This window comes from Uloborus diversus, chromosome 6, assembly GCF_026930045.1.
Source record: "Uloborus diversus isolate 005 chromosome 6, Udiv.v.3.1, whole genome shotgun sequence".
Classification (NCBI taxonomy): Eukaryota; Metazoa; Arthropoda; class Arachnida; order Araneae; family Uloboridae; genus Uloborus; species Uloborus diversus.
Window position 1 is genome coordinate 76,066,512 of NC_072736.1, and position 72,089 is coordinate 76,138,600.

Consider the following 72,089-nt stretch of genomic DNA (forward strand, 5'->3'; position numbering starts at 1 on the left):
ATTCCGCCATTAAACAGTGACTGCAGTGCCCCCTATAGTTCGTTGGAGTTGCGAATAGAAAATGGGGAAATCATGCGGAGGGGTTGGTATTTAATTGACTGAATATGTTTCAAAAATTCTCTAATGCAAAAAATACAGGGAGTCTAAACGCAGAAGTTTAATTTTTACTACATGAGATAAATATTTCACTAGCGTCCATAATCTCACTTTTTGCTTTGAAAACGGATCATTATGTCCCCAAACACGTGCTTGAATTTATATTTGTACAATTTTAAAATAGTTATACTTATTTGTACAAGAAACTGAGCAGCGTCACAACCTCAGTACTGCGTACAAAGCGCCTTGCCTCCGGGGTGCCCTTCTTTACGGCTGTCAAACAGCTGTCAGATGGAACGAATGAGTATTAAAGAGGAGAAGCCTAGGGGGTAAACTTCTTACCCTTCTACAGTTTTGCATTGAGTATAATGTAATGTTTACATTTTGTGCAGTTCTCATGATAGCAGTGATAAGTTCAGTTGAAGTCTCATGCAATTGTAAAATTTCATAATAGTTTTTTTATGCTAACCTGCTTTCTACAAATATGCTTCAAGTTTATCTCTTTTTGTTTTGTTTATGTACTTGCGGGTTCGAAGCAAAAAAAATGCCTAACATAATTATTATGCTGATGGATGATGTAAGTTTATTTATTTATTTATTTATTCAATGTAAATCGTTTCTCCCTTTAAATTGAAAGGGAAAAACAATTTTTTTTTTCGTTATTATTTTGGGGAAATTTCCTCCTAAATTTTTGACCTCCGTATCTACAGATAGTAACTACATTTTTGATTTATTAATATTAACTTTCAAAAACTTTCAGCGTGTAGAAATGGGCGTATATTCAAGTGTTCTGTTTTTCACCATGTCTTTATACTACACTGTTTGAAAGAAAAAATCATTGTTTCTCTTTTCCTTCTTTATCCTTTTCCCCCTTTCACTCGTTTTTTTTTAAATTTTTTTAAAGTTTTTTTAATAAGAATTTCTTTGTAATATTAGAAGAAAATATGTACATTTTTTATTTTCTTATGAATAACGTATAACTCTTTTCAGATTTTTTTCCTTCAATTTTCTTAATCTGTTTATTCATTTGTATGTTTGTTTCTGAGAAACACTGATAGGGTAAAATGGTATAACTAATTCTTCTTTTTTTAAAAAATTAATAAATGTATATATTTTTCAAGTTACCCTGCGTCAAAATTTAGTTTTTTTTCTTCTTCTTTGAAAATGAAAATTGTCACAATCAATTACTGAACAATAATTTATGCTACCATAACATTATATTTTTGCACATACAATCAAAGAAAATTTTTTTTTCGTTCTTTTTTATGTATGTGTTTTGATCCTACTATTTTTTGAAAATGAATTCTCTAAAAAATTTCAATTGTAAAAATAGAATCTTCTTAAAAATTGGTGCTGTAAATGTTTACTTGTACAGAAAGCACTATCTTGTAAAACTCTTCATGAAAATTTCCGTGTAAAAAAATAGATAGTTCACAAAAATTGACTGCATGAGTACTTTAGAAATTTTTTTTTGCATAAATTACTTTATCGAAACATTTTTGATACAGTTATTAGTTTTTACTGAACTAATTTTTCAAATTTACATATATACATACATATATATATATATATATATATATATATATATATATATATATATATATATATATATAATACAGTAGACGACCGTTATAAAGCCGACCTATATAACGCAAATCTCTATAAACCGCACTACTTTTCAGAAGTAAACAATAGGTTTTGGAGTTAAAAAACTCCCTCTATTTTGTCTTGCAAACATAAAAATTGTTAGGCAAATTAAATTTTTAAAACAGTTTTTTCATCTTCCCATCTTAATTCAAAGTTTTAAAATGAAAATTAGTGTTCACAGTAAAAAGAAAATATCAGATGGCTCTTGAAAATGCAGCTGTTATGCAAACCATGAAGCTAGCAGAAGTGCAGGAAAATTCACTTTCTTCTGATTGTGATACATATTTGTTTGTGAATGACTAATTGCAATATTGGTGCTTTAATACTCATTGCAGATAAATCTCATTTTGAAGTGCTAATATATAGATATATTCTGAATATTAGTTTCAAAATTTTTAAAATGATCTATATAATGCAAAAACCTGTATAACGCAAAAGCTCTGGTCCCAAGGTGTGCGTTATAACGGTCTTCTACTGTAATAATAATAAAAGTGAAAAATATTGAAAAGACTACACCAAGAGTCCATAGATGCGCAACGCGGCAAAACTAAAAAGCCAAGTAAATATAAAATTAAGCGAATAGAATTTCAAATATTAAACAAATTATAAATAATTAATGATGATAAAAAGGAAAATTGCAAACAGCTATTAAGTAGGAAAAGATAAAGTATGAATCCAGAGCTCATCAGCCGTGAAGGATTCATTAATTATGGTCAAAAGACCAAAATTTTAACTATGAACTATATATTTTTCTCATTGAAAAAGAAAAATAAAGTTATTATGTGCCAATTTATAAGGAAGTCAAAAGGACTAAATGGAAATTTCGTCATAGACATAATTTCGTTATAAAAAGTTAAATAATACGTAGGAACATGTGAAGGGGAATTGCTACTATTATGTTGTAATCATATATTCACTATAAATAGGTGTCATACATAGACTGTATTTCTAAAAAATAACTGCATTTTCTCTTAATTAAACTCTTCCATTGAAATAGTTACAAATTCACTAAAAAGAATTATAAACAGTGGTGCCTCAAACGTAAATTTTGGGGAGGGCGGAAATTCTCGATTCACCGACTGGAACTCCAAATTTTGCCGAATGACGATAATTTTGCCAAATGGAACTCGAAATTTTGCTGAATGATGGTAACTTAGTCGAATAGGACCCGAAGTTTTGTCAAATGATGATGATTTCACCAAATCGTAAGGCAAAGTGCCAAATAAGGAAATTTTTGGGAGGTCAAAGTGACCTACCATCTGGGCGGCTCAAGCTGGAAAGTAAATAATTTATGTACATCCTCAGACAGCTTAAACTGAAGAATGCTCTAAATTTCATTTTTCTGTTATTGAGCTAGAGATAAGTAAGAGTGCAAGAATTTGAAAATTTTCATCCATATCTTGTGCCTATACGAACAGATAACAAAAATTCTAATACAATATGTCATCATGCAATCTAGATTAAGATTTAATTAAAATTTCAATTAATCTACATAACTTATTGTCACATATTTTGCAGATGGGTTGGGGTGATCTTGGCAGTTTTGGTCACCCGAGTAAGGAGACTCCAAACTTGGATGGCATGGCTGCAGAGGGCACCCTATTGACAGATTTTTATACAGCCAACCCTCTTTGTTCCCCTTGTAAGTGAACAACAACACTTTTGATATCATAAAATAAACTGAATGCATTTATTCCGATTGGTATTTGTTACAGCTCGAGCAGCCCTATTGACCGGACGGTTGCCGATTCGAAATGGTTTTTATACTACTAATGAACATGCTCGTAATGGTAAGCATATGCATGAATTATGCTTTAAAAGTAATTACTGTATTTTTTGAATTTGTCTATTTACTTTCTATATACATTTCTCCTCCCTTTTGCCTAGTTTACATTATAATAGTAAATTGTTAAGTTTTTACATGTTCAGTTCAAATTGCCCTATGATACAAAAAGTCTATTTAGTTACTCTTTTTTGAGCATCCATGTAAAATACTTTCTTACTAATTTTATAAAATAATTGGAATTAGTCTAGATTTATTTATGTTACCATAAAAACAGTTATGTAAGATCAGGGCTTGCTCTAGCAGTTTTGCCTCCCCATACAAATCTGCAAAGTGCCGCCTCTCCTGAAGGTAAACAAAGGGAAAAAAATTTCTTTTTTTGCTTTACAAATATGTTTTATTTTCCTTCCTTTTGGTAATTCTGTCTTTTTAATATGAAGCGTTCTTCCAAACCAAAAACAAAACCTTGCCCCTTCTCCTTGGACTCCTAAAATGGTTATGGTTGAAAGCAGTTGTTTTGCCATTGTCTTCACCTATTCATCAATTTTTCGATCCTAAGTACGGCCACAGTTTCCTACACTCTCCGACAATGGCACAACCAGAAAATATTTTTAGGGGGGGGGGCATGTTTAAAATTTCCTGTACTTGGGGGATCCAGGGGTTAGCATATGTAGGTCCTCCGCTTCTTTGGGGGCAACCAACTCTCAAAAAATTGCATTAACCCTGGCTATAGGGTGGTAACTTACTGAATGTAAATATAATATTAACTCTGAAGCAAACATTTTTTCAAATTTGTAGTCTTAAAAACGCATTTTAGACGATCTTTAGTAATGTTAGGGAGGAGAGGTTTGGTGGAGCTCCCCTGTCTATTTTTCGAAATTGTAGCTCTAAGAATGCAGTTGTAGACGATCTTTAGAGGATCTTTGATGATATTAGAGGGAGGAGAGATTTGAGGACCCATCTAAGGCAATTTTTCTGATTTATAATCTTAGAAATACATTTTAACTGTCTTTCGTAATATTAAGGGCTTGGGTGCGACCCACCCCCTTCCTATTTTTCAAAATTGAAACCTTAAAAACACAAATATTATCTCCAATATTGCTAAGAAGAGGGAGGTTCGGAGTTTCTCTGTTGGATTTTTTTTCCATTGTAAAGCCAAAAATGCAGTTTAATATGATCTTTACGTGATGATACGTGGAGGAGAAATTCAAGAGCAGACACACCAAGAAATTTTTCTAATTTGTGGTCTTAAAAATGCATTCTAATTGTCTTTGGTAATGGGAGGAGAGAAGAGGTTTAGAGCCCTCCCCCCAAAATTGTAGCTCTAAAAAGGTTGTTTTAGACAATTTTTGATGATGTTAAGGGGAGGAGAGATTAAAAGGCCCATCCCAGGAAATTTTACTAGTTCATAGACTTAAAAACACATTCTAGACTATCTTTAGTAAGGTTAGGGTTTGAAGAGATTCTGAGGTCCTCTCCTAAACTCTTTTCAAAACTGAACACTTTAAATTGCAAATAAGCAATCCATGATTCATGAGTAACTTTTAGAGGACCAGCAGTTTTTCAAAATTGAAGCTCCAGAAATGTAATTCTTGAAGAGTTTAATGATGTTAGGGAGGGAGGAGTTCTCCTCCAGAAAGATTTTGAAACTTGAGCGCTTAAAACAAAATTTAGGCCGATCATGAACGATGTTGGCGAAAAGGAGAGGTGGGGTCCCTCCCCTAGAAACTTTTACGGGTTATTTTTTAAAACATAGTTTGTAGACGATCTTTGGTAATATTAGATATTAAGAAGAGGAAGAGGAGTGGTTTGGAGGGTCTCATATTAAAAAGGGTATGAAGAATAATTACATAGCACTGCATAAAGCCAGGTTAAAACTTAAATCTAACTTTAACTTAATGCGCAATCATTAAATGTATAACTTTTTATCAGACACTTACTAACACATATCCATGCGCCCATATACAAAATTGTAAGGGGAGGGGAGGCTCATATACTTTCCCCATGGTTTATCAGGATATCTTTCCCATGAAAACCGATTTCAGGATGCAGAGTCATTAAAATTTGATATTTTTAATAACTTATTCACTAATGGCTGGAGAAGAAATGTTTTTAAATTTTTTCAAAGAAAAAAGTACTAAAAGCAAGGAAGTTCTAATTTCTAGTGAGAGAAGTTGGGGCTTGAGCCCTCACTTGCCCCCTATATAGGCGCCCATATCCCTTTTCTTTCCTGCATGGGAGAAGTAAACCCGTCTAAAAAGACGAGCCCATTATGCTAAATGAACCCAAATATTTGGTATACACTTGATATTTTTGTGGGGTGGCCATGCCCTCCCTCTGGCATCGTTTCCATTCTTTTTTGACTTAACATGAATTACAATGAAGTTTCTTTTCTTTTTTTTTTCAATTTAAACTAGGAAAGAGGGTTTAAAAAACTATACTTGAAACTTCCTCAGTGTGGTTTTATGGCTCCCCGGCGTGGGGAACTTTCAGGTATAACAAGGACTTTTTTAATATTTTGCTCTAAAAAAGGTTTTAAACTATTTTTGAAACTTTCTCAGGGTGGCCATGGCCTCTTTCTCATTGTTTTCCTTATTGTTAGACTTTTTATATACTTGTATTGAAGGGAAATTTTTTGCAGTTTTGCTCAAAAAAAGGGGATTTTAACTATTCTTGAAATTTTCTCGGAAGGGGCCATGGCCCGCATGGCCCCTCCCTGGATCCGCCTATGGATTCTATCCTAAATAAAGGAAAAATACTGTAAAAAATAAATTTAATTTTCAGGTGCTTGAAAACATTGAGAATTTTAAACTTTTTCCAACGGGGGAAGGGGGGGAGAGATACCAAAATGTGCCAAATTCAGCTCCTTGCTACATTTTGCATCAAAAATGTAAAAAGAATGGTTATCATGTTTCTGAAACATATTGCTTGCTTGAGATATATTTTTGCGTGAATCACACGTTCACATTTTGCTATTTAATTAAGCACGAATTCCGTAATTTGGAAGTTATTTTGTTGTTGCTTGCTTTTTTATTACTTCTACTGCATACTATCAATCTGTGTAGAATGAGAAAAAACTTATTGCTACCTCTATTCCTTTTTGTTTTCCGCACTTACTAGTTATTAAAAAATACAAATAGTGCAGAATAATAGGTGTTTCTTACTAAGTTAGAAAAATCCTGTAAAACTACACAATCAAGTATTAAAATGTCCTGGATTAGAAAGTACAAATGAAGTTCTTTGAATTATTTCAAACGTTCTAGGTGCTTTGAAAATAATTTAAAATGTTTCTGAAAGTGTTTGAAAGGGCTTCAATTTTATTTCTTACCAAGTGTGTAAAGAATGAGTTGTCCGAGGGTGTTACTTTCTCGTAACATATTTTTAAAAATATTTCTACCATTTCTTTTAAAGCATTTTAAGCATTTTTCAATCTTGATCAATTTTCAGTTTATTCAGTGTTGTGATCGTCGGTGGGTTGAAGGGATAATCAAAAACTAACTATACCGAAACTCGATGTGAGCAAGTGACAATGCATCATCATTTCTAATCCCTCTCTTTCTCACAGTCGATTAATATCAACGATTTGTCGAACCGAAAGCAATTTTTATTTTGTATTGCCTTAATCATCAAAAGAGTGTATAAGTTTTAAAAAGTTTTTGTTATCCTATTTTTTTTCTGATGTTTTTGTATTTCCAATCACCCTGTATAAAGCCTCAAAATGCAGAAATTTTTAATGTATTTTTCAAAAATTTTGCCCCCCTAAAAATGATTCTTTCTACCACAAACTCAAAAAAGGTCCTGCATCACAATGCTGATACCCCTCCTTCTAAAAGGTTAGAACTAAAAAAATAAGACAGTGGATTTTTTTTTTTAAAACACGCACACAAGGGCAAAAAAACACATAAAAAATGACATGTTTTGGTGTTGGCATAAAATTGTCCAAATAAATATTAATTTTATTTTAGAATTTTCATTCTTTAACACTAAGCTGTACCTTGAGATTAAGCAAATCATTTAGTGAAATCCCGAAGTCTATAAGTGGTCTAGTTGCTGAGATATAAGCAAAGCCAGGCCTCAGATTTTTCTGTGACAATCAGGCCAAGTATAATAAAAGTGCTTAAAAATATTTTAGGTCTGTGTAATTTTTTTTTTTTTTTGTCATTAATATGGAGACCAAAAATGAATGAATAAATAAGTTTGTACATATGCAATAAAATAATAAGTGTGTAGTAGTAAAAACATTTTTCTTTTTATTTACATGAAGTTTTAGGCTTAGTTTGTTTCGAAAAAAATTCATAAACGTTACATTCTTCAGAATTTGCATTCATATGTTAATGTTTCAAAATTAATAAGAATTGCATATATATACAGTTTGAATGGAGAAAAAAAGTTCCTGAACTTACCTTTTATTAAGTTAGAGCACCAATTACAATCTAAATGCATTTGAAAGATTCAAAAAGTACAGTGAGCCCCGCTTAGTTGGACAATGAATAAGCAAAGTAAATTTTGTAATTCCAGATGTAAGTTATATAGTTTTTATAATTTTCATGTGTAGATTTTAAAGATATTTTTTATTTATTTTCTTGATACATTTAGCTTATTTCTTTACCTCTTATATTGATTACCTTTTTTAATAGCTACTAATTTATTATTTTATTTTAAGACAAGTGTTATCAGATTGGTGAGGTAAAAATAGTTTCCCCACATAGTGAAATGCTTTGCTTAAACAAATAATATGTGTTGGAGCCAAATATATTCATTTAAGGGATCCTAAAAAAAAATTTCAAAAAAATAAATAAATAAATAAATAAATAAAATTTAAAAAATAAATAAAAATAAAATAAATAAATAAGAACATGCTGTTAGTATTTTTATTTTTGCATGGACCAGTGAAGTAAAAGTTTTTTTATACTCTTTCCAAAAGTTTTTGCATTCAAATAGAAAAGAACCTGCATTTCATTGATTATGTGTTTCTACTAATTATATTTCATGACATGAAAAAAAAAAAAAAAAAAAATATATATATATATATATATATATATATATATATATATATATATATATATATATATATATATATATATATATATATATATATATATATATATATATATATATATATATATTAGGGTGGCCCTTATTTTTCAACTTTCGAAAAAGTTAGCTCCCAACCCCCTATTTTGTTCCAATGGACAAAAAAATGATGTGTTCAAAATATTAGCTCAATCGGAAAAGTTTAAGGGGTGCCGCAACAAGCATGAAATTATCAAATTTTCTCCAAAAAAGGAATTTTTCAAATCTTTTCAAGTTAAAAAAAAAAGCATCTCGCATATTTACATTTTTAACGTACCTATATCTTCTTACAGGTGTTATTTTGCTCTAACTGGTTTTTCAGAGACTTTCTATGTCTTTCCCCCTTTTTCCTGTGACGTCTTTTGTTCAAAGCTTTTTGACCAAGACACCATTCACTACTCATGACGCGTTCTTGCTACTGCAATTGTTTCTACATCAATCTTATGAAAATTTCCCTGTCAACTTTTTAATTGAGTTATTTTTGTAGTCACACTTAATTTTATGAGTAATTTTTAAACTAATTAAAAATATAATTTGAGTATTATCATATATATCAGGATTAGGACCATGATAGTAAATATAATGTTTGTATTATTAATCAAATCCTATTTTTTCCCCCAAATGATTGGATAAACTTAAATTAACTCTATTTTTATTATGTGCTTCGTTTGATTATTTTCTAACTAAGTATAACCTTGTCTTTGTTCATTACCATCATTACCATTCCATCGTTTATTATTCCAATACATGAAACAAATCAATTGTCGAGCCGAGAACATGTTTCATTTTTACGGTAGTTTGCTGCTTTGATATGATAAAGACTGCTGCTTTTTAATCCCAAGTTTTAAATAGAGTCACAATACATATGATCTACATCTATTTAGAAGAAAATTTGATGAATTGTACAAAATAAGAGTTCCAATTGAAACATCTTTTAGGCGAACATCAGTCCTCTCTCTGTCCAGTATATCTCCCATCCCCCTTAACCGTTTCCCACCATCCCCTTCCGAAGAAGACCCCACATTTGGTCAGAGGTCAAAAGTCAAGCGGGGGTGAGAGACGACCTTGGGTGAGCGTGGGAGCAGCTGCCCACAATAGAGCCCCTAGGGGCCTTAGCCCCCAAGAGTGCTGCTGGTAACTTGCGCCTGACTTTCGTGTCATTATCAACTCCGACTTGCAAAATGGCATCAACGTCTTCCGGTAGCTCATTAAACAAGTTGAGAAAAGATTTCTACATTGATCTTGTTGGCAACATTTCTAATCAAATTGTTGGAGCAAAGCTACCATCGAATAGACAAGTCTTGAGCGTCTTTTTTTACAATATAAAAGTTGTAAATATGACAAAAAAGAAAGTGCAACATTAGTGATTCAAGAAGTATCTGTTTTTTGGCAAAAGGCAAGAATTCCCACTAAAAGAACGGATCACTGCGTTGACAAGTTAGTCAAACTCCATGATGAATGGAAACATTTGCAGAAAAGTTTTTCGAGAACTTCAGGGAAAGGAAAAATGAGAAGAGATTCTTTTGAAGAAATTATGGACGATCTCTTCGATATTGCTCATGCAAATGCTTTAGAAGACATCAAAATTGAAGAAGATAGGAAATTTCTAATTCTTCAGTGCCAAAAAGGAAGACCGGGCTCCATGGTTGGTGTTGACCTAAAATTAACACAAAAAGAAGAAAGGAAATCAAAGAAAAACAGAACAGAAGTTGCCCGAAAGAAACGAACTTATGAAGAAATGGAACGACAATTAGTCGACACATCTTATGATATAGTTTCAAGCAACCCAAGCAGTGACGGTTTTGACGACAGTAGCAGCCCTTCTTCTGTCATTGATAAACAATTACTAGAAACTGATATAGACACACTTGAGAGTACGGACAGTACGACTTACGCAGAAACTAGAGGTACATTGCATTTTTTTACTCCTCGTCTATCTGAAGTTTTTGATAGATGTAAAATCACAGATAGAAATGGAATTTACATACTGGTAGCTGCTGCAGAAGCATTTGGACTTGATACTAAAGACCTGATCATTAATCGAACTTCTCTTCAACGCCTCCGAAAGAAATTTAGAGAAGAAAGACATGCGGAAATTCAGAAAAAATTTAATTTAAATGATTGCCAAGAGCTTGTCTTACACTGGGATGGAAAGTTGCTCCCAACACTTGCAGGAGTCGAAAAAACTGACAGACTGGCAATAATAGTAACTTTCCAAGGCAAGGAGCAAATGTTGGGAGTTCCTGAAATCCCATCCTCATCAGGAGAAGAACAAGCCATGGCTATTTATGAAGCAGTTGAAAAGTGGGGATTGAACGATAAAATTCAAGCACTTTGCTGTGATACAACAGCCAGCAACACAGGCCGAATAAATGGTGCCTGTATTAATCTAGAAAAATTGTTTGATCGTGATCTGCTGTACCTTCCTTGTCGTCATCACATTTTTGAGTTAGTTTTAAAGGGATGTTTTGACTCTCTAATGAGTGCAACTTCTGGTCCAGACATGCCACTTTTCAAAAGATTTAAAGAAACTTGGACAAAACTCGACAAAAAAAATTATACCACTGGTAGCAATGAAGTACCTCATGATATTCGTGCAACCATGCTCGAATTTCTTGATCAACATCTTTCAGCTCGGAAACAACAGCGCGATGATTACCGAGAACTGTTGGAATTAAGTATGATATTTCTTGGTGGAATTCCAAAGTGTGGAATATCATTTCGTAAGCCAGGAGCTGTAAGTCATGCTAGGTGGATGTCAAAGTCCATTTATGCACTCAAGATTTACTTATTTCAGGATCAGTTTCCCTTATCTGAAAGGGAGAAGAACTCTTTAAGAAGAATATGTATTTTTCTTGCTCGAGTCTACGTTCGATCTTGGTTTCTCTCCCCGGAAGCAGTTAAAGCTCCATATCACGATTTCCTATTTATGCGTCAACTGATCGATTACCAGGATATTGATACAGAAATCAGTATTGTTGCTCTCAAAAAATTTTCAAAACATCTCTGGTACTTAGCTCCTGAAACTATGGCTCTATCCTTATTTGATGATAATGTTCCAACCTCGGTTAAGAGAAACATGGCACAAATTATGTTGGAAGCAGATAAAGATGAAGAATCGCAAGAAGCAGAAAACCAACAAAAGAGATACATTCCACATCAAAACAATTTTTCTAAGTTTATTAACAACGAATTTTCATCTTTTGTGACACCTGTTACAAAACATTTCCTCACCCGATTTTCTGTAAGTTCTGATTTTCTCAACAAAGACACTTCAACTTGGAAAGATGACCCTGGTTACACAAGTGGAAAGGAAAAACTTGATAAAATAATTGTTGTGAATGATGCTGCAGAAAGAGGGGTCAAACTAATTCAGGAATACAACAATATTCTTACAAAAGATGAAAATGAAAAACAATTTGTTTTACAAATTGTTGCTGAAGATCGCAAAAGATACCCTACTGCTACTAAATCCTCACTTAGGAAAAAATAATGTTGAACATTCGCTTGTTCCCGCTGTGTTTTGGTTCTGTAGAAATTGTTTGTCATAATAAAATGTATTTATCCTCTAAAAGCTGTTGTGTTAGTAAAGAAAAATTAAATATTGTTAAAAAAGCACGAGATTTCTAGGATTTGCTGAACTTCAAGTCGTTTGCGGCACCCCTAGAAATTGTCCAAATGAAGAGAAATTTTACACAGCCTGCTTTATTATTCATTGGAACAAGATAAGAGGTTGGGAGCAATAAAATTTTAACTTTCGAAAAATACCCTATAGCTAAGGGCCACCCTAATATATATATATATATATATATATATATATATATATATATATATATATATATATATATATATAAAATGTTCAACATTTACAACACTTTTTTTTTTTTTTTTTGCAAGCTTATACTCCTCAAGATATTGTTGGTGGGATAACATCAGAAATTCTACTTCCACAACTTTTAAAAAAAGCTGGATACTACAACAAAATAGTAGGCAAATGGTATGTATTTTTTTTAACATTACATGCATATTCTGCTATATTCCACAAACATGTTACTATGCCCTTCACCTGTTCAAAATACTAAAAAATCTTTTAAAATTACAGTAGGCCCACTATATATCGAAGTAGCAAATTGCTGGAAAAAAATTTGATATATAGAAATGATATCCGTTTGTCATAAAAATCTTCTAAAACATTAAAACTGAAGCTAATTTGCACCAACTGTATTATTGTTTCCTGTTTTTGAGTGAGTTTTCTGTAAACGTTTCAGTACTTTTATTATGACTTTCTGGTTTCTCATAATAGCCAGAACTTTGCTTGCGGAAATACTAAATTTACCAGAAATGACATTTTTGCGCCTTTATACATCTTCATTCTTCGGCAATTCAACTTGATCCGCAACATTAGGGGATTTTCGTTTTGACAATGTAATCAAGAGATAAGTAAAGAATCAATCTACATAACTTGAATAATTTTTACTGAAGCTAAAAAAAACTAGGAATGATAATCAACAGACAATAGGAAAAACTTAAAACTGCTTTTCCTGTATTACTGGTTGCAACTAAGATTTGAAATAAACTTGAGGGAATTTAAGAACTCCAGAACGAAACAACGACCTATCTACACAACCCACAATCCCAGATTCCTTGTGAGTTTTGAAGCAATCTTTAGTGAACATGCGTTTCTCCCCTTTTTCCATGAGACAAAGTCTAAAGTGGAAAAGAAATCTATGAATGTCTCTAAAAAAAATTCAATATTTTGAGATTATTTTGATTTATAGAAATAATTTTTCTATGTAATGGTCATGGAAATTTGCTGGGACTTTGATGTAAAGAAAATTTCAATGTGTGGAAGTTTGATCTATGGAGGTTCGTCTATATTTTTAAAATACATGAGTTTATTACAGTTTAATTCCATTTAGGAAAGTCCAAGAGACCGGTGATATCATTTTACAGTAACGCAATTTTGCTATACCGATGTTACAAATGGTTATATTGTTCCTACATAATTTGATTTTGGGCATATTGAATTCTTTGCTAAAACAAGATAATTTCTGTAAGGAACTTATAACAAAAAAATTTGACTGTATTGTGATTATATTAACTATTGCAACTACAGTGAAATCTCACCTACACTCCGCTTCTAATGTGTGCTTTTTTATATTTTTTCGACGACTTTCAGTGCTCCCAAGTCATTCTATAGGAAATCAATGACATTTATCACTTGTTTTTGCATTGTTCTAAAAATAAATTTCACATATGCAGGATTTTTTTTAACGTGTAAAAAATTCGTTTTTTCCTCAAATAGAAATAAAAATCATTTTTTTTTAGTTTCTGGAAGAATTATTACGCTATTTTAATTTTTACTAATAATAAAGCTGAACGTCTGGATCTCTGTCTCTCTGGCTGTCTGTTATGCACCGTTCGGCCAATTTTCATGACATTTGGCTCAAAATGAATTTGGGGGGGGGGGGGGAGCAACTGAAAGCGATTTTTCGAAAATTCGAATTTGTTCTTTTTCTATTCCAGTTTCAAGCTTATTCATTGCTTACTGGTCAGACTATCCTAGGTCATTCCATAGTGACAAACGTAACATTCAGAGACTAATTTGGTGCCTATCATGAGTTTAAAACATCAAATAATCATTTACTTGTGGTTTTGTGGAATTTTGTGAAAGAATAAAACTTATGTGTGACATTCATGCAATAAAACACAGTATAAATCACATAAATTGGTTTTTGAAACTAAACTACTAAAGTGTGACGAACGTAACATTTTTGCAACCTTGAATTTGCAACATGAAATTCAGCTCTCAATTTCTCTAAAGTTTAGGTAGATAGTATTGTAAAAACAGTGCAATGCGTTATTTTCATTGCTTAACTTTGCGTAACGAACGTTACATTGAAGAGCATAACTCTGAAGTTACGTTTGTCATGGTGATGACTTGTGTAGTTTTTAGACTGTTAAGCGTCTAAATATGAATTAATAAGTTAGCACTGATACTTTGTTTTAAAAGTAACATTTATGTAAACTATTTTTCAACACAGATTAAATAAAAGCTTTTTTATTGGCTTTGTGCTAAATTTATTTTTTCTCCTCTGTTTTGTAGTGAAACTTTTTATGCCAGATCTTTGCTTTTCTGATCCCTAGCATTTTTGTGTGACGGAAGTGACGTAATTGTTTTCAGGAAAAATGAAAAATGATAGCGTTTAAATTTGATTTTGTTAATAAAATTAACAATTTAATTTCATTGACTTAAGTAAGCATATGTTTGTGGATTTTATTAACTTAAAAAGTTTCAAATATAATGCAGGTTTTCGAGGATTTCTTTGATTCAAGTTCAAGAGCGTAAACCACATTGCTAAGGTTTAGCCTTGAATTTAGTTTATTAACTTTTATTATCAAACTTAACTTTATTATTATTTTCTTTTATCGTTTTTGGCAACAGCTGAACTCACTGTTTATAATCTATTTTTTTCTTTAAAATCTACAATCATGTTGTGAAAATGCCTAAGTTAGACGCAGAAAGACAAAAGCTTGGCGTGAGAGAAAGCATATGGGTAAAATGGTAGTTTAGAATGTAATAAAGAAGAAAAGATAAAAGTTTTCTTCTGTCTTGGATCTTTATATTACACTTTTCCTTTTATCACACACAACCAGATTTTTTTTTCCTGAAAGCTATCAAGAAATGTAATCTTCTTTACGAAAACAATATCCATTGTAAGGATTGTTTTTTCAAGAAAGCTTCTGCCAGGAACTTTTTGACTTTCATTTCTGCAACAATTATTCCAATACTATTATTATTATTTAGCACGATAACATATAAAAGCCTATTTTTTCCTGGAACTACATGGAAGAGCATGCTTTTTGAATCTTTTCGTAAACTTAGCGTGTTGAGAAAGGCGAAGTTGCATTGGTTTACAACTCTATACAAAGCTAGCTTACTGCTTCTTTACTTTTAACTCTTACTGAATCTCATCTCCTCACTTCTCATTTTTGATTCCTCAGTCTTTTTGATTTTTTTTAATCGTGTGTGTGTGTTTTTTTTTTCTTTTTGCTGTAATATTCGCAATACGCTCTGCTGCTGTTTTTTCTTGTCATTTTCTTTTTGTTTACCTGCTATTCTTGCTCTGCTTTAACCTCTCTCTCTCTCTCTCTTTTTTTTTTTTTTTGAGCTGCAGATTTTCCATAAAATGCAACCCAAGGAAATTCCATAAATATGTGTTGAAAATTGCATTAATTGTTGCAAAAATTACAAAATATTATACAGTAACACTAGACGACCCGTGCGGAACTCCGCACTGTGCTTCGAATCGTTTCATAAGGCATTTCGCTCCATAAATTTTCAAAGAAAGAGTATTATGAAGAAGAACCGAAAAAAGTAAACGGAAAAAAGTATGCGCACAGGAGAAGGCACATAATTTAAAGACATCAGTTACAAAACCTCGTTAGATACAACGTTGTGATAATTTGATCATCGCTCACCTTTTGATTGTACGCATTTTCAATGCAAACATAAATATCATTAAAAGTGCGACTGAGTGACTCGTGAAAAAGCAGTAATTGCGCATGTAAAAAAACAGTTTGTGTCAAATACAGTCCTGCCCATATGAGCATTTGACAGAAAAAAAGAAACATTAAAGAGATATTTATTGGCTCGGATTTGAACTGGCGCCATTCTGATTAACAGCACGACATTAAAACAAACCTAGCAATTGTGCCTTAATTTTTGAATGCGATTCATTGAAGGAATGCGTAATAAAAAACAGCAAAAAAGCTTTTTGCCGAAAAAAAAATCATGCGTCTATATAATTTATCATTAGCCAGCATGATACGTTTTAAAATTATTCGTAAAACAGGGAATTTGAATAAAGAATGCAGAAGATCTTAGGTAGCGATTGAAACAATCATTATAGAGAAGTAATAAATTCGATTGAAAATAAGTGTTTTTATTTTTGAATATTGAACAATTTCCCATTGCAGGATGCTTAAACCGTTACGGCTTAACTGCCTGCACATGTTTTTCTTTTAATCGGACACTTAAAATTCAAATCCAAAACCAGTTGAACTAAGTCCGTTTCTTAAGTCTAATTTTTCGAATGTAGACGAAATGTTTTTTTTTCAGCCGAAAGCAGAGGAGTAGAAAATGATTTCTTACTAATGAAGTTGATAATAATTTTAATGTTTTATATCATATTTTAATAAATAACTAAAGGTTTACTGGGAGAAACTTGTAGTATTAGTTTGGCGTAGTATTTTTTCATTTGTACAAAAGGTCGAACACTGCTATTAAAAAAATCTACATTTCAGCATACAATGAAAATGTTTTTCTGCACAAAAAAGATTCCTTTGAGGTAAATCTAGTACAGTTGGCTCTCTGTTTAACGACTTTCAAGGGACCATAAAAAATCGTCCTTAAGTAGAAATCGTCCTTAAATAGAATGCTTTTAACACTATAGTGGACAATCTGGGACCGTGAAAAGCCGTCGTTAAATAGATAGTCGTTAAATAGAGTGTCGTTAAACAGATCCAACTGTACTTTTTTTATGCTTACATTATGCTTAGTGGTCTGGACGGAGAAGCTTTAAAAAAAAGGAAGAACACCCTTCGATTAACAGTCAACTTATCTGAATGATTACTGTAGATAATAGTAGTAGATAGCGTAATAAAGGAGTCGAAACGCTAAGTAGCATTCCCATTGCATTTATTTTATTACGCATGTTATCTGTTGTATGTTATGAGTACATGTAATGCGTAATATTAATCTAAATTTGCTATTATGTCGGACAGCCCGAGCTTGCCCGCAGTTCAGATAGTTTATAACCGATCGCTGTACAGAAAAAAATTTATCAATTTAACAGAACAATCAAATCCAGTGCTACTAAGCTTTATTAAAAAACACACACACACACACAGGCTAATTTTAAATATTTTTTTTCTTGCCGAAAGCGACGCAAAAAATTGGAAAATTGTATTAGAACTTTGCTTTAAAAAAAAATGCATAAGAACTACAGGATGCATCATGGTTTTGAAACAGCAAGGGGCGTTTCCGAAAACTTGATTTTAAGACCGTAAGTCTATTTTTCCTCATTAGCCAGCCTGATAAGTTTTGAAATGAGGGGGAATTTCTTCAAGAGATAAGAAACACATCTCGCATATTGACAGAAAAACAAACCACAGAAATAATATATAAGATAAGATATTGAAGAGAAGTGTTTTTATTTTTGAAAAAATTTAGAATTTGTAATCGCAGGCTGCTTGAACCGTTATAGCTTAGATGGCAGCACGTGTTCATCATTTAACAGCACGGTTAAAATACAAAATAATTTGAACTAAATTCTTTTTTAAGCATAGCTTTTCGAATGTAGTAAAAATGTGATAAGCTATTTGTTTTTTTGCAAAAAGAACAAAAAATGTATATTTTTCCCTTTGAATCGAGGTAGTATTTTTTTATTTGTACAAAGAGTCAAAAACTCATTAGAAGAATCTGTATTTCAATATACGATTTATTATTTTTTTTTTTCTGAACAAAAGACAATTCCATTGTAGTCTGAAATCTTAAACCTCATACTTATATTTTTGATTACATTATGCTTTAATTTTCTTACTGGAGTCAAAACTTTAAAAACAAACAAAAAAAAAAAAAAAAACCTTTCAATTTAGCACAATGTTACATCAAGTTTTCATAAAGGCAAGGAGTGTTTCCTTCTCATTTATTCTATTCCCTCATATTTGTTATTGACTTTATTAAGTGTTTATGTAATGCGCGATATTTCTCTATTTTTTTTTTTTTTTTTTTTGATGCAGATTGTCCGGACATAAGCTCGAATACTTATTCTCCTGGTTACCAGTCGAACGCTGTGCCGATCAAGCTATTCAGCTCGGTCGGTCATCGTGGAAGTGAAAGTTATAAATGTAACCGAAAACCTCATTCTGGTTCTTTAAAACAGGTTTTTTGGCAGAAAAAAACAATTTTAAGACCGTGAGTCTATTTTTCGTCAGTAGCCAGCACGATAAGCTTTAAAATAAGGTGTAAATCAAAGAAATCGATCAAGAACTGAGAAAAATCTCACGTAGAAACCATACACAGGCTACAGAAATAATATATAAGGATTTGAACTAAGCTCTTTTTTAAGCGTAGCTTTTCGAATGTAGTAAAAATGAGATAAGCTATTTGTTTTTTACAAAAAGAAGAAAAAAAAATGCAGTTTACCCTTCAAATTGAGGTAGTAATTTTTTTTTTATTTGTACAAAGAGTCAAAAACTCATTAGAAGAATCTGTATTTCAATATATGATTTATTATTTTTTTCCTAAACAAAAAACAATTCCATTGTAGTCTGAAATCTTAAACCTGATACTTATATTTTCGCTTACATTATGCTTTAACTTTCTTACTGAAGCCAAAACTTTAAAAACAAACAAAAAAAAAAAAAAAACCTTACAATTAATAATCAATTTACTTCCATGTTGCATCAAGTTTCCATATCAGCAAGGAGCGTTTCCATCTCATGTATACCCTCATATTTGTTATTCATTGTTATCAAGTATTCATGTAATGCAAGGTATTTCTCTATTTTTTTTTTTATATTTTTATGCAGCTTGTCCGGACATGGGCCCGAACACGCATTCTCCTGATTACCAGTCGAACGCTCTGCCGATCAAGCTATTCAGCTCTGTCGGTCATCGTGCAAGTTAAAGTTATAAATGTAACCGAAAACCTCATTCTGGTTCTTTAAAACAGGTTTTTTGGCAGAAATTTTTTTTTTAAGACCGTGGGTCTATTTTTCGTCAGTAGCTAGCACGATAAGCTTTAAAATAAGGTGTAAATCAAAGAAATCAATCAAGAATTGAGGAAAATCTCACGTAGAAACCAAAAACAGGCTGCAGAAATAATATATAAGGATTTGAAAAACAAAAATTTCAAAATATACATTTCATTAATTTTTTATTGAACTAATCATTTGAAAGATACAGTGTTTGTTTCTAGCTTTGTATAGAGTTGCCATTACATTCGTCACAATCAATTTGCTACATTCGTCACGCTGATAGCTAATTGTGTAAATAATTGAATAAAAATTCCACATTTTAAATGCATTCTGGGAAGCTCTTGGGAAAAAAATAAAGCAAAATTTTTCTTTTTATAGTGCTATAAAAAATGTGGAAGGGAAAATACAAAGTTTTGTGATTAACGTAACAGACACACAGAATTCATATTAGGCTCAATGAGAAAAAAAATTAAAATTCAATACAAGCACTGAAATCTCAAAATGCAAGCAATAGCTGAAAAAAAAAAAAAATTACATCGAATGTATGCTTAAAAAATTACAGGTCGCGTTTCTTGAATGCTTTATAGTTAAAATTTACATGTTGTTGTTGAAGATCTTCAAACTGTAGTTATTCTATGCTCAGCATTTATTTTGAAAATTCTTTTGAGAGATTTGAAAATTAAGAATGTTATCTCTAAAATTGAGTATAATACATTATTATACATTACACATATTGATCGAGTTTGAAATTTTGGTCTGCATGTTGACATTTTCGTGGAATGACCCTCCTATGTTAAAATTTTTGTTTCTTTGTATAGTTACAGTGGTTTCCATACCACTGAAAATGTCAATGTGTATTCTTTAGTAGCATTCTTATTCATGATCTCACGCCAATTTGTGTTACATTTTAAAATTTTGTAAGCTGTTTTCACTTTTGTATCTTGCTTGCTTATGAGCTTTTTCCAGTTGGTTCTTTGAGCCTGTGCATAATTGAGACTATGTGTTTGATGCTGAAGTAGGAAATTTAACTAAAAAAGATGTAAACGCTATTGAATAAAAACTCAAATATTATTGTAAGCAACTAAAATTTAATGATTATGAGTTCCTTTTGCTTACCAAAATATTCTTTAATTTGTTTCCAGATTTGCATTCAACATGGTTTAATCCAAAGTAATGAAATTATTTCTAGGCACCTTGGCCATCAGCCAAAATTCCTACCTTTACAGCATGGATTTGATGAATGGTTTGGCTCCACAAACTGCCATTTTGGGCCTTATAAGAAATCTCCTCCAAACATACCAGTTTTTAGAAATAATGAAATGATAGGAAGGTAAAATTGTAGTTTTTTATTTCTTTGAATTTCTAATTTGTAAGTTTGACTTGAATTAAATTTTTTATTTTTGTATACGTTGCTCAATCCATGTGGGCAGGTGTGACATTTTTGCATATATACCATGTTTGCACTTTGTTCCTGAAAGTTTAAACTTTAGGTTTTTATTATGATACTAGCTGCGTGCTCGGCGTTGCACGGGCTACTTGAAAAATGAAAGAGATGTCGAATTGATGTTTTTGTATTACTCTGACATCAGTTTCTAAAGCGCTAAGGAGAAAATAAATACGCATACTGCAAGGTTTGCAAAACACCAGTAGAGCATATTTTTGGCAAAAATATGTTTAACATTAATCACAGTTATCAATGATACAAGTTATTACATCTGATAGACTATATCTGAAATATTTATGTACAATCACAATCAGTTTTTTACATAAAATGACACACACTTTTTATTTGATTACGTGAAACTAAAGCACCAAGACTAAATAAATACCAATAAGCATTAATTTAATACCAAGTCATCAGATTCCAATTTAGCTTTATTTAAAACCCTTGAAAACAATCTTTTTTGTTCAACTCTGTTTCACTTAAAGAAATCCAAACAATCTTAATTTAACATGTTCTTTTAACAATACAAACTGTATTTCAAAAATAGAAACAGGAAGAAAAAAGAGAGTTATTACAATTCGAAAATTCACCCATGGTGACGGGAAAAAGTCCAACAAAATAAACATAATTAGTCGCACATCTTAAATGTACCAAAATATGATGCCGGTTGAATGATAAACTTACAATACAATCAATAAACATTGCAAAAGAAACAACTTTCATGTGCTGAAAAGAATTAAGAACGTTGAATGTAAAAAATAAAAAAAGGACAGACGATAAAATAAAGGCTATGTCTGAATAGAGCAACCAATTTTAAACTAATTTAAAATGAAATTCTAGATGGAAACAATGTTTTAAGATTTGGACAGCAGCCAAAAAAATCTCTTTTAAAACAATTATTAAAATTTTACTTGCTCACCCATATGCAAAATGGCAACAGGAAAGAAATAAAAATTCCTGAATAACGTTATATTAATTAACTTTTTAATTAAAATCTCCGCTAATTGAAGTCGCACAACTACGAGATTGGTCCTATTGTTTTCTTTAGAAAATTTCGAATTGATCGGTATCTCGTTTGACTCTCGATTCGCAGCGGTTCTCGAGAAGATCAATCTTCAGACAGACAGACAGACGAACGCGAACAGATTTTAATATTATAGTGGATATTCTAATATAAGGAACCATTATGTTATCATTATATAAACTATCAGTTGTGTAAAACGTTAGTCCTGCGTATATTCTGTCTGGCATGTTATCCAAGCTGCTTTTTAAACATATTGTATTGACTAACTTGAATTTCTCTTGTGTTGCCTACCTTATGCTGTGTTATAAAAAGTGAACTGTATCAATTAAATGCTTTTTTTAAGGATTTATTTTAAAGTTAATCATTCATGAAAATTTTAAGTGGCCCCCTTTGCTTTTTCAAAAAAAAAATAATGGCTGCATGTAAAAAATGAGCAAGAAAGTCAGATATTTTTGTAACAAATAGTGTTAAAAAAATTTAGTGTTAGGTTTTGAAGATAAATAAGTCTTCCGTTCATCTAACTTTTGCTGTGTTTAGACAAAAGGTTTGAATAGTGTCCATTAATGACTGAATTGAAAAAAAAAAGTTTATCATTCATGAAAATTCTAAGTGGTGTTCCATAAGATTTAGTGTTATAGCCTTTGTTTTTCTTTAAATATGTATATATATATTAAGGATGTTCATAAACATTAAGTGAGGTAGACATTTTTTTTTAAACAAATAGTGTAAAAATTAAGGTAGTGTCAGTTGTGAAGATAAATAAGTCTTCTTTGAATAGTTCAAAAATAGACTGGATATGAAACTAACACACTGGGTATGATTTCAATAATTATTAGCTACAGCAACTGTTTGGTTTTTGCTTGTATTAAAAGAGCATTTAATAGTGTCAATTATAAGCAGGGTTGTAGTTTTAGCCGGACAAAACCTATTTTGGTCATGCCACTAGCAAAAACCGGCCAAAACTGAATTTAACCACCATAGAGCTGGCCAAAACTATTGTAAAAAAGCACACCAATATGCATGCACATATAGTTTGTTGGTATGCATAATGTTGCACATTTTAATGCATAATTAAAATAAATAGGATGTCTATTTATCATAATTAAAATAGTTTTTAAAACTGATTTTTTTATTTAAATGCAACTTTTCTTATTTACGTTAAAAAATTTTTACAACAAAGGACGCTTGTTTATTAGGAATATGAAACAGCCCGCAATATAAAGTAAGAGCTATTTTTCAGAAAACTTGTAGCATGTCTTCAATGAATTAAAAAATAAGTACTGTTTGAAACATATTTTTAAAGAATTATGAGATATTTCTCCTGTGATTTGACTAACCTTCTTAAACATGCTGTCATTTATTACTTGCCTAGGGTGTAAAATTAACTGTTTACTTAAATAATGAATAGTAATTGATCAAGAAATTGATATTTCATACGATTTTTAATTAGGTGCTCATTCATTTTCATTTCAAATTTTATTACTTCCTATATCCACCTCCAACTGTCAAAATTGGACAAAACTAATTTTGACCGAGCCCGTTTTAACCGGTTTTATCCATGGTTAGAACCACCACTGGCCAAAACCCGTACAACCCTGATTATAAGAGCAAAATTAATGTGAATATTTAATGATAGGGTACCATTTTTTGCTTTAAGAAAACAGATACCCTTCAGTTTGTATGCATATCTCAGGTAGTAACGATCAAAAATGTAGTTGTGATTGAATTTTTGACTGAACATAATGCATTATTCTTTAAATAAAATTTCCTCGCATTGTAAAAATGTTAAATCTTTTTTCAAAACAAAGTTAAGGTGTGAAAAACAATTACAAAAGGCAAGAAATTTGTTGCTCTGTTATGATTTTTTTAGGATTTTTTTTATAAGCACTACAGCTTTAAATATTACATTATTAAGTTGCCTATTCCAACAGCTTTTGTAAAAAAAAAAAAGGTTGTGGAGAAGATAATGTAATAAATCTTTTAGAATCTTTTCTTATATTTTGGCAGGTTAAAGGATCATCGGTGGGACTTAACATGCTTTAAGTCTACGTTTTCTGCCTATAAATGTATTAGCTGTAGAACGCAGTTAAGGCACTGGAATACTGCCGTCATAATCTAACAGCTCCTAACAGTTCAATTTCAACACTAATCAAACTTACAACGTTTCTGATTTAGCGATTAAAAAAAAGTAACAAAAAACACCATTTTGATTCCACAGACATATATTTTCAAACTGTAAAATCGGTTTAAAATATTAAAACTTGAGTATATAGTTAAAAAATTTACTTTAAAAAAAAACTTTATCTCTTTTTATTTTTAAGATGTGGATTTCTTTCTATTGAGGGTCAAATAGTAAACAAGCTCTTTTAATTATAATTCTAGTGTTTGTTTACTGAACACTAAGCAGGTATGAATTGAAAATGAAAAGGTATAGGGGCTTTATTAATTCGATTTAACTTCATAAAGGAACAAAATGTTTATGTTTTTGAAAATAGAGATGTGAAAAAAAAAAGTTAAAATGTAAGGTAAGCAATCAGCAAACTTTAAATAGATGGTTACCTTTATATTTTATTTAAAAGATAATTCAGTTTTTTTTAATCGTAAAAAAATATATTTATTTAAATGAGTCTTATTGCTTCAAAAAATATTTTTTAATCCCTACAAAATTTGAATTAAAATTAATTTTTTATTAGGTATTATCAGGATTTTAAAATTGATCAAAGTACTGGTGAATCAAACTTTACACAACTATTGATAGAGGTAAGCTTAGAATATTCTGAATACTTCATCGCATAATAATTTCAAATAAATGGATATTTTATCTTTTTTATGCTTACAGTGATTAAACAAGGAGATTTTGAGTGAATTCCTTCAATTTTGAGAAATATTTTGTAATAATAGCTAGGCTTACAGTAAATAGGCATAACATACATATCATCTCTTATTCATCAGAAAAAAACATAAAGTAAGTTTGGGTAAGTGCATCCCCTGAGAATTTTGGTAATGCTGACCTGAAGAGATTTCTGCCATACATTGAATATGTTGGGAGAATGTCTAGTGATAATTCCTATAAGTAGAGATTGGAACTGGCACTTATAGATAAAACACAATCAGTGATAATTTACGTGTCTTCTACAGAACTCTAACCTGAAGATTGAGAAGGTTAGAGTTTTGTTTATTTTGTTTTCATATCAAACAGCTGAAGTCAGCAAGTGTAAGTTGTCAGGGCCGGATTTAGGAGAGGGCAGGTGGGGCTACCATCCCTGAGCCTCCACAACAAAGGGGCCCCCACAATAAAATTTTTACAAAATATCCTAACTTTCACGTGTCAGCAAATTTTACGGTTTTTCTCCCATACATGTTTTTTTTTTTTGTATTTCTACAAAGAATGCTTGCACAAAAATAATATTATTATTGATATATGAGAAACCCCTGATTGCAAGTATCCATTTACTATCAATTTTTTTATTTGATCGAGCATTTCAGTGGAAATATATTTTTTTATTCATTTAATTTGTAATTTGTACCTATGAGTTAAAGAGAAATAAAGTAAGTAAAAAAAACCCGAAAAATGGTTAACTTTGCAGGTCATCCTTGCAACTTCTCGCTTCTTGAGCTCAAAAATATAAAAAATTTATGACGAAATGACTTGAATGGAAATTTTTTAAATCAAAAATATCGGATATATACATATATATCAAAATATTCGGATATATATCAAAGTATCGGATATTTTCGAAAATATGAGGATCTTATTGAACCCTAATTAGGGGCCTCCACTCCTTCGTTGCCCCGGGACCTCCACACTTCCAAATCCAGCCCTGTAAGTTGTATTATTTAGTAACACGTTACTACTAACATATTCATGGCTTGTTTTAATGAATTACTGTAACCAGACGTTGTTTATAAAAGGGGTCGCACTTTCCCTTTCTTTTCAAGTATGATGGGGTAAGTGCGTTCCATATTATGGGAAAAGTGTGACCCCATGCAATTTACCTATGATTTTGCTTATAATTGCTATTTTCAGTTCATTCTTTATTTCCTCTTTTCAATAACTTCTACCAAATTCCAATTGTGCATTCAATTTGGAAAACGAGGAGAACCTATATTTAAAAGAATGGATCAAGAGAAATTGTATTTGAAGGATAACCCCTGAGCAAAGTTAGACTTTAAAAACTGAAAGTGAGGTGTCAATTAGATAACTTTAACGTAGCAGTTAGGTAATTTGGCGTTCCAAAATGAATTTTTGTAGTCTATTTAAAAGCTAGACGAGGTTGGATATCTTTCTTTGGTAGAGTTACTGCGATTCTTCAATTGGTAGAAAGAATACAGAGAATTTAGATGAAAGCAATGTTTATGAGACAGAAATGAGTTTAAAAACAATCAACGATGAAGCTTTATTGTTGGAAGAAATCAAAAAATATGAAGAAATGAAATATTTAAAAAATCAAGAATGGAGTTTTAGACTTCTGTAAAGTGGGAAAAACAAAATATGTATAAGAAAGATCAATTCAATCCTAAAAAGCATAGTTATATACAAAAACTATACATTTAGGTTTCTAATCGAGGGATGGCCGCTTGAAAAGGTTTTACTGTATCATGCTTTAATAATCAATGTTTGTCTAAAATGGCTGATCATTTAGCTTTTTTTTTTTAGCTGTGTTGTGTTCTATTTTACGTAATACCCTCTTCGTTTCTTTATGAGTATTTTATAATCTACTTTTATTATTTAATAGGAAGCAGTAGATTTTATTGAAAAAGCAAGTAATGGAACCAAACCATTCTTTTTGTATTGGACTCCTGATTCTACTCATGCTCCTTGTTATGCTTCTAAAAAGTTCTTGGGATCAAGTAAAAGGGGATTGTATGTATTTTAATCATCATATTATTATAAAATATTCAATTTCTTACCAGCTCTGGCTATTTTGAATATATTTTAGAATAATATTACATATTATATATAATAACATGTATTTTATATATCTATTTTACATTACTTCAAAATTTTAACCAATAATATCTAAATGAAGAAGAAGTTCATGAAAACAGTGTGCATATGGCAGATTATTTGGCATTTATCTTTAAGGTATGGAGATGCTGTCAGAGAGTTAGATTATGGAGTATCGAGAATTCTATCTACTTTATATAAATTGAAGATTGAAAAGGACACTTTTGTTTTCTTCACATCTGACAATGGTGCTGCACTTGTTAGCAAAACTGAGGGTAAATATATGCTTTAAATATTTAGCCCTTCAAAAGCACTTGATTTTTTTTTTTTTCTGAAGTAAGGTAAAGCCACCAGTAGTTGACACTTTAAAAATTAACTTTTGCGTTTGTTAACATTTCTTGGAGTAAATTCATCATAGGAAAAACTAAATAATTGGTAAAGGCTTTACAAATTATTCCCCTTTCATAATGTGATAAGAATTATATTAATAGAATGAATGTGAAAAAGAATTATGTTTGTCTTTAATTAAAAAGGACACTTGGTCAGTAGTTGACCCAAAGCCAAAACATGAATTTCTAGTAGTTGACTCTCTTTAGTTTTAATAGTTGACATTGTTTAGAAATAAGACTAAAGGCTTAATAAATGAATTTGTGGATACTTGTTATAAATATAGAGCTGTAATAAAAGTTATAGAACAATACAATAATTTAACGTCATTGGCCATAAGTTATGAGACTGTGAGAAGTTAACACTGCAAAAGTTCTTGTTCATGAGCTGAGTAAACATTGCTCATTCTTAAAGGTTCATCAATATGGTACAATATAGCTTCACCATTCATAGTCATTTTTTGGCCATTTCCAAACTGTTCCACATTTTGGCATTGCTAAAATAGTAGCAGCAGTTTCAGAAACATCAGATAGAAATAACTCTTTGTAAGACAGGACTACATATACTCTCCCACTTTTCTCTCAAATAGTAAGATTTCTACCATTTATGTTCTGATTCAAAAATGCTAGAAATAACATGCTGCTGAACAATTCTGCTTTTGTGCACTCATTAGTTTAATAATGGCCTACTTAAATATCACTTACTGTCTCTCTTTCTCTCCCTCTTTTAGTAGTTTTTGGATAAGAAATGAACTACAAAACCTAGATTCAAAAATTCATTATAACTTTCAATCCAGGGGTGTAGCCAGAGGGAGCTGACTGGGGCAACTGCCCCTCCTTAGAAGGGAGACTTTTACCTCCATGCTCATTACTAATGTCATAAAAGATAATTTGAAAATACATTTTTAGGACTTCATTTTCAAAAAATTTCTGAGGGGAGCCACATAACTGCGTTTTCTTTCACATCTGACCATAAATGGCATACAATGATTTCTTTCTTTCTTTTTTTTTTTTTTTTTTTTTTGGAGGGGGGAACTTTAATTTCAAACCATTTCTGGGTGCCGGCACTGGAGGGGGGATAGTTAAAAAATACTTTCTTGTTGCGTATATGCTCCACCCTCCCTAACAGGAATCCTGGCTACGCCCATGCGCATGTGTGCGTAAAATTTATTTTCTCTTTTTGTACAGCTGGTTGCAACGGACCTTTTCTTTGTGGCAAACAAACGACTTTTGAAGGTGGAATGAGAGAACCTGCTATTGCGTGGTGGCCTGGGGTTATTCCTGCTGGAAAGGTTTTCTAAATTTATTGTTTTTAAATGTATTTTTACTCTATGATATTCAGGTGTCCTCGTATTGCATGATTAATTCGTACTGTATAAATCAAGGCAATGTGTACCATGTTATATCAAAGTCAAGTAAGTCTTAAGGTGTAAAATTTTATGATAGCTGAAACTTTGTTCCATTAAGTTATACAAAATGCGCTATTTGCATTCATAAAAGTAAAAACAAAGGGGAAAAAAACATGAACAAAATTTTATATACTTTATTTACAAAGAACAAAATGCATACTTTCAAAAGAAAAATCAGAGATTTTCTGCTGCAATAAAGCTTATCTGAGCAACAACAATGAAAAAATTTAAATGTAAAATAAAATAAATAGAATTAATCTGTTGTTATATTTTTTAATTTATCATTTGGGGCAGTGAAAAGCAAATAGATGTCACAAAATTAAAAAATTGAAGAAAGCCAGTAAAAATATTAGGTGGAGCTCTAATCTGTCTTGGGGCGAGAGATAGACTAGATTTAGAAAAAAAATTTAATGAAAGCCTATCTAGGATCTGAAATTTGAACGGGATATACTCAAAACTTTAAATTGTCCATTAACATCCTTTTGCTTCTCACTACCTCATTTGACAAATTTAGCTTAATATTATTTTCTGTTTTTTAACAGTAAATTGAACAAAATTGAAATTCAATTCTTTAAAATTGCATTATATCAAAACTCTAATACAGTCGAACCTGTCTATCTCGAATTTCACAGAAAGGAAAAAAAAATGAGATAAAGAGGTTTCAAGATATAGAGGTTTTGAGAAACTTATTGAAAATTGGAATCTGATGATTAAAATTTGAATTTTATACTAAAGACAATACATGTGAAAGATTAAAATTCTTCGGTATTAGTTTTGTGAGGTATTTACTGTACTATTTTATATTAAGCACTTTATTGCAAGTTTAATGAATCATTTTGACAGCAATGAAATTTTAAGCATACCTTTTTGAAGCAAAATAGTCTTTTATTGTTTTTTGGTTCCTGAGTTTTTTGGATTCAACTATCCTCTTGAGGTTGGCAATGGATGAAAATCCATCTTGGCCAATATTTTCTTGGAATTCCAGGAAAGTTGTTACTGTTGTAAGAGCCTTTTGGGCATCTTCCTAGATGATCTCTTTCGAATCGCCTCTTAAGTTATCCATGATTTCCAGATCGGTTAAGGTTCAACATGTGGCCAGAGAATTATCTACATCTGAAAATTCTTCAAAAGGAATATCAACGTTCATTCCATTCTTTGAAACTTACTGCATTATTTTCAGTTATGACAAAAATTTTACAGTGACATTTCTCAAAGTTGGGAGATCGGAATGTGCACTGCAATTATCCACTAAAAGAAAAATTTTGCCTTTTTTCAACTGCATGGACTTGTTGAGGGATATCAGCCAGTCAATAAATATTGAGGTACGGGGAGATATACCGTATCTCACGGTGAGCAAGACCCACACATTAAGGGGTAAGCACCCAGCTGAGCGGAAGCTCAGTATGGTGAACAGTCTTAAAATATTTCTGTCTATAAAAAACATTTAAGATGATATAATATGAAATACTTAACTATGTTGGCAATTTAGCAGGACATTTTTGGAAAGAAAAAAGAACTTATTGTGTTTTATGAAAAAGAACAATACAAAATGTTGTATATGTTCTGCCTGTATAAGGGGGAAAATGAGTCTGTTTTTGAGGAGGATTATATTTGCACTAAATGTGCTGAACTCTCAGACTTAAGACTTAAGATGCTAGTTTTGGAAGCCCAGTTAGCATTAGGGTGTAGGCCAGTTGTAGAGGGTATAAATGTTCCAGAGATTCAGGGGGAAGTTTCAAATGAGGAGTTAGATTGGGAAACTAAGGGTGTAATTTTGGGGGACTCTATGGTAAGGGAGGTGGGTAACACAGTTGGGAGAGTAAAGCGTAAGGTGGCTAGGTGTTGTTTACCAGGGGCTCGGGTAAAAGACGTTAATATGGTTGCTGAAAAGAAGGGAGTATTGAATAAGGAGGACATGGTTACTTTGTGGGTGGGAACAAATGATGTAGGCCACAGTAAAAATGAGGAGTTTTCTAGGGAATGGGAATCCCTGTTGGATAAAGCAACCAGCTTTTCGACGAATGTCCAAGTGGTTGGTTTGCTTCCCAGGTATGGAGTGCATAGGAGCTGGCTAAATCAACGTGCGAGGTGTATGAACTTGCTACTGAAGTCAATTTGCGAAAAGCGCAGTATCAGGTTCATTGATGTATGGAGTCATTGTAAACGGGATTGGATTGCTAGGGATGGCCTGCATCTGAGCTCTACAGGGGTCAAAATGGTTAGTGGATTAATTTTAAGGGCTTCGGAGTCAAAAAACTAAGTTGGAATGGGGGGCATGGTTCAAGCATCAGGTATCGAGAGAATGAAATTTTTTTGGGTATTGCTAGAAATGGAAATAAAGTGACGAACAAGAGTAGTAATGTTAACAATTGTAATTTAGGAAATTTCAGGGTGTTAAATAAAAGCAATTTAGGCATGCTTAAAGTTTTCTATACCAATGCTCGCAGTATTAGGAACAAGATGGATGAATTGAAAAGCATAGTTATGGATGAGAAGTTGGATGTTATTGGAATTACAGAGACATGGGCTACCGAATCTGATGCAGAGTTATTACATATTGCTGGGTATAATTTGTTCAGACAGGATAGAGTAGGTAAAAGAGGTGGTGGGGTTTTATTTTATGTTAGAGACAATTTTATTTGCAATGAATTGGTCATAAATGATAAGCCTACTGATATTGATATGGTTTGGCTGGAGTTGATGAGCAGTAAGGGCAAAAAGCTACGCTTTGGAAACATTTATAGGCCACCTAATTCAAACCAGGGACAAGATGAGCAGATGTACCGTATTATTAGTGACATGTCCAGTAAGGGATCCGTTATCATAATGGGGGATTTCAATTTTCCGGGTATTGATTGGAATAATTTTTATCCTGGTAATGGCAAAGAAGAGGAATTTTTAAAAGTAATTGGTGACTGTTTCTTAGATCAAGTTGTAACTCAGGGAACTCGAGAGGAGGCAATTTTGGATCTAGTTTTTTGTGACATAGGTAGTTTTGTTCAGGGGTTGAGTGTAGGGGAGCATATTGGAGATAGTGATCATAACAGCATTAGGTTCCAGGTTAAATTTGAAGTGTGGAAAGATGTTAATTTTAGGTTTGTGCCCAATTTCAGAAACACTGATTTTGTTGCACTTAGGCAGAGCTTGAAAGAGGTTTTTTCGTCAGGGTTGGAAAATAGCGACGTAGATCAGCAGTGGAAGGAATTTAAGGATAAACTTGCTAAAACCGTTGGGAACTATGTTCCATTTAGGAGAAAAGGTGTTAATACCAAAATTTGGCCCATGTGGTTCTCCAGGGAGACTAAAGAAGCTCTTAATTATAAGCAAGCCACTTTTCGTAAGTTTAAAGAAACTGGTCAGAGTGCGGAGAGGCTCCAGTATGGTAAGGCAAGGCGAAATTTTAAGTATTTGGTACGGATTCAGAAAAGGGAATTGGAGCAAAGGCTGGTAGATGACATTGATGGGAACCCTAAGAGGTTTTTTGCTTACGCTAATTCTGGGAAAGCTCGAAACAGTCAAATTGGGCCTTTGGTTGATGAGTATGGAAATTTAATCCAAAACGATAGGGATATTGCAAATGTTCTGAATAACTTTTTTTCCAGTGTGTTTAACGATAACTGTATCTCAACAGTTGACACTAACAAGACACAAGCTATTATACAGCTTGAGGATTTTGTATTTTCCAGGGAGGAGGTTTTATTTCATTTGAAAAAGATTAAAGCAACTAAAGCTCCGGGACCAGATAATATTTATCCAAAAATTTTAGTTGAATGTGCAGAGGAATTAGTGGATGTTATTTTGAATATTTTCAATGCTTCTTATAACTCAGGGACGGTGCCAGAGGACTGGAAGCTGGCTAACATAATGCCACTCTTCAAGAAGGGGTCTAAAGGTCTTGCTGGGAATTATAGACCTGTAAGTTTGACTTCGGTGATTTGTAAGATTTTCGAAACTTTGATCAAAATTAAGATCATGATGTTCTTAGAGACTAATAGTCTGTTGACTAGTTTGCAGTATGGTTTCAGGAAAGGTAAATCCTGTACTACTAATTTATTGCATTTCTACGACAAGGTTACCTCAGCTTTAGATGACAAAAAATGTGTGGATGTTGTTTATATTGACTTTCAAAAAGCTTTTGACAAGGTACCGCATGTTGCTCTTCTCAGCAAGTTAGCTGACATTGGAATAGGAGGAAAAACTTTACTTTGGGTTAGAAATTGGCTTACTGGTAGGAAGCAAAGAGTAGTTGTGAGAGGAAATCATTCTAATTGGAGTGATGTTTTAAGTGGGGTTCCTCAGGGATCAGTTTTAGGGCCTCTTTTGTTTATTATATTTATGAATGACATCAATGAAAATATTTCTGGAAGCATGAATTGTTTTGCTGACGATGTAAAAGTTATGGGGATTGTCGAAAATGAAGAACAAGTAAAACAGCTGCAAGAGGATTTACATCATATTACTAAGTGGGCAGATAAATGGGGTATGGCAGTTAATGTAGGGAAATGTCAAGTGCTACACTTAGGTCATGGAAATAAGCGTATGAGATATCATTTACAGGGTTCAGTCATAAATCAGGCAGAAAATGTTATGGATCTGGGTGTCCTTATAAATCAGGACTTCAAGTTTAGTCAACAGTGCAGTATTGCTAGTAACAAAGCCAACAAAATGCTTGGGTTCATCAAGAGATCTATTTCAAACAAATCTAAGAAAGTTCTTCTGCCTTTATATAGGAGTTTAGTAAGACCTCATTTGGAGTATGCTGTTCAGTTTTGGTCGCCTTATCTGAAGAAAGATATTTTCGTATTGGAAAGGGTTCAAAGAAGGGTAACTAAATTAGTAAGGGGACTCTCAGATTTAGATTATGATATCAGACTTAATAGGCTTAACATGTATAGCCTGGAGCAAAGGAGAGTCAGAGGGGACATGATTCAGTTATTTAAATTTATCAAAATGAAAGATGTAAATGGATTAAATTTTTGCGGGGAAAGCAGGACAAGGGGTCATGGTTTTAAGCTATTTAAATCTCAGGCTAACTTGGAAATCAGGAAAAACTACTACTTTAGCAGGGTCGTGGGCACTTGGAATAGCTTACCGGAAGAGGCGGTAATGAGCAAGGGAGTGGATAGCTTTAAGAGGGCCATTGATCTTCATTGGGGACTAATTAATTGACTAGGACCAGCCTAGCTGGGCCCAGAGCCTGTTGCTGGTCGTCACATTTGTATTTGTATTTATTTGTAAAAAGAAAAGAAAATATTGTAGTCCAATCTAAAATATAGCCCTTGTTTTTTTTATCAACTTTCTCTTAAAATGGTTAAAGTTATTTTATGCTCAGTCTATTTGCAAAAATGAGACTTTTTAGGCACATATTTGCATTTTAATCCCAAAATTTTAAACTTTGGCTTTTAATTTTAATATATTTTAATATGAAGAGTCATTATGTACCATAATATGGAGCACTATTTTTCTAAAAAGTTTTCTTGTATTTAAAAAATAATTATTTGTACGTGTTGCGGACGTGACCGTATCGTCGCAACAGCAACAAGTATGAATCATTATTTTCCAAAAAAAAAATTCTTTTAAAGTTGATACTTCATATTATGATACATATGTGTTCCTTACATCGATATATCAAAGTTAAAAGCCAAAGTCTTACGTTTTGGGAATAAAGTGCAGATATATGCTTAAATATGTCTCAATTTTGCAAATGCATTGAGCATTTAAAGTATTACAAAATTAAACCGATTTATCTCATGTGATAATCATTTTATCTGCTTAGGACCTTGAGGGCTAAGTAGCCATAAAATTACAACCAATATTAACTACAATTTTTTATTGAGTACCTAATGTTTAATTTCTAAGTATGAAAATTGCACAACAATTTACACTTGAAAAAGTTGGCTCAAAAAAAAAAAAATTGATTTTTGAAATGGCTTGCCTTTATATTTTGATATTATATAGCTTCTGTTTTTAAATTTATTCAACATTTGCAAGCTTTTATCAACTGCAAATTTTTGTTTATAATTTATTGGCATCTTCAAGCAAAATTCTGAAACACATTTTTAGTCATTTGAGAAATTCTGTCTACATTAAATGTTTAAGAATTTTTTTTTAAACTTTACTTTAATTGCTGCCTATTTCTAATTTTAGATATCATATCAAGTAAGTTCAGTAACGGATTTGTTTACCACTGCTTTGAATCTGGCTTCAGCTGATGTTCCGAATGACAGAGTTATTGATGGCATAAATTTGATGAATTTCTTGCAAACCGGTACTACAATTGATAGGTAATGCTTAAAACAGAAATGTGTAGGAAAATATGAAGATTTAAAGGATATAGATTAAATGTAAAAATTATAAATTATCCTACAATACCATGTGCACTTAAACATCTTAAACAAAGTGTTAGTTTTTTTCTCCTTCATAACAATAATGTAATGTTTTTTGCATTATTGTGCATTTATTTGAAACATTTTATCTTATATGTACAACTTTTTTCATTTAGTTTGTTCTTTCCAGGCCTATGTTTTACTATCGAGGTAACCAGTTAATGGCTGTTAGATATGGTCAGTATAAAGCCCATTATTGGTGTTGGACTAACTCCTTCGCAGAATTCAATCAAGCAAGTATTACAATAATATCATATTTACACTAATCCCCCAAATCAGAGTACTACTAAATTTAGGACGTACGTTGCAGAACAGACATGGGTGATTCTCCAAAACCCTGACATTTTCTAATCATTTTTTTTTAAATAAAAATGCTGGAAAAATTCTGAAAAAAATCATACTTACTCTTTGCTAGGTACTTATTAAGAGAAAATAGAGGGAACTCACTTTAACTATGTTACACCCTCAAAAGAGGGGTTGAATTTTCATACAGCAAGAGACTGACAAGCAGCACTAACAAGCACAACTGACAAGAAGAGTTACAAAATTAATTTCTTCATTTGTTATCTGAAATGTAACTATAGTAATAAAGAAATAACTGAAGCCTAAATCAAAAGGAATGGTTATTAAATGACAAAACAAAATTTATGTAAAACCTCCCTTAACGGACATCTCAATTTCTTCGAGTACAAGTCTCACATAGGTTTTTCCATGTTATTCACTCTGAATAGCTTACACTTCAAATAACGGACATTAATTTCAATGAACAAAAATCGATTGCTACATTAAAACTTTCTTTAAGATAGCCATACACAGTACGATAAAATTTACAAAAAGAAAAGTTACTTTCTCATTACCTGTGAATTGTTTTATGGTTCAGGAATTACACAAACATAAAACAAAAAGGGAATCAGCAATATTAATAACATATATTTCACTTTTAAAGCAACTACAAAATTTATGACAACTTCACTAACCTATTCGAGCAATATTTAGATAAACAAATGTCACACCAGTAAATCTCTTTTTGAACGATTCCTCTGAACAACAACAAAAAATATTAAATAAATAGAATTAATCCACTGATACATTTTTTCTTATCATCTGCCAGATAAAACTTTCTTTTTTTCAATCAATCTTATTTTGCAACTAATGCATTGGAAATAAATCCTTCTATTCTATGGGATGTATTATAAGTATTTGAGAAACAATGCTAGGAGTGATTATTTTGCACGAGGATTGACTTTTTTTTAGAACAGGAGTCTCACACTTTTTTTAGGACAGGTGTATGGCAAAATCCATACAATTTGCCTGTTATGTTGGCCCAGGATTATATTTAAGGTAAATAATGTTATTTTTCTATTCTAACGTCTTAATTCAACCACACATTATAAGTAAAGTTAAAATTTTTTGTTTATTTAAAACAGAAATATTGTCCAGGAGAATAACAGCAAAAATTTTTCATACCCTATTCTTGAACTTCAAAATGTTAATAAGAACAGTAGACAAATCATAATCACAAAATACTCAAGGAATCCAACGAAATGGTGAAAATAAACACTTTTATAGAAAATCAGATTAAAAATTCCTTTTTTTATCTATAATAATTGAACTCATTCCTAGGACAGGAGAATGACATGAAAACCTGAGGAGAAAGTTTAAAACGATGTAACTTGATGATTTAAATAATTTAATTTATTTGAAGGAATGCTATTTTACACCTTTAAGTATGCTTAATTCTGTACTACAAATTGAATTTGTGGAATGTTGATATAAAATTTTAAAATAATTTAAGTCCATTTGAAAATCAGATGGGGACATGCCAAAAGTGTGACTTTCTGGTTAATCAAAAATTTTTGTAGAAAAAACTAAATTAGTTATTGTTTTAATAAGAGTAGAATAACATCAGATAAGTTATTTCTAACTATTAAAAAAATGAAAACACTTTCTCAGTTAAACAATTTTTATGTTAGGCCATGGGGACATAATATTGTTAGGATTTTGGAGAACCACCCACATTTCAGCTGCGGAACAATTCTATTCAAATGTGAGGGAAAACTCAAGCTAATTTTCAGGTGAAATTTTACATATTTCTGCAGATTTTTTACAAATATCTTTTAAGATTCAATTTTGCAGAAGTTCTACACAATTTCTACAGATTTCTTCACATTAAGAAGTAAACCTATAATTCCTACAAATTACGCTTGGCTGAAAATTCACAAAATGTCACATTTTATTCACCATTTACCGGAACTTTGGATTTACTTCCGTTTGCAGAAAATGTTCTTCAACTGTCTGCACCTGCTTTATGCACTTAAGTGTGCTGGAAAACTAATCCATACCATGATTGGCTATATAAAGCAAAACGTTTCCGTTCAACACCTTTGTGTAGCCATCTCTTGATTACACTATTGGCCATGAACTTTTATTCTGAATTAAAACACTGCTTCTAATGCAATGAGATACTTAGTATGGGATCAAAGCGCTCGGAACAGAGACAGCACTTTTAGGTGTCGAGAATGGAGACATATAGCACCTAGCACAGGTTTTTGCATTTTCTGTCAAGAATGTGCCTAAAATTTTACTTTAATGCTTTTTTCTGAAATAAGACTAAGTACTGAACAAATAAATAAAATGTTCTTTTCATACTCCACTCCAGACACCCTTATGGAACGGTTCTGATTTTAGAATCATGGTTTTTTAAAAAGGCCATATATACAACTATTTTTTGTTAATTGTTATATTCGAGAATGCTCTGAAGGTAAATATATAATGTATAAATTTATTTTGCAGAACAATTTTGGTCAAATGATTTTACGTGGCAGAACATCACAAAGTTAGGCTTTGGGGCACTAATCCATGTAAAGATGTAAAAAAAAAATACAAAACATTTCTATCATAATAACTTTTAAAATTGATCGACACACATTTTTAGTAACCAGATGTTCTACTTTTTCTCTGTGTTCTCATAAAACTCTCATACAGGTACTTGTATTGTAATTTCTCAAACAAGAGTTTTGGCAAAAACTTCCACTTTTAACCTAAATCTTACAAAGCTACAAAGCTTTATATTTCAGATTCTTTTTTAATTCATATTTATATGCCCATGTTGAACCAGCATAACCTCTATTTTCACAACTGTGAGTCCTAGACTAAGTTTGCATAAAGCTACCGGTAGACTGCGGTTGGTTAATCATAAGACAGCTAATGACGTCAGTGGTTATTAACCAGTTGTTCACCAACCAATGCTCCATCGAACGCTTTTGGTTAATTATGCGGTTGCTTGCACAGACAAATGCCGTGCAGGCAGGGCGGGATTTGGAAGTGTGGAGGCCCCTAATCAGGGTTCGAAAAGATCATCATATTTTCGAAAATATCTGATACTTTGATATATATCCGATACTTTGATATATATCCGATACTTTGATATATATCCGATACTTTGATATATATCCGAATATTTTGATGTATATGTTTATATCTGATATTTTCAACCCGTGAAAGTTAGGATATTTTGTAAAAATTTTATCATGGGGGCCCCTTTGTTGTGGAGGCCCCGGGGCAGTAGCCCCGCCAGCCCTCCCCTAAATCCGGCCCCAGGTGAAAAATATTTAGTATAGGTCAAAAATGTCACGTGGTTTAATCAACTAGCTTAAATTGCGGTCGACCAGTGGATCTACCAATGAAGCTATTGGAACGACTTTGGCAACAACCATTTAACCGGTAGCTCAATTGGAACGCTACTGGTTAGTCACTGGTTAACCGGTAGCTCTATGTGAATATAACCCTAGATTCGTACTTCCAGTTGTTCCAGAGTTAAAATGTTAAAAATTTGAAGCAAAAAAATATATCTAGTTGTAATAAGAGTAATAGTGAAAAATATATGGCCCCCAGGTTTTCCCATTCATGTTTTGGGAAACCGCAAGCATAAAACAACTAGAAAACAAAAACTTGACATTAGTCCAAACCAATATTGATCGAAAAATTAAATGCAGCATTGAAATTTACCACTACACTTGTGGCCATTTACATCTTTTGGGAGGCTCTATAGTGGTTTAATAAATTTGATTTTTTTTTTTTTTCCAAACTGCAGGAGCTTTTGTAGTGTGTTTTTACATATCATAGAATAACATTTCTTTTTAATTTTTCAATAACAATGAAAAGGTAAACTCATTCTGTTTAGTTGGTACAAAATTACTTTTATTGGTGTTCTTCTGATAAGGCAATGTTCCCTTCTCATTTCCTATTCCTATTCCTATTCAGAGTCATAACTGACTACAACTGTATTTTATGTCGAGGACTGCATACTAAGTGCCTTGCCTCCATTATTTTATACATCGATAGATGGCAGCACCATCACCGGATCGAACAGTTAATGAGAATTTAGAACTAGTCCAGGAGCTAATAGCTACCTAGTACTAGCACCCCCAGAGGTATCGTTTCACTTGGAGGACATTGAGACTACGAACATATTAAACGTTGCCCAGTCCCCTTTAATGACGACGGTATGTCTTCGACCATCGAGGTTCGAACCCAGGACCCTCCGGCCCCGAATCTGATGCTCTACCGATCGGGCTACCACGCCCCCCCCCCCTTCTCATTTTCAGCATGGTTCCTTAAAATTTTGAGGTCGAACATCTCCTTGAGTTTTGGTTGTAAATGTTTGCATTGCTTTTGTTAATATTGTTTCCTTTTTTTAGTATGTGATTTCTCTAGATTTGAATGGGAAGACCTGGGGGCTATATAAAAACTTAGATTTCATATTATTTCACTCAATTTTTCTTTCACTTCAAACTTAGTTCAGCATCTTATTTTGATCATTTTTGCAATTGGAAATATGTATCTAAGACAAACAGCTGTGAAAATGGAGGTTGTGCAGGTTAAATGTGGACATGCAGTACAGAGGTTTGGGAGGAACACCTGTTGGTCCGAGCCCAAAGGGTAGCCTTGTGATTTTTAAAAAAAGGTTTGCAGTATATGTAGGAACGTAGGGGTAAACAATATGGAAGGAGTCCCATAAAAGTCATTTGTGATGGGCCCAAACATTTCTGTGCACACCCCTGATGCTGTATATATGTGTGTGTTAACTAAAATTGCATTTAAAAAGTGCTTATTATTTTTCTCATTTTTAGTGTCATCATTATTTCTTCAAATAAAGCAAAGAAAATAAAAGTAAAAAGTTGCGCAGAATTTTACCATTTAAAATTTTTTGTACATAAACATTTCCTGAACTAAATGCTGCAGTTTTGACATTAAACTCGTTTTTGTAAGTACCTAATATACCAGTGCCTTAGTTGTTGGGAAAATATTTGGGGAAAACTTAACTAGAGGTTTAAGGGAACTCGCAAAAAAAAAGGTGGTTTGAAACCAATTTCCATTACATTTGCATTATTTTTGCAATAAAAAAAGAAAATATTATGTGGGATACCCCCCCCCCTACACACAATACAAAACCGACTACAAAAATATAATTTTCTTACATTAAGATTTAATTTTAGGGTATTGACTTTTGTCCAGGCATTGATATAACAAATGTAACCAGTCATGTACTATTAGATCATACTTTGGAGCCAGTTCTTTTCCATCTAGGAAGAGATCCAGGAGAAAAATTTCCTATCAGGTATTGTTATTGATTTGTTAAAAGAAAATTGAAAAAGAAAAGTTCTGTTTCAATGTTTATAAATTTTATTGTTCTATTTGTTCTTGCACTGTTACTGTCTTGAGCAACACTGGATAGAAGTTTGGTGTGTTGTTTCTAACACTTTCATATTTATCATGAAACAAAAAAAGTGCCATTTGAATTAAGTCTAGTTGCATTTGTATTTCTTTTGACTATTTAGATCTATTGATTGCAATACTGGAACAAAATTACTCCTCTTGATTCAGTTTTTCTTTCTTTTTTTTAATGAGATATCTAAAGACCGGTGTTTTAATGCATGTTTTAAAAGACAAATTCAAAATTGAAAAAAAAACAAAAAAAAAAACAGATGCACACCCCTGGGTCTGAACTAATTTTGTACAAAATTTCAAAACTGTAGGTGCTATGGGGTCTCCTGGACGCAGGCCCGCCCTAGACATCCTTTCACAATTTCTTTGACGTTAGTTTTTTTTAAATATATTGAGATTACAATTTTAGATAACACAGTGAAGCACTGTTTATACGTTTCTCTTTTATACGTTTTTTAAATTGGTCTCTGCAGAGTCTGATACATATTAACGTATGCCTAATGCCTATTATATGCTTTTTCATTTATACACTTTTTTCATACAGTCCCTTCAAAAAGGTATAAACGGTGCTCCACTGCATTATAGAACTGTGCTTAATAGCTTACATTTTTGTTATGTTTCAACAATGTAGCAAAAAACATGATTGTATAAAAAATATATTTGTAACAAAATACACGTATTTAAAGATTATATAAAATTGTTTAGTAATTTGAAATGTGTACAACTAACAGTATGGTACGAGATTGATGTTGCATACATTGATTGAGGGTTTAATTTTTGCCTTAACTGTACTTCATAAGCATGATCATAACGTTTTTTTCTCCTATTCTTGTTTCAACCATAAAATATCAACATGAAAAAAATATAGAACACATTAACATTGGTGTTAGAAAGAAAAAAAACATTAATAGTAAAAACATGGAGGTTTTAAGAAAAACATCAGTGTTTTGAAAACATCAGCATTAATTTCTCACCACTAATATAAGACTGCATTTTACTAAAGTTTAGGTCTTTTTATCTCAGTGGCCAGATATGGAGGATAGGGGATGGGGTAATAGGCTGTTATGTTTATAACGCAGTTTTTTTTTTCTTTCCTTTTCCCTTTTTGTTTTTGGTTTTTTAAAGAAAAAAATAATGAAGCACTGCTTTGCTTTTTGACACTTGTTCTCTTTGTTTTTAAACTAAAATTGGTTTTAACATACTAATTAAAATAAATTCTTATATTCCATTTATTTCATGCTAATTAAATTATTTGTTTTCTAATTTCAGTTCTTCATATAATGAATACAAAAAAGCAGTTTCAGTTATTATGAATGAGGTCAAGAAACACAACAGCAATCTCATTAAAGGAGAACCTCAGTTGAATATGTGTGATGACCATGTTATGGTAATTGAAATCTTTGCTTACATTATACATCATGTCCAATTAGTGCATAATTTTAGCAGATGTGACCGAAATGACTCTTTCTTCATTTCAAATTGACCCAGCACAAACCACTTTTAATTGTGCTGAATTAAAAAAAAAAACATAACCCAGTTTTTTTTATGTATAAAAAATGAGTCAAAAGTCTAAAAGGGTATGATTTGAATAAGATCAAAATTTTCAAAAATTTTAAGAATAAACAGTAATGACCATTGAAATTTTCGAATTTTAAGAGCAAACAATAATGACTTCCGTTACTTCTAAAGCGACAAATTGTAAGTAAAAATGTTTACTAGTTGTTGTCGCAAATGCTTTTAAACAAAAATCAATCTTCATTTCATTTCAGCTATGACCCTTTATGACTTTTAAGGACTTAGATTAAATTATGTTACATGTTTTCTTTATTTTGGCCCATAGACCAAGGGAAAATTAAATCTGTCAAGTTTTAATGTCTAAATCACTCTCGGGGAGTCACTCTCGATAACTCTCGAGGTCCAAGGGACTGGCCAAAATGTTCAAGCTATGGGAAGTTTTCACAACAGTCTCAAGAGGTTGGGACCTGATGAAAGCTTCGAGATAAAGGAATACTCGAGTTATTGAGACTCGACTGTAGAAACCTGAAGGAAAATGGCTAAGGGCAGCAGTTTAAAGTTTTTGCCTCAGTTAGGAAAATTATCGATCTGGCACTGACCAAAAAAGAGGGGCAAAAAATGGGAGTCTCCATTGAAAATGTAGGAGATGACAAGTCTGCAAAAATATATTAAAAAATTGAAAAATATTCTGAAAACTTCAAAGAAGGAGACAATGAAGCATGAGGCTTTCTCAATGAGATTATATCTATATTTGCATCTGTATGCAGTTCATCAAACGTATATACCAAAATTAATTAAGGAAATTTAGCTTGCAGATATATCAAGGAATACTACTAAAAAAATAGGCATGCAATTCACAGTTGAAAAATAAAGTCCACAACAAAAAAATGATAAAAAACAGAATTTAGATACATTATTCCTGAAAATTTATCTGCCTCTTGTGTAAACTCTCTTCAATTACAAAAAATTGCTTCATCCCCCCCCCCCCTCGACTCTACATGAATTAATAGTACATGACCTGTCGCAGTTCCCACTTTCTTTATTTTTGTACTATTTGGTGAATAAGGTAAAAACCAGTCTTTTTTGAAGAACCAGTTTGATATTTCAAATATAATGCTTATTTTAAAAAGATGTCAATAGAAAACTTACATTCTCCCTCTCAGCATTGGTCACCGCCTGGTTGCGGAAAACTGAATGATTGCTTGACGCCACCAAAATCCAATCCACACAAATGTGATTGGCCACACTAGCACAGAAGATACTATTATGAAACAAAAAAAAGAAAAACCTATTTTTAGGTAAATATGCTCATATACTTAAATTTTAAATTTTTAATGTTAATTGCGGAGACAAATTCCGAAAATAAATAATGTGCTGGGACCATCAAGTTAATGAATTTATAAAGTCAATTGTTTTGTTGTACTTTAAAAGTAACTGTATCAATATTTGAATAAATATTTAAAACATCATGTTCTTTTCAGACCATTAAATTAATGAATTTATAAATTCAATTGTTTTGTTGTACGTTATAAGTAATTATATTAGGATTTTAATAAATATTTAAATCACCATCATGTTCTTTTTCAGACCATCAAATTAATGAATTTATAAATTCAACTGTTTTGTTGTATGTTAAAAGTATTTTAATAAATATTTAAAACACCATCATGTTCTTTTTCAATTCTAAAACTTGAAAATAAGCTATAATAAAAAGTGTAGAACAAAGTACTACGAACTTATCAAAGTTATGAGTTCCTCACAATAGCTTATTTGAAAAAATTAACAATTATTTAAATTCATTTTCATTTTTTTCATAAAAGCATAAATTAGCTTTTTGTTAAAAATGCTTAGCCCAACATTTTCTTTTTTATTTTCCCATGAGATTGTTGACGATTTTGTGTTTAAAAACACTTAATTGGATTTTTGGTCCTAGTTGCTTCCACTTTTCAATTGTTCTTTTGCTTTCATATATATAATAAGTAATGGATCATTTTATTCTATAGCATATATTCTCGGCATCCAGAACCAAATTGACATTCTTTACAGTCACATGTTTATACAGTGACCAGTTTTTTTTTTTAATGCTAGATATCGAGGCTTTAAATTTTTTTGGCAGCTTAATGTCCCCCCCCCCACACACACAAACACACTTCTCATATATACTTCGATTATCAAGAAATAATGCTTGAGCGTAGGAGGTTATTAATTAGATTCGAATTTTATTGCACTTGTCCTTAACTGTTTTACTTGTTTATACTGATGGCAGCGCAAATACTTGTGCAGGGCAGGTTACTAAGTAACTTACCAAACAATGTTAAAATATATATCATTTTCATGCCATGGAATAAAAAAAAAATTAAATGAGAAAAATCTCTTATAATAGGTAATAAAATAGGAAATCGCTGATAATTTTCTTTCAAGAGTAGGAAAAAGATATAAAAACTATTTGCTGCTATTAAATTATTGTGTGGTTTAACAATATTAATTGATTTCTCTTCATTGTTTGAAAGGATAAACTATGTTGTTTTGTATATGTTGATTTCAGCAGCTCATAAAAGTGGAAAACAAGCTATCATATAAAAATCAGTACTGTTTAGATGAAATAAAGGTAATTAAGTAATATTATTACCATATTGCATATAGCAATCAGGCCCATGCTGGGCAAACCAAAGAGAGCAGTGGAAAGACTAGCTTGAGGGCGCCTGATTTTTCAAGTCAGTGGTGTATCCCTACAATAATTGTTGGGGGATATAACTAATTCTTTATATGGAGGGGAGTGACTAATAAAAATAAAATTTAAAAAAAGAAGTTAAGAAATGAAGCATATCGTTTTTTATTCATAAAACAATATACGTATGTTTTTAAAGGGGTTTAAATGAAAATTAAGTGTTTCGAGTGTCAAGAATGAAACGGCATTCTGGACAGTTTCAACAGTATTCTGGATCCATTAACTTTTCTCAAACCGTTCAACCAGAGATTCGTTTGAGGACTCTGAAGCTAATCATGATAATCAATTAAATCCTTAATGGTACTGTTTTTTATAAATGGAAAGTAGTAATATCAGGATGACATTTTTTTTTATTACTTTCAGTAAGTGTGATTAGAGGGGGGAGGGGGATCTCCCACGGAAAATTTTCGGAATTGAAGTCCAAAAAACAAAATTGTGAGCCATATTTGATGACGCTAGAAGGCATTGGCCTCAGAACTTTCCCCCACATATGTTTCGATATGGGAACTCTAGAAACACTTAGACTTTTTTTCCAATGATTTTAGATTTTCCAATGATTCTTCGTTTAATTCAGCATGAGTAAGAAAAAGAGTAAGTTTTAATTCCTACTCTGATAACACACATGTATTCACATTCATGATAAGTGTAAAAAGAATTTTTCGTCAACTCAAACTGAAAAATAAAAATTAATGTATATGTTTTGAATAACTTACTCTCAATATTCATCAAAATCCTTTATGTGTTTACACCCAAACCTGTTTTAATGCGGTGGATAGAGACCGCATAAAAAAAGTCTCACCTAGAAAACAACCCAAACGATAATTTTTGCTGAGTGGTCGGACAAACTTACCTGAATAAGAAAATTTTTGGGAGGTCGCAGTGACTTCCCATCCGGGTGCCTATGTTGTCACTCGGAAGATACTACCTCGCACTCGTTTTAAAAATAATTTTGTCACTGGAATCCCAGTCTTGATTGAAATTTTAATATACCGCATAAGAAAAAACACATAAAACAGGTTTGGGTGTATATCGTCGGCACCATGCTAAACCTACGTGAAAAATTGCATTTTTCAAATTCAATGGTTTGTCATAGTTCTCAAAAAAAAGGCAACTTACTGGTTCTAACTGCTTCCAGCAATAGTTTTACATTTAAAGTTATCTATAAATTTTTAAAAATGAAAATAACTAAAAGTGTTAGGTGAAAAGAAATTATATTTAGCATTTTGGCTCTCCTGAAAAATGCCAATATTCACATTTGTCAGTTTAGCATGGAGCCGTCGATATATGCTTCACTTTTTCAAGAAGGTGTTCAATTTTTATGTCACCCATTTCAATTTCCACCAACTATTCTGTCGCCCTTGGTGAGATACAATTACCACAAAAACAGACACCAGAAATTCTTTTATTTGGCTTCATACACACACAAACATACAAAGGCCCATAAAAATACAAAAAAGGAAATGATATGCCTATGTGAAGCCAAGATAAAATTCTTGGCTACTTGGATGAAGCAGTTCTTTTACATTGTGCATCCTACAAAAAATGGTTTTTACACTCTAACACACAAATGCTCAAAAATGTGTTGAATTCAACAACATCCAAAATGAGGCAAGTCTATATTCAACTGACATGCAAACAAAATTGCTTTGAAATTTACAGATATGAATATGCAATTTTGGCTACTACCTAGACTAGCCTTTTCAATATTCACAGTATTGTTAAGTCTTCAATCTCTCATCTAAGACATTTGATTAATCACAAGATTTAGTATGATTTGTGACAAATTTTATTTGATTTCTAATAACTCCAGCACCAAATAAAATTTTGATATTCTATAAAATTAGGTGAATTTTCAAGTTTATTTTGCTGTGAAATTTATCTTGAATCTTTCAATGTCTATTTAATAATTGGGTAGCAATAAATTTTGCATCTTTAAGATAGTGAAATTAAATTTGGTGCACATCTTATCCTGCTTTTTTTTTTTTTTTTTTTTAGCATGTATTGAACATTAAAATGTAAAATGATTTTCTAATACAAAGTATGTTTCTAGCAAACTAAGTTATGAATATGTGCAATGTTCAATTTACACATTTTTACAAAACTATAAAACATACTTACAATATATTTGACCATATAATTCATTCTCACAAATAGCATTGCTTGTACATATAATTTATTTAAAAATATAAATTATATAATGCATGTTTCTAAAACTCATTTAATGTTCATGGATTAGAATTAAGCTTTTGCAATCTAATTTGGTGAAGCTTTCATTCTTAATTTAAAAAGATTTATAATATAATTCTTAGCACTTTTACATGTTACAAAAAAATCCACATGAATATGGATAATTACTTGCTTTTTTGAAACATTGCAAAATTCGAGATATTATACGCAACTTAATTTAGAGATATTTTTTCCGTGCATTAAATTTTATATAACTATGAAATATTGCTCTCATATTTTAAATCATCTTTAAAAAAAAATCTCAAACTTGAAATATTTATTTAAGTTGGAAAAAGACTATGTAATATTAATGATCTGTTATAATACATAAATGTTACACTTCATGATAGAAATGAGTAATGTGTTACTATATAGTCTCACAAAATATACAATCAAGAGACAAACATTTTCGTATGTCTCATGTTAATAGTTTGTTTAAAAACTGGGCAAATGTAAAAATTTATTTTTTTAATAACCAGTTTTTAAAAACTAAACTGTGTTAAATTTTAAATGAATCATTCTGTGTTTGAACATGCATTTGAAAGTAACAAAAACATGACGAAATTATTAATATTTATTCAAATTATTTTATTAAGTATGGAAATAAGTTTTAGATATTAAACAAAAATTCTTAAGACACTAAAACATTGAAAAAAGATTACAGCAAAACAGATTTCAGAAAAAGGCTGTTTTGATTATACCACATTCTGAAATACAAACCACAAGAGATTGTGCAGATATTTATTTTTATTTCGACGGTATTGCTGTAAATGCAAACTAGCACATACATGTCAAAGGCAGTTTTTATTCATAGACATAGTTGGATTGGAAACTGAATAAATGTTATAAGTAGAATTTTTTCAGTTATATGATAAAAACTTTACAGCCAATTTACAACTTTATATTTCATTTTATTAAGGCTTCTCAACCTGAAAGTTTAATGAAAAAATATTTTTGCCCAATAAGAATTTCTTGAGATACATTTAAGTTTAAAGTTTTTAAAAAATCGTAACCCCTTTAAACTGCCTTGAAGTGTAGTTGTGTCTGAAATACAAAGCCCCCCCCCCCCCCCCCCCGCAATTGAATAAACTATCCTTCAAGTTATTTTTTGTTTTACTAGTGTAAAGTGCAATATAGTTAACATAACAGATTGCCACAATATTGTGTAAGTCATAATTGATTTATAAATCATTAATAGATAATATCTACAAATGACAAACACATATTACCTGTTACCAATGTATATTATTCAAACTTCATTTTCAAATAATTTTTACCAAGGACCAATTGAATTTATAACGTATTGACTAAAATATTTCATACTTTTCATTAAAAAATACAGTATTGATTCATAATATTTAACTAATTTCTATTCTTGCAACAAAAAAGAAGTCATTTGCATCATATGATATGATAGTATAAGCAAACTTTTCGAATTGCAATAGAAATGAGCAATTATCTTAAAATAGATTCATACACGAAATATTCAATTTCAATCCAACTTGTCTTCCCACGAATATGCATAGGGAAATTAACCATGGTTTTAAACAAGCCAATTTTCACTTTGTGGGGTAGTAGAGGCCTTCGTCGTGCACATTGTAGGTGATACCAGTCCCTGGAGAATAACCTCCTCCGGGGTAAGGTGGGGGCTTTTCTTCTTGTCTGTCTGGAGAATTGGTGTATCTGGGCACTGCTAAAAATAATTTGCATCTTAATATACAATGCATAAGTATCAGACACATAAAAATAAATATTTTTTCACAAGGTGAAATAAGGCATTGGGAATGCAATACATGCTCTATCTGGAAATTTTTGGAGAAGATATACATAGTCAATGGAGAGAATTCATAAAATAATAATCGAACATTTCAGAACCACAAAAAGTTCATTCTTTGTTGGTTATAAGTAATGAAAAAAAGGAAGAAAGAAAACTTGTGCAAATCATTGCATAACCAAAATATTGAACACAGGGTGAATTCTTCTCGAAACAACACACGCCTGCAAGCAAAAATATGATTACAAGCCAATAGCTGATTTTGTCTGATTTTTAGACACTGATTTTAGGAAAAATAATCAAAATTCCATCACATGCAAATTTTTTAGAAATTGAAAATTTAGATTTTTGTAGACATACCATTTAGTAGTGTTTCACTCAATTAAAGGGATCAGCACATAGTGTCATAAATTGTCCTTATGGGGAAGTCTGAAGGTTTTCTCTCTTAAAGGCAGAAAAGTTTTTAAAAGAAACAATTTTTAAGTTAATCAGTATGGCCAAGTAATTTTTGTTATCTTAAAAACAACTCTAATTTGTAGGGCAAATACATTAAAAATCCTCATTAAATTCAGTTTTCATAGAAACCAGGTACCACTGAAAATGATGGCTTCCTTTAGAAAACTAAGATACTAGAATATTTCAAGATCATGGATATTTTTTTTTATTAACTAACAAATTACAAGGAGAGATGTTAAACTACCTAGTTTCTCTAATTTTGAAACAAGATCCAAGTTTCATAAAATAAAAAAATAATAATTAATAAAATGAAATATGTACTTTATAGGAGGAAAAGTAGATTTTCTACCAACATACTTTTGCTTTGGCGGTACATTTTCCAAATGGCAGTTTAACTTAAAACATTGATTAATTGCTTGCATTTATTATTTAAAAGCAATGTTATGAACTACTGTAAATGCACATATTTTTACGAGTCACAATTTTCGCGAAAATAAAGATATCAATGGTTTTGTAAGGTGAAAATTTTGGCAGTTTTTTTGTGAACAAAAAGGAAACAATGTTAAAAAAATATTTTGCAAGGCTTAATTTTTCATGATTATGGTGGCTAACGAAAAAATTGAAGTGTCGTGAAAATAAGTGCTGTTACAGAATTTAGAAATGTGCATATTTAGGAATTTAGAAACCCCTCTTTGAAATTCCCAGTAAAAAGTTTGAAAGATGACTTATTTGACAAACTTAAAAGTAATTATACTGAGTGAAATGTTCAAAAAAAATTTCGCCAAGTTACAAATTTTATTTAAAGAGAGCTGAAAAAGAAAATCAATTCGAAAAAGAAATTACTTAAGCTTTGTGTGTGTCTTACACCTTATTGTATCATCATACTCAAAGCCAAAAAGTAAAAAAAGCTAATTAAGTTTCAACCTTTTAGTTAAATATTTTATAGAGCCAAATTTTTTCCAAAGATTGATGAAAAGATCGAGATGTTATTACTTTTTTTAATGGTGGACTTACAGAATACAAAATAAGGAGTTTGCAAGAGATAATAGTAAAACTCGGGAATTTTAAGGGTCCTTTTTTTTCTTAAAAAGCAAGAGTTTATAAGAAGTTAGTAAGTAGCATATATGAACCCTGTAATTTAGTGGATAATGCACAGAAAAAGAGAGAAATTTTAAGAATTAAAATTTATTTTGAAGAGATTAAAAAATGCAACTAATTGTATACACATGAAAAGTTTCACTTTCTTTCGCATTTTCCTAGTTTTGTGCTTATTATTTAAAACAGCTCACTTATATCTTAAGTCAACCAAAACTACAATTATTCCATTAAATAAATAGTTTTGAACCACAATTAAAATTTAACTATTTTTAGTTGAAAGGTATTCAATTAAATCGCTAGTTTGCTTGGTTTATTATTTTTTTTTAATTGGAAAAAAAAATTTAAAAAATTTTAGTTATGGAAAACGTTGAGACGAAGACAGAAAAAAATATCTATACATTTAAGCTTAAGGTTTTAATAAATTATTTGTAAATATGGACACAACAGGCTGTAAGGGTATAATATTACATATTATGTTGTTTTTTTCTTTCTCAGATAGTTTTCAAAGGTCACACTATAAGAGATCATGAAAAGACAATTGCTCATTTTAATCCTTCTACACTTGTATTGATATCCACTATGTGTCTAAAAAATTGCATAGTACAGAATCGATGGAGCTCTTTTGCTTAGTAAATAACTTTTTTCCCTATCTCATGCAGTTTTCAAGATAGGATTGCTAATTCCGCAGTTTTCCACCACGTGGCACTGTAGGTGATTCTTTTAAATAGCACATTGTCATTTTACTATACCTAGATACTAGTTTTTTAAACATAGCTTCAGCAGTTTCAAAGTTAAGAGGGGAAGAGAAAAAAATTCCACCAAAATAAAAATTTTGGCAAAAGGTAAAAATCTAATTTTTCGAAGGGTGCTACAAATCGAAAAAGTTTAGGATCCCCAGGTATAGTGTATGGCAATGTACTATACCTGGACCCCACTTTTATGACTATAGCTCTTACAGTTCATAAATTATTGGAATGGCAATGGAATTGGGCAGGCACCCTGTATATAACATTTTAAATGCTCAAGAAAGGCTTTTTTAACACTAAAATAATGAATAAGAAGTGTTTTTCACGGAATTTCAGTGCCTTACTTTCAATTGTTTGTTTTAATGCATCATAATATATTGACAGAGCCACAATGTTTCTAACTTTTTTTTTTTAATGGGGATAATACAATTCCTTTTTTACTCTATCCCGCAAAATATTTTAGGAATTCAAGTAATTTAGTGGTGATTAAAACTCATGAAATTTAAACCCTTGACCTTTCAAATGACTTGTCTCTGATACTGAAGTCAGCTTTGAATTTTCAATCATAACATCATCAGCATCAACTGTCTTAGAATTTTCTGAAGCAGCTGTTAATGAAATAGTGAATATGCAGTTGTAAATATTGCTATTTTTTTAAATTATATCAACTATGAAAATCAGTATGAAATAAAGAATTTTCACTTCAAACTTCACAATTCAAAATACACTTTGTTAAATACTACACTGAAATTTACTTTTACTTATTTTCCCCTTAATTTATTACACAATTAAAGAATTCTAAAACATAATGCCTCACACAAGCAAAAGAGCACTTAAACTACTTAAAGCTAATCAGAGCATTTTATCTACTTTCGATGACTATGATATGCCATGCTTCAATCAAAATCAGCCATGCTTGAAACAATTTTAACACATTACCTGGAACTCAAACCATTAATCACTAAGATGCATAACTTAGCACAATTAAGAACTAGCCATCTAGCAGGACGATACAATCAGAGAAAAGAAAATTGGCATTACACGCTTACTAGGATAAGGCTGGTGTCCCGCAACCAAAGGATGCGTGGAAGTGTTCTGAGACTCAAGCTCAAGATCTTGTCTCTGTAAACGAGCTCTTCTGCACAAGCAGACAACTACTCCAGCAACAAAAATACCACAGGCAACCAGAACGGTGACAAAGGCTGAAAATGCACCAACAGCCATGCCCAAAATCTCAGTCCCTGAGGTATCATCTGAAAAGAACATAAACAGTTAAACATATATATATATATGATTTCTTAGGAAAAAAATATGCAAAGCAAAAACATTATACTAATACAAAAGATCCAACTAGGCAAGTCAATTTATCAACAGAAGGAAAATTCATTTAATGCTAGTAAATTTAAAAGATTAAATGAAATGAGCATTTCAAAAGACTTCACTTTCAAAAACTCTAAAGTTTAAAAATATGGCTTCTCATTCTTCTTCCGAACTAATAGCACAAATTTAGACAAATTTCATTACAAAAACTTAGTAACACCACTTTCGTTGAAATGACGCAAATATCTTGCTCAGAGGCCATTTTTCTTTCACACATTTTTAAAGTTAATTCCAAACAAATGCTATAATTTTTTGAAAATCATAATCATAAAAATGAACTTTTTACGAAAATTGTCATTGTAAAAATGAAGTCTTTTTATATGCAAGTATTAAAATTGTTCATTTCCAATTGTAAATATGTCATTTTCCTTCTGTTTAAAAGTTTTTCCCCCCAAAAAACATGAAAAACAATTATTATTCTTCTCTTTAAATAGAGGATCAACTTATGTGTAGATTTCCAATTTTTTTACTGCCAACATTTTTTTTAATGCAAAAAACAAAATCACTAACCTACACAAAAGGCATGGCTTGTCTCATCACTATTGTCTCCACAGTGATTAACACCATCACATGTCAGATCTTTAGTAATGCAGAAACTGTTTAAACACAGAAAATCACGACAGCCTACAGCTAAAAAGTAACATAATGTTAGTACTAATATTAGTAAAAAATAGTTCTTGGACACAGTATTGTAGGGAGAAGTAAAGGGACATTTTAATTTTTACTACTAATAAAGCTGAAAGTCTTTGTCTGGATATCGAGATCTTTTCCTGGATCTCTGTGACGCGCACGGCCCCTAGACCGTTCGGCCGATTTTCATGAAATTTGGCACAAAGTTAGTTTGTAGCTTGGGGGTGTGCACCTTGAAAGGATTTTTCAAAAATTTGATTTTGTTCTTTTTCTATTCCAATTTTCAGAAAATTTTACCGAGCAAATTATCATGTGGAAGAGTAAAATTACCAAATCATCATAATTCATTTAATTCATATTCACTTCTTTAGTTCATTTTAATGTGCATACATTAGCACACAATAGAAGACTCAATCCAGTATTTAATTGGCACAGGCAAACTTTGATAATTTACTACAGCATCTCTCACTTGATTCCCGTCAACTAAGAGTCTCACCAGCATACAACGCTTCAAAATATTTGCAAAAGATTCTGTGGCAATATATGTGTGATAATGTGTGATAACCTGGAACAATAACATTGGCGAGCAAATAAACATAGCAAATTGGCGAGAAATTTGTCATCTGTTATTTAAATTTATTAGGCGAACAAAATGACCTTTTAATTTTCAACTACGTGTGAAGTCGTGCGGGTACCACTAGTAAAAAATAAAACAGACCCAATGAATAATTTCTTGTTCAAGTAAGGGACAAGTAAGTTTATTTTGAAAATATATTTAATTTCTTATTTTTTTATCATTTACTATGGAGCTCTGTCCCCTGCTTGCTAACATTCACCAACCCCCAAAGATTGCTTCACAATCTTATTTGATCCGCAAAGATTTAAATCGTCAATTAAAAAGAAACAGATTAAAAACGCATTATGAGCTCCCTTTGGATCAAAAAGCACCCTTTCCCCGGGTTTCAAAATAACTTGTACCAACTTGTAGAGCCGTAAGGGCTAAGGGGCTCCTGAGCATTGCAAATTGGGGGATAATTCCTTCGCTTTTTACTGATAGATTTAATGAATAAAGTATTACCTAAATTTTAGCTAAGCCCAAAAAAGTTTGAGCTAAAAACGCAAATAACTGCAGCCGTATTTAAGTTAGAGTATTGAAACAAATTGCATAGAATGCGGAAAATTTTACCCTTTCAAACAATATATAATATTAATATGTGCAACTAATTTTTCACCCCTTTAATAGGCAATTTATGCAAAATTGAGCTTAGAAAATTAATTACGAAAAACTTATTTGAATTTTAAAAAATAAAACCTGAGGTGCACACCCTCGGAGCTCGAAGTAATTTTGTAAAAAATTTCAAGGCTGTAGGTGCTATGAGGTCTCCTGGACGCAGGCTCACCACAGACTTCCTTCCAGAATTTCTTTGAAACCTAAATTTTATTTATTATAAAGGGATTATGATAAATTCATTTTGTTCATTTTTAAACAAAAATTTGGAACATTACTAAACAAAAAAGCAATATTATCTACATGGCACAGATATGGGAGAGGTTTTGGGATTAAAACTCCTCTCAGAAGTTCATCATATTTTTTCTTTCCACGAATGAAGGAAAAAAAACAGTATTTAAACATTTTCACATGACATAGGTTTTAATAAAATAACTTGCTGCTTTCAGAAGCAATCACAAGTTATTTTTCAGTTCATAAATATACAAACCATATTTCGTGACTCTTTCTGGTATAAGAGGGACGAAATGGCCTTAATAAAACTCAAAAGGTTATCATGATCACTCAGCACCTAAAGTGCTGCACAAATCTTTTTTAGGACAATTATTGTCTTGTAATGATTTGTTTTCAATGATCTGGAGAAGAAGCCAATATAACTGGATCTTAAATTAAAATAAAGGTTATTATAAATACATTGGGCACTCTGTTTTTGTTTAAAGTCATTGTTACATCAATGCTACTTATAAATTATTTTTAAGCAAGTGATATTAAGAATAATTATGTGCTAAGCAATAGAAGCAGTTTGGTTAGATGTATTTAAAAATATTTTCACATTAGAAACAAATGAAAAAGAAAGCAACAATTTTTGATTTTGAAAACCCTTCCAAGAATTTTTCTGGCTGTGCCTATGTTATCTAAATAATAATATGGATATTATTATCAGTAATGATTGAAATATTTCTTATGATTAAAAAAAAAAGAAAGAAAATTGTAAGTTTCTGACATGTTTAACTTAGCGTTGTAGTTCAAGGCTGCAGTTCGTACAAACTATGACGTTTTTGTAGCAATTGGCAATACTGAGTATACATAAAAAAGCACCAATTCTACTACAAAATTTATATTCAAGATTGCCCTTTTAATTGGATTTAGATGCCCTTTCATCTGGAAGCACCCTGCCTTTTTCTCAATCTGGAGAAAACTAGTCTGTGTTACCATGATGCGCCCAGCCTTACTCCATAAAACATTAATTTAAAACATATTGTATAAATAGCTATAACATGAAAAATGTTATAGGGTAGCAAACTTGTTATGGAAAAAAATGATTTTAAACAATTGGTTTAATTTATTTAACAACACAGAAAAGCCATTAACAAAAGAAGTGTTTCCCACAAAAAGTCTCCTCACTTAAGAAAAAAAGAAAACCTCAACATTTAAAAACCTGAAATGTTAGGGGTATCTCCCCCTAAGGGACACACCTTTTTCTAAAACTAAAGAATAGCTTACAAGTGGGCAAGAGTATTCAATTTCGTTAAAAATAGGGAAAGGAAAGCCCTCAATCTCCTTTTCCTTAAAAAACCCAAAGATAGCCTAAAATACATTTTTAACACTTCCGCTTTGAAAAATACTTGGGGAAGAGCCCCTAAACTCCATTTTCTTATTTCAGCAAAGTAGGAGTAAAATAGCATCTTAAATACTTTTTTTGCTTCAAAAAAATTTCCTAGGAAAACCCCTGAACCCCTTGTCCTAGATTCACAAAGAAGGCCTCAGGGCCAGATTTGGAAGTGTGGAGACCACGGGACAACGAAAGAGTGGAGGCACCAATTCAGGGTTCGAAAAGATCATCATATTTTCGAAAATATCCGATACTTTGATATATATCCGAATATTTATATATATATATGTATATATCCGATATTTTTGACCCGTGAAAGTTAGGATATTTTGTAAAAATTTCATTGTGGGAGCACCTTTGTTGTGGAGGCCCCGGGGCAGTAGCCCGCTTGCCCTCTCCTAAATCCGGCCCTGGATGGCCTACAAGTTTTTAGACTTCAATTTTGAATTTTTTCGGAGAAGGAACATCCCCTCCCCCTAAAGTTACTCAAAGACAGCTTAAAATCACATTTTATTGCTTCAATTTTGAAAAATGTTCGGGGAAGAAATATCCGTAAGTCACCTAATAAGTCTAAAGTAGTGTTTTTAATATCCTTTTGAAATATTTTCAGAGGAGAAATCATGTACTCCTTCCCCCTAGGTTCTCTAAAGATGGCCTTAATTTGCAATTTTAAGAGCACTGTCATATTTTCCTATATTGATCAATTTTAGCTTTGTTCAAATGAATTTTGATTGACAGAATTTCTGACAATTGAGGTTACACGGTGAAATGTATTGTTGTGAACCTTATAGACAGCAGCTCATTATAATCAACATTTGGTACACTTATATTTAAAACAATACATACAGAAAGATTTAAAGCCAGCAACAACCAATTTTAAAAGTTTACTAGATTTTTTTTGGAAAATACACGAAGAAAACTCATGGAATCCTAATTAGAAAACTATAGTACATTTTATTACAATTACAAAGATATTTATAATCATGTAATAATATTCATAGGCACACATATGGGCGGGGGGAAGGGGCAAGTGGGGGCTCATGACCCCCCCCCCCCTAGAAGTTAGAACTTGTTTGCTTTTAGTACTTTTATTTTTGCAAAAATGTAAAAACATTTCTTCTCCAGCCATTAATGAATAAGTTGTTAAAAATGTTGAATTTTAATAACTGTAATCTGTACTGAAATCGGTTTACATGGGTAAAATATCCAGCTAAACCATGGGGAAAACATCTGAGCACCCCCCCCCCCCCCGATTAAAATTTTGGCTCCCATGGTAATAATTGAAAGCAATATTATAAATTAAATGAATGTAACTCCCTCCTCTACCTGAAAAATCAAATAAAGAATTTTTTTCATGTAAATTAAAAATAGCAATTGTGGAGATTTCAATATATCTTAATAGACTTACGGGAATCTTTAAATGTAGTAATAACTAATTTAAACCCATTTCCAGGCTGAGTCCATTTATCTGTTACATACTTCAGTGTAACAAAATTACTCTGAGTAAAGATGGTCCCAACATCAGCTCTAGTACTGCGGCAAGACAAATCTACCTACAAATTTACATAAAAATTTAATACACTTAATAAATATCAACTTAAAGGAATAAAGACTAAAGGTAAAATATAGATACATAGTTTTTTTAAACAATATTTTGTAATAATGGATGTAACCACCATCAGTAACTTGACTCCCCCAGTAACCCAACATTTATTTTTCTTATGGTTCTCCCAATGCTAATAACCTCTTTAACTTGCATACATTTTCAGAAACTCCAATAAGGCGACATTCAATTGCAATTTTAGTCCAACTTTGGCTACCGACATTCTTTCAGATTTACCTTCTCTCCTAATTTTATGCTGCGGTTTTGTGGTCAGTCAATCCTTTTCTGGAAAGCTCTTTTAGAGAATTCAAATCTTTTAACCAGGGAAGTCAGCCACCACACTGTGCTGTTATTGCAATTCTAAAAGGCTATGAAAGGATAGGATAAATGTACCCATGGTAGTCCTCCAGAGAAAAAAGGCTCCATGACATGTTTTGCACATACTGCTCACATGTATTGAGCAGGACTTTTGATCTTTAACAGACCTGACTGACCAGAAGCTTTTTCACTCCTTTTTTTAAATTATAGATTTATTCTTTGTGAGATATTCAAATAAGTGATTTTATTATGTACTTTTCAAAAAAAAAAAAATTTATTTACTGAAATTAATTTTTATAATGTGAATGGTAACATTAGGAAGTAGGTGATAGAGAAACTCTTTAGGAATTTAAATAATGGAACCTCAGTAAGTTGACATCTACTTCGGTCGACATGTTTTCATGTTCCGGGGTGTCGAGTTATTGAGATTCCACTGTATTTTAGTGAAATTAAAAGATCTTAAAATGTCTCTGTTGTATCAAAGATAAACATTGTTACTCATTGGCAAACATAACATTGGGTTGCCACTGATAATATGAAATTTTTGATGAAATTCAATTCAGAACTTAGAACAGGACAGTGAAGAACTAATATTTTGAGTCATCATATAAATACTATGCAATAAGATGCATTTTAATTAAATGATAATATTGATTTAAACTTGAAGATTTTATAATTCATAAATTATACACAAAAATAGTTCTATAAGAACACAGCAATTATTTTGTATGTCAAACACATGGAAAATCCATGGATTTTCCTTTTGTCCGATTTCTCCTGGCCTGTTGAACTTGTTACGATAATATGAGAAATATAGCAATACTGAGGGGCATAATTCAAAATGTTACTGTATTTTATTTTTAAAATCTCCATTAAATATTTTGCATTAAATTTAAACACATATGAAAACAGTTTTGACCAAGGTTTCTATTAAAAATATGCATGTATAATTGCAAAACTGTTTGAGCAAATAATTGATTTCATGAAAAACAATATAAAAGCTGTAATAAAACTCATTGGTTCTGGTTAAAACATTTAAGCAAACTTTTATTGCACAAAGATTTGAAGTATTATAGAGCTATTTAAGTTAATAAATAAGACTTCAGTTACAGCAATACTTGAGGAGTAACTAATTAAGCTTTTAACTTAAAATGTTATAATTATGTTACAATTGTTACATTTTATTAGTACTTCTTTTTGAACTTACCTTGAAGACGAGAACAATTCAAAATTTAAAAGAATAATACGGTAAATTTTAGGAAAAGTGCTAGTTTAAGTCCCAGATAAATATTCCAAACACTTCCATTAAAAACCAAAAAAAAAAATTACATGGTAAACTTCGCCTCATATTCAATCCATGACAAAACTTTCAGGTGTTACTTTTATCTGAAACTCTTTTTATTGCTTCAAAATTGTGTCAGCAACATATCTCACATTCAAATAGCAATCTTTAAAAAAATCCAGTGCATTATAAAACATCACAGAAAAAAAAATATTAAAGGATATAAAATGTTTTTTGTTAATCTATGAGGACTGGTTCTTGTGTTTTAAAAAGATGAATTTATATTGATTAAAAAAAGCAATATATGCTTGACTCAAGTTTTTATACCATGTCGGTTGTGCAGACTTTCGGAATGGTTATGCGTAAGTAGTCAAAACATTTATTTGGAGCCAAAGGATTACCTGGATGAATCCTTTTCATGTAATGTATAAGTCTCAATTGAAAGTTCCAACTTGAGTTGCAAAGAATCATGGGTAAAAGTTTTTCAATCTTTACTTTTCTGGCTAGGACTAAATGAAAGCTCATGCCAGTAGCGCAAATTAAATGCGAAATAAATTCAATTTTCTATGTATTTTAGCATAATAGAAAAGAAATTTATTGCCATGAAAATAGTGAGTTTTAATTTTGGAATATTTTAATTAGGTATGTCCAGCTATCATATTGTGGGAAATTTATTATATCTGTAACATTGGAGCAGAAACCGATTGTTACTCAACTGATGCATGTATTTGCGATGTTTTTTCAACTATTTCTGTTTGTAAAGGGCTTGTTGAGTTGATTTTCATTGCACAAATATTAGTTTAATTGCATCATTTTTCCTGTCAAATCATTTCATGTTTTAAAACAATTTTTATTTCTTACAATATGCTTTCAAAACATTATTTTCTCCTCAACAGTCCAAAAATACAGTCCCCTTTTCCCAGTGGGAATAAATGTTCACCTTGACTTTGCCTTAATTAAAAAAAAAATTATTACTAATTTGTAGCGAAATTACCCTATCAATTTGATTTTTTAAATATATTTACAAATTGAAATCTTCCAAGGTTAAATTGGCATTTTTCCTGATATTCAAAAAATAACATGTACTTATGTTCATTTATTTATGTAAACATTTTTTAATACTGGGCAAATAATAATTAATAATATAAGTACATTTTAAAAGTCAGGTGAAACAGATCACAGTACATTTTACTCTAGTCTAATAATATTTAGTATTTTAGTCTGATGTGCAAGGAATTTAGTTTGATTAACCTTTGAAACTAGGAGATGCTCAGTCTCTTTTTGGGTTGCAATAATATTGGCACATTTTTGCCATTAGGTGGAAAAAAACGGTAAAAACCGTCTTGCCAAAAATACCTATTTGCCACAGCAGTAAAAATGGAAATTATTTATTTTCCGAGCAATGTAACTATTTTTACTTTCACCAAGTTTTTACTTTGGTAATAATAATACATTGCTTTAGCGGTTTTTTTTTTTAATTATTATTTAGAATAGTTAATGCATTAATTGAAACAGTTATCTAAATGCAAGTGCTATTCAATTTGTATCGATTTAATAAAATGCTTTTTTTAGTTCTATTAAATATTGATCATAAGAAAGAGGGAGAATAACTCACTGGATTTGATTATAAAGTTGAAAATATTGAAGAACAGCTGTAACTGTTAAACAATTAAACCTTATGTTTCCAGTTCTTTTTAACAGAAGCAATACCAATTTTGCCATGCTTACAGAACAATAGAAAAATCAGTTTAAAAAAAAAGAGAGAGAGAGAGAAACTCACATTAAACGGTAAATTTATTATTGAAAAAAATATATAAAAGATGAATATTTATCCCACATTATATGAATATAAACAGAACTAAAAAAATATTTACGCTTGTTTCACTCTAGTTTCTGATTGTTAGAAAGTGCATAACACACTTGACCCTTAAGTAGTAAACATTTGGAAGGAGTTATAACATTAAATTATAAATCTACTTAACTATCTCCTATGGGCAGAGCCGGCTTTAGTAGCTCTACCGCCCTAGGCCAAATTGACAAGTGCCCCCCCCCCTTGAATTTTTAGAATAATAATATAAAATATATTAATAAAATAAAAATCATAGTAAAGTACTTAAAACAAAAGTTTCTAGTTAAATCCCAAACTGAGTTTTACCCTATCCAAGCACTGGTACACACTCTAAATTATTAATTATTGTTGTTTTTTTAGTATTGAAGCAGTGTATTTCATGGCGCTGAAACAGATATTCATACTCAAAAAAAAAGTTTCAACTTCAAAGTTTGCCGCCCCTAAAATCTGCCCCCCTTGGCGGGCCGTCTTGGTCGCCTACCCCAGGAGCCAAGCCTGCCTATGGGGGGGGGGGATATTTTTTGCAATAAAAAAAAGACACAAGAAATAGTCAGTATTTAAAAAATGCAATACAAATTGACTTTGCATTTTCTAAATGTAGTCATGTTGCTTTTGAAGTAATTATTAGCTGCTTGAATGTTCAACTGTAGGTATACATGTTTTTAGTACATACAACATATATGTGCAAGTGTGTCTTCTACATCATATTACTGGAAAAGATGACATGACTTTCTACACTAAATTGAGAGATTGAAAAATAAGTTTTTATTTCATGATCCCTCTTCATTATATAAATCTATTTGCAAAACAGATTAGGTTTTTTTTTTATCAGACATGTGATTTTCAATATTTTTAATGAATTTAGTAATTTTTGAAAGATCCAAGTATTGTATGCAGAGAAGAAAAAAAGAAGGGAGCTTGCTGGATGAATTCAACATGTCTGTTAATTTCATGCATCAAATTTAAAAAATTGGATCTACAGACACAAAAATCCATAGATTAACTTGCAAGTGTAGTAAAAAAAAACTGACAGTAATGTGTTTGTTCACACAATAATGCAATTTCAGTATTTTGCATCTTATTTGGGTCACATGTTTCAAATATTTTAATTAACAAGCCTCAAAAAACATTTTAAAGTTTTATATACCAAATTTACATTAATGAAATTTCTAATTAATAGTCTGATTTGAAGTCTCAATTATATGTACAAAATACTGTTTTTTAATACAATGCCGGTTTTTACCAGGTTTTGCCACTGTCCAGGCAAATATACCATTTTGTCGGCAAAATGCCCAACCCTAGGCCGCAGGATAACCCTGAGTTTGGTCCTAGCCAGTCAAAGATTCACTGTCTTCATTAATGGTGACTAGGGGACATTAAATATGCTCATGGTCACTAAGTCCTCCAAATGAAACGATACCTCTGGGGGTGCTGGACCAGGGATTGCTCAGCTTCAGGTCTGGATAAAAAAAAATCAGAGCTGTCTTCAGGGTACCATTTAACTGGTTAAACCACAAGTAGGTGTGGGGGACCCCGAAGAGAAAACTCTCATTTCGAAGTACTACACTTTTTTATTTGGGAAAACTTTTTTAAAATTTCTACTCAGATTGAAACAAAACTCAAAAACATTACAAGTATTATTTACAAAATTCGCCAAGCAAACCTCAGATTCAAGTTAATACTACACAGATTTTTTTCAATTAAAACACTGCATACATGTCAATATCTAAACTACATTTGTACTAGACACATTTTTAAAAAAAATTATAATTGTAAAATTTAAATGACTATACATTTGCATAAAGGTAAAGCCATTTCTTGTTTGTTACAAATATTGTACCGAAAAACACAATAAAAAATTATTACCTTTTAATGGATGCTATTTCCAACTGTTTGTATTTATTGCCAAGAATGTAAAAGAAATGAAAACTAAAAATTATACACAAAAAAGCAAGCATTAGAAGAAATAAAAACATTTGAAATTATAAAAAAAAGCATAACACATGCATTTTATAACAAAATAAAATTGAAAACAAAGCAATGAAATTGAACTACAGTTTTGCACAAAAATATAAAGAGTTTATACAAAAAATAAAAGTTTGGCAGAAGAAAATGAAAATTCTCAATAATTATTATAATAGTTCATGTATAAATTTCAAGATTAGACTAAACCTTTTACACTGTAAAAGCTTCAAAATTAATCATTAATAGTGAGCAGTAAGGATCAGATTGCCTACCACCAACCTAAAATAACTAGAAAAGCATAGTGTAAAAAAAAAAAATAAAGACCAATATAGTAAAACCATTCATTTAAAAAAAAAATCAAAAGTGATTTCAAAATAATTTTTTGATGGCATTATAAGGAAACATAAGATGCAATATTTTTCAAATACAGTAGGCTCTCTGTTTAACAATGCTCTATTTAATGACTTTCTCTATTTAAAGATGACTTTTCATGGTCCCGGATACTCCACTGTAGTTTTAGAAGCATTTTATTTAAGGACAATTTTTTGTAGTCTTTTGAAAGTCGTTAAATAGAGAGCAAACTGTACTTGTTTGCTTTATACACGCCGTGATTTTTGTGTCTTAAATCTTCACAAAAGTTTCGATCCACATCTAATACATGGTTTTTAGCTGCGTACAGTTCAAGAGTGCTCCTACTTCAAGCTGCAGATTTGTCAAATAACAGCAGATTATTATGGTCAATTATTTAATAACTTAAAACAATTTTACAAAACATAAAGTGCTAAAATAAAAAATAAAATAAGATTCAAGGTAATAGGCTGAAATAGCTTCCAATTTTTAAAATAATTGAAACACTCACAAGATGCAAAAGGAATGAAATTTCGAACATTGCTTGACAATTTTCGGTGAAGCATTGAGTCAAAGTGAAATGGGGTAAGATATTGAATGAGTTATTAATTGAAAATTCAGTTAAAGGGAAGCCTTAAATTAGTCAATTTTTTCAATGAACTAAATTTGGCATCCTACAATAAATGGATTTTTTTCTGATCGTCAGAGTAAACATAATTGAAGAAATTTTTCTAAAAATTGGCAACAAAATTCCTTCAAATTCTTTCAATGCATCTTTTTAAAAATAAATCAAAACATTCAAGGACTAACGATGAATTTGTGAATGTATCGTGACGTACATCCATAAAAATCTATAAGAAATTTTTAGGCATGCTTTCGTTTTCTAAATTCTATATACTATATATTGTTTTGTTTACTAATTGTGAATAAAAATCTTTTTTTGCTGCTTCCCCCCCCCCCCAAAAAAAAGAATTGCTTTTGTTTAACAAGTTTAAACATCATAATGAAATGAAAAGGGTTTTTCATTCGGTAAAATCTATTTTGGAGAACTTTTGGGCATTTTCAAAATAGCAGTAGAATAAGAATGATAAACATTCCAATATTATTTGACTTATATCTTTATACATAAATGGAGACTTCTGTGTGTATATATGTCTGGGGTAATCTTCAAAACTACTGGACCGATTTTAACCATTTTTTCACCATAGATAGCTACATTATCAGGGAGCAACTTAGGCTATAATTTATTCCTAACAAACTTAGTTTAAAACTGCTATGATAGAAAACAGTAAATGTCAGTAATTTCTCCATTAAATGATTAAATACGAAACCCATTGTTACGAAAATTCGTTGCCTTACAACAGCAATATTAAAAGTAATCATAATGAAAATTTTGAAACAAGGCTTCTCCGGAGCAATCATGAGTTTTAAGTCATTTAAACATTTGGAAACTACTTTTTGCACACTTAGGGAAACATAGTAGAGAGCTTTTTTTTTCTTTTTTTGTGTGTGTACTACTCAATCAAATAAAGTGCATGGTTTTTTTAATGATCTTTGTTTTAGTTACTTCATATTTTTGAAATTCTTCAAACTATTATCTGCTTTAATTTGTGCTTTCGTTTCTAAATGAATACTCGTTCATTCTTTATACTTATTGCTATTTTACTTTTATGGGTAAGGAAGAAGCTTGATTTTTAATCATATCAAAGTGGTGTGTTTTGAGTTCTTTCAGTTAAAACAGAAAACGAGAGAAATTAGCGATTGTTTCTCACAATTATTACTGACCCTGGCAATGCCGTGTATTTTTGCTAGTTGGTAATGTAAAACAATTTTACCAAAAACAGCAAGAAAAATGAAACAAAATGCTTATACTATCATACCTTATGGTTTCCAAATGCGTGAGCTCCATCATATATAAACAGATGATCATTGCAGTCCAAGGCTAATCTTTCAAATCTCAACATAAATCTCTGTAAGATAGTGTCAGTCTGAAAAGTGAGGACACAAGACAAATTATCTTCGCCTTCTGATGTTAACACTGTACCATCTATTTTCTTATACATTTGAAGGTTTCTTTCTTTTGTGCACAAAGTTGATATGTGGTCTAAAAAAATATAATCTAATTAATAATAATTTAAGATGACAGATACAATAAAAAATTGAAAACTACAAAAGTATCTAATCTAGGGGTTCAAACTTTTCTGATTTGCAGCACCCTTTAAAGAATTAATTTTCTCATGGCACCCCGCTCTATCCCCATCAATACCATGAAAATTTTGCAGCACCCCCTTTGGTAACCCCTGATCTAATCCATAAACAAGGCTCCATGTTTCACAAACTGTTATATGGTTCCCTCAGCACATTGATCTAAAAACTTAAATGGTATAAACATCAAAAGATGAAGGGCTACCAAAAAAAACCAACACTAAAAACCTTATAAGAAACTCCAGTGGCAAATTTTAAGAAATAAAGCAAAATACACAAATCAAACAAGGCAATTGGTTATAAATAGATATATTTAATCCAACAGTGAAAGAGATATGAATAATGTCAAGACAGATGACAAGCCACGGGTAGGTAGCCTAGTGGATAGAGTATTGGATTCAGGGTTTCATTCAGAACCAAAAACCAGCAAGACATGGGAAACAAAGCTAATATGCAATGGTGCACGCCGTGCACGGATACATCTGATGCTGTGCAGATCAGGAGCAGATACAGACTACCATTTTAGAGAGGGTCATGCTGAAGAATGCCCCCCCCCCCTAAGGGCACCCATATAGGGGGGCAAGGAGGGCTTGAGACCCCCCCCCCCCCTTTTGAAATTAGAACCTTGTTTTTAGTACTTTTTTCTTTGCAAAAATGTAAAAACATTTCTTCTCCAGCCATCAATGAATAAGTTATTAAAAATGTCAAATTTTAATGACTCTAATCTGTTCTGAAATCAGTTTAAACGGGGAAAATATCCAGCTAAACCACAGGGAAAGTATTTGAGCCAACCCCCTTGCAACTTTGCAAGGTTCGTGACGCAAAGTTATCTATGCATTTATTTTTCAGGGATGATCATTAACTTTTAAATGTCACATTACCCTTAATAGTTAGTATAATAAATTTCTAAAAGGAAAAAGAATTCTCCCTCAAAGCGGAAAGAAATGATCTGAAGCAAATTATAAATACTACAAGAAAAACTGTCCATCAAGAAAGCTACAACAGAAAAGTTTACTTAAAATATTTGCAGAATAATTTAATCTAATTAACATCATAAGTTAAGAAATGAAAATGACTATTATCTACGTAAATAATGAACGATTTATAAATCATAACAATGATTTTTCGTGGGTTGTAATTAAATGAATGCATTCCCTCGGAAAAGAAATAGTATATAATGATCGAAAATTTCTACGTTTCAGAAACAATTTCACAGTGGACAGTTATTTACGAACAACTAAAATTTAAGATAATTGAGAGGAAATTAATATTTAACATACAATACTTATTTTTATCTGCAAAAGCACCATTTCTACAAAGGAGTAAATTCAACAATAAACATTGAAGAACAACATAACTCCAGTGATCCCTCTGTACGCTCGCCATTTTGACAGGCCATTTAAACACTGAAAGAAGCTGTTGCCAACTGAGTTATTAGAAATAGCAAAAACATTCCCGTCCACGCTTCCTTCTTTCCTTCCTTGATTGACACAGTGCTTGCGTTCGACGAACCTCACATGTCTACCGATAAGTAACCGGTTACTAACCACAGCGTTCTATGATCTACCGGTTACCATTCTAAGCTATTGATTGGGTAATTGGAGCAAGAGATCATTAGTGGTCACGTGATTAACTAACCGGTCGCTACCGGTCATGCTCGTCGAACGTGAGCATTTTGATTGAAACTTTTAAACTAAAAAAGGAAATGTGGGTAAATCTCAATGTGACCTGACTTCCTCCTTCAATGAAGACCGTCCTTTATTTCTATGCACCTTCCTTTTGCTTCCCTCCCCCAAAACTAAATGATGGCCCCGCTTCCTCTCTCCATAAGGAAAAGGAAAGCGTTGAGATTTATTCTTTTAATCACAAAATGTCAATTCTTGGAGTGTTCAATAGATTACAATTTTACAAAAGGAGCTTAGGAACTAATTTTTATTGCAGCAAGTAGTCCTGTGGGGGGGGGGGGGGTGAGAGGAGTTTGGAGTCCCTTTGTCAACGGCGGATCCAGCTTCTGGTTTCGGAGGGGGTCATCATTGAAGTAGGTGTCAAAATTATTTTCAGGCACAGATACGGTCTCTTCCATTACATTTCGAAATATAGCGCCCAAAAATGCAGATTTAAATTATATTTCGTCACTTAAGGTAAGTAGGGGGTAACTAGTGTGGTGTCCACACTCCAGGGTCCCCCGTGTCTAGCACTATTTATAGATTAACCGGTTGGATAGGGCCCTGATGACAGCTCTTTTTTTTTCTCCCCAGACCAGAAATCGAGCAATTCCTGGTCTCGCAGCACTAGAGGTATTGATTCAGTTGGAGGACTACCCTGTGACGACGACATTAGCCATTCATTCACCAAAATATATTACTAAAGACCACGAACTTGAAAACGACTTCCCAAACGTACAAAACTATCGTTTAGCAATGTTCAGGAGCCCCTTAGAACCTAAAGCTGTGCAAGTTTGCACAAGTTAGTTTGGAACCCGGGAAAGGGGTGTTCGTCAAAGCGTTTTTTGAGCATTCACGATTGCTTATTGTTCTCACTTGACTGTTTTGATGTCCGATGATTTTATTTTCCCACCGCCTCCCTCTGCAGCACCACCGTCAACCGTCAACAGGCCTCACGATGCTGCTCCTCTAGCGAAAACCGTCTCCAGGTTGCGTCACTTACTTGTCTACACTTACACATACACCTGCACACACACACATATACAAACATCTACACTCACAAACACATATACACACACGCATACATACAGACACCTACACATACACAGATACACATACACAGACACAAACACATGCACACACAAACACATACACACAACTATCCACTCACACACACACATGCCTACACACACATACACATACTTCCCACACACGAACAAACATACTCCCCCCCTCCCCCCACACACACAAAAACGTAATTTGAATTTAAGATGTAAAAGTTTAAATTATTATTTTTTTTTTTTTTTCATTTCTTTTTGTCTCCGCGTGGGAGAAAGATTGTGCTCTTTTTATGAGCTCTTTACTTAAATTCTATATTTCTACGGGAGGAAAAGGTAGATTTTCATTTTGCTCGAAACGGAACTCGTATAACGCGTTTGTTAATCTGATTTTTTCTTATGAACGATTTAAATCTTTACAAATCAAATAAGATAGCGAAGCAATCTTCGGGGGTTGGTGAGCGACAACGAGCAGAGGGCGGAGCTCCCTAGAAATTGAAAAGGAAGTTTAAGGTTTGTCTAATTTCTGAGATACTCTGAGTTTCTGCGATGATTTTTAACTACATCCAGGATGAGTTAAACCGTAATAAGGTTACCGTAAATAATATTTATAATATTTATACTTATTTACATATAGAAATCAATAGATTTTTATTTTTCATAGTTTTGTAAAACGTGTTCTTTTTCAGTCTTTTAATACTTAGAACCTTTCCTTATAATGACAATATTATAAAATGAAGTAATGCAATGCTAATGAATTATTGTAAATGTCATAAACTGCATGATTTAGACCTATAAGGGAAAATATATTGATAAAAAATGGGAAAATTAAAACAGCAACTGAAATTAGTACCGAACGCTATAAGCATGGTTCACTTAAGACAGCACTTTTCCTTACAGAATAAATAAACTGACTTCTTTCAGTTGTTTCATTATTCCCTTTTTTTGCTTTAAAAAATGCTTTGATTAAAAAAAACAAAAAAACAATTACGCTCCAAAATTCCAAATAAAATCTCTTATTTCTTCCAAAATTTGTGTTATTTTGATTAAACCTGTGTTTTGAAATTGAATTTCTAGTTTTGTTATTTAAACTTATGTAACTGAATCCTTGTTATTTAGCATCTTAAGACTGAATCTTTATTGAGTACTAAACTTGTATTTTTGTGCATCAACAATTTTGCAATAGTTGCTATTTTTATTTATTTACAACCGCTTATTGATCCTGTTAATTTTTTAATCTGCAAATCAACTGTTTGAATAATTTCCTCTGAGTCATTACGCTCATTCGAGTGAGTTTCCTACCACTCCTCACTTTTTGCTTTTTTGGTTTAATGGGATTGTTTCCATCAGTCAAAAGTACTACTTTTAGTCACTGAAGTTGATAGAATGAGCAAAAAAAAATAAAAATAAATAAATAAATAAATAAAGATAAAAAAATAAAAATAACATGGATCCAGAAAAAACTTTCATTTTCCCTAAAGTTATTTTTTAATTAATTTTTTAAAATGACCGATTTTTTTAAACAAGGCGTGGTCTTTTTGACGTCACAAGTGATGAGTTTTGCCTTGTATTTCACTGGGGCGCTGAATGTTTAGGCTTGTTGTCTACCTCGTTTCCAGGTTATGATAATTCAGAAGGGAATGAAATATTGCGCTCTACGTTTACTGTCAACTATGTCGTTGCCAGTACATGCAAGTAAAGATGTGAATTAAATATTACGCTCTGCGCTAATGGCATTAGTGAATGGCATTTCATCATTTATGATGTCATGTGCAGAAGCGTAAAAAATGAAATTGAATCTGCGCAACGATTAAAATATATATTTTAAATATTAAACTTTGTCAATCTATTTACAAAATGGTCAGATCCTAAATTTTAAAGCATGCTCTTTCTGGGAAAAAAAAAAAAAAAAAAAACACTTTGGCAGTGAAAGCAAAGGACAGTTTCAAGTTTTGAGTAAAATGCGTTTAAAGAAAGGGTCCTAGGTAGGCTTTCATTAAAAATATTTTATGACTCATACTGTATAGCAGCACCTACCAGAGCTACTAATACTATCTCTTGTCTTGCCCCAAGACAGAGGAGAGGTTCATCCACCATTTGTACTGGTTATCTTCAAATTTTAAATTTTGTCACAAGCATTCGTTTGCACTCTTTGTAGATTCTGTACACCAGAGTCAGACTGATGTCAGTCACGCAGTCGCTATTTTGCACGAGATGGGGAAAACGGTCGCTTGGTGCTTACAAAGGATTGGACTTGTGCTCTCTTAACACTGGTAAATTATGACAAAGGATTTTTTTTTCTTCTTTTTTAGGATTACGTTCTTATGGCTGGATGCGGAATAGGATTTTACATACAGTAAACTAATAAACGGGAAATCGCAATGGGGTTTTTTCCTTCAGTCAAAAGTACTACTTTTAGTAATTAAAATTGATAGATTAAGCAAAAAAAAAAAAAAACATGCAGCCAGAAAAAAAAAAAAAAAACTTTTATTTTACAACAGTTATTTTTTACTAGCAGTACCCGCACGGCGATGGCCGTGCTAAGAAGTTAAAGGAAGCCCGTTGAACAAAAAAAAAAAAAAAAAATCCACGCCCCCACCCCCTTCTGAAGATAAGTGATCCTTTTTCTTCAACTAAAATGCTTACACACCTTTTCAAAAGACTTATTAAACTCTCTCTGGAATTTCTCCAAAACACATAAAAAGATTAACAGTAGCTTTAAAACTTAAAATAATCCTTCCACTACATAGTTCATCGCTTTACACGCCAAGCAACCGCGCTACCATAACCCTGCCCTTTAGCGAGTGAAGCGGCTTTTTCCCCTGCAATTTAAAGTGTATCGCCAAAAGAACTGTGCTATAATAAAAACGTTATAAAGAGCAGTCACAATTGAATAATACGATAAATCAGATTATTTACTTAGATATGTAACTATTTTCAACTATAAGAGCAAAAACAAACGTTGAAGAAATAAGGAAAACAAAACCCAATAGAAAAGTACTACAAAAACAAATTATGTACCTGAACATCGAAAAAAAAAAAAACTGCATTCAAAAATCTGTTCCCTGACACAACAGCGTAGCATGGGCAGGGTTCCTCGCAGCTATTGACACTGTCAGTCAGCGCCCTCTCGAAGAGTTAACTTACCCCACCATCTATTACGAATTCATAGAACTAAACAATCAATTAAACATTTAATTTGCAATAACAAATATTTCCATCAATCTGGTTTTAAAAAAATAGCTTATAGCCTTTTTCAATAAATGGACTATTCAACAGAATTTTTTTTTTCCCCATTCGTACCAGTAGTTCCCGAAATTAGTGCGTTCAAACAGACAAACTCTTCAGCTTTATAATATTAGAATAGAAATAAATTTTCCCGCTTTCATAACATTTTTTATTGCTGCTCCACTGCTATTAGTCCCCCCCCCCCCCCCCATAGCGTCATACTTATAGCTTTCCTCAATAAATGGACTATTCAACACAAAAAGAATTTTTTAATTCGAACCAGTAGTTCCTTATATGAGCGCGTTCAAACAAACGAACTGTTCAGCTTTTTTAAGTAAGAAAAATAAGGCAATTATACGTCTTTAATTTTTTTACAAACCATTTTTTAGGATGTTCTCCGAAAAGTACCCTCGAGATTTGCTTCATGACTGACTCGAACCTACTCTCACTGGATCACGAAGGTCGCACTTTCAGGTCGAGCCACCATGG

General features: G+C 31.6%; 2 protein-coding genes across 3 annotated transcripts; one reads left to right on the forward strand and one right to left on the reverse strand.

Annotated features, from left to right (window-relative positions):
• The first annotated feature begins 557 nt into the window (after window positions 1-557).
• LOC129223889 (N-acetylgalactosamine-6-sulfatase-like) lies at window positions 558-43,853 on the forward strand. Its single transcript, XM_054858264.1, has 14 exons — window positions 558-673; window positions 3,262-3,385; window positions 3,459-3,533; window positions 12,497-12,596; window positions 20,553-20,693; window positions 24,525-24,591; window positions 26,568-26,695; window positions 26,918-27,054; window positions 28,354-28,457; window positions 34,722-34,858; window positions 35,091-35,193; window positions 40,459-40,580; window positions 41,957-42,074; window positions 43,366-43,853. Exons 1-14 carry the CDS (start codon window positions 581-583, stop codon window positions 43,450-43,452), a joined length of 1,536 nt encoding a protein of 511 aa, XP_054714239.1. The 5' UTR covers window positions 558-580; the 3' UTR covers window positions 43,453-43,853.
• A 4,397-nt stretch (window positions 43,854-48,250) lies between these two features.
• On the reverse strand, window positions 48,251-67,052 carry LOC129224095 (uncharacterized). Of its 2 annotated transcripts, none has more exons than XM_054858501.1 (6): window positions 66,931-67,052; window positions 65,326-65,549; window positions 57,489-57,633; window positions 53,121-53,240; window positions 52,280-52,483; window positions 48,251-48,846 (listed from the first exon to the last, which is right to left on the reverse strand). In XM_054858501.1, the coding sequence occupies exons 1-6, from the start codon at window positions 67,034-67,036 to the stop codon at window positions 48,716-48,718; spliced, it is 930 nt and encodes a 309-aa protein (XP_054714476.1). In that variant the 5' UTR covers window positions 67,037-67,052; the 3' UTR covers window positions 48,251-48,715. The 2 variants fall into 2 exon arrangements, with proteins under 2 accessions (XP_054714476.1, XP_054714475.1); XM_054858500.1 differs by having other exon boundaries at window positions 48,251-48,849.
• Window positions 67,053-72,089: the final 5,037 nt, after the last annotated feature.

Excerpts from the sequence above, each read along its gene's own strand:
- LOC129224095 (XM_054858500.1), bottom strand. The coding sequence starts at position 67,036 with ATGGCGAGCGTACAGAGGGATCACTGGAGTTATGTTGTTCTTCAATGT. Across the intron at positions 52,484-53,120 it reads AAGCCATGCCTTTTGTGTAG|ATGATACCTCAGGGACTGAG; the intron begins GTTAGTGATTTT and ends TGTTCTTTTCAG. Across the intron at positions 48,850-52,279 it reads GGGACACCAGCCTTATCCTA|CAGTGCCCAGATACACCAAT; the intron begins GTAAGCGTGTAA and ends AATTATTTTTAG.
- LOC129223889 (XM_054858264.1), top strand. The coding sequence starts at position 581 with ATGCTTCAAGTTTATCTCTTTTTGTTTTGTTTATGTACTTGCGGGTTC. Across the intron at positions 3,386-3,458 it reads CAACCCTCTTTGTTCCCCTT|CTCGAGCAGCCCTATTGACC; the intron begins GTAAGTGAACAA and ends TATTTGTTACAG. Across the intron at positions 40,581-41,956 it reads GGAGAAAAATTTCCTATCAG|TTCTTCATATAATGAATACA; the intron begins GTATTGTTATTG and ends TTCTAATTTCAG.